The 71,553-nt window shown below is 29.9% G+C and overlaps 7 protein-coding genes and 4 long non-coding RNA genes across 18 annotated transcripts in view; 7 read left to right on the top strand and 4 right to left on the bottom strand.

Annotated features, from left to right (window-relative positions):
* Positions 1 to 1,226: 1,226 nt before the first annotated feature.
* On the top strand, positions 1,227 to 5,901 carry LOC123213551. 2 transcript variants are annotated; one of them, XR_006501721.1, is made up of 3 exons: positions 1,227 to 1,275; positions 1,373 to 3,717; positions 5,681 to 5,901. It is a non-coding gene; the product is annotated as an uncharacterized LOC123213551 (long non-coding RNA). The 2 variants fall into 2 exon arrangements; XR_006501720.1 differs by lacking the exon at positions 5,681 to 5,901 and having other exon boundaries at positions 1,373 to 4,039.
* Positions 5,902 to 10,632: 4,731 nt separating this feature from the next.
* Positions 10,633 to 12,404, top strand: LOC123214020 (chaperone protein DnaJ-like). Of its 2 annotated transcripts, none has more exons than XM_044633704.1 (5): positions 10,633 to 10,900; positions 10,999 to 11,086; positions 11,177 to 11,259; positions 11,854 to 11,910; positions 11,993 to 12,404. In XM_044633704.1, exons 1-5 carry the CDS (start codon positions 10,805 to 10,807, stop codon positions 12,188 to 12,190), a joined length of 522 nt encoding a protein of 173 aa, XP_044489639.1. In that variant the 5' UTR covers positions 10,633 to 10,804; the 3' UTR covers positions 12,191 to 12,404. The 2 variants fall into 2 exon arrangements, with proteins under 2 accessions (XP_044489639.1, XP_044489640.1); XM_044633705.1 differs by having other exon boundaries at positions 10,638 to 10,900; positions 11,177 to 11,247.
* Positions 12,405 to 15,392: 2,988 nt separating this feature from the next.
* On the top strand, positions 15,393 to 16,221 carry LOC123214021 (leucine-rich repeat extensin-like protein 6). Its single transcript, XM_044633706.1, has one exon. The coding sequence runs from the start codon at positions 15,599 to 15,601 to the stop codon at positions 16,025 to 16,027; it is 429 nt and encodes a 142-aa protein (XP_044489641.1). The 5' UTR covers positions 15,393 to 15,598; the 3' UTR covers positions 16,028 to 16,221.
* Positions 16,222 to 20,681: 4,460 nt separating this feature from the next.
* On the bottom strand, positions 20,682 to 21,715 carry LOC123214022. Its single transcript, XR_006501802.1, has 2 exons — positions 21,561 to 21,715; positions 20,682 to 21,454 (listed from the first exon to the last, which is right to left on the bottom strand). It is a non-coding gene; the product is annotated as an uncharacterized LOC123214022 (long non-coding RNA).
* Positions 21,716 to 22,969: 1,254 nt separating this feature from the next.
* LOC123214019 (dnaJ homolog subfamily B member 8-like) lies at positions 22,970 to 24,699 on the top strand. Of its 3 annotated transcripts, none has more exons than XM_044633701.1 (5): positions 22,970 to 23,172; positions 23,273 to 23,360; positions 23,455 to 23,537; positions 24,129 to 24,185; positions 24,268 to 24,699. In XM_044633701.1, exons 1-5 carry the CDS (start codon positions 23,077 to 23,079, stop codon positions 24,469 to 24,471), a joined length of 528 nt encoding a protein of 175 aa, XP_044489636.1. In that variant the 5' UTR covers positions 22,970 to 23,076; the 3' UTR covers positions 24,472 to 24,699. The 3 variants fall into 3 exon arrangements, with proteins under 3 accessions (XP_044489636.1, XP_044489638.1, XP_044489637.1); XM_044633703.1 differs by having other exon boundaries at positions 22,972 to 23,172; positions 23,455 to 23,525; positions 24,282 to 24,699; XM_044633702.1 differs by having other exon boundaries at positions 22,978 to 23,172; positions 23,455 to 23,525.
* A 2,769-nt stretch (positions 24,700 to 27,468) lies between these two features.
* LOC123213628 (proline-rich receptor-like protein kinase PERK2) lies at positions 27,469 to 27,924 on the top strand. The gene has a single exon (XM_044633103.1). It carries the CDS (start codon positions 27,469 to 27,471, stop codon positions 27,922 to 27,924), a length of 456 nt encoding a protein of 151 aa, XP_044489038.1.
* Positions 27,925 to 33,337: 5,413 nt separating this feature from the next.
* On the bottom strand, positions 33,338 to 35,904 carry LOC123214990. Its single transcript, XR_006501929.1, has 3 exons — positions 35,659 to 35,904; positions 34,136 to 34,181; positions 33,338 to 34,011 (listed from the first exon to the last, which is right to left on the bottom strand). It is a non-coding gene; the product is annotated as an uncharacterized LOC123214990 (long non-coding RNA).
* An 853-nt stretch (positions 35,905 to 36,757) lies between these two features.
* On the top strand, positions 36,758 to 37,662 carry LOC123214927. Its single transcript, XR_006501913.1, has 2 exons — positions 36,758 to 36,926; positions 37,451 to 37,662. It is a non-coding gene; the product is annotated as an uncharacterized LOC123214927 (long non-coding RNA).
* Positions 37,663 to 46,219: 8,557 nt separating this feature from the next.
* On the top strand, positions 46,220 to 46,655 carry LOC123213629 (leucine-rich repeat extensin-like protein 3). Its single transcript, XM_044633104.1, has 2 exons — positions 46,220 to 46,502; positions 46,633 to 46,655. Exons 1-2 carry the CDS (start codon positions 46,220 to 46,222, stop codon positions 46,653 to 46,655), a joined length of 306 nt encoding a protein of 101 aa, XP_044489039.1.
* A 2,194-nt stretch (positions 46,656 to 48,849) lies between these two features.
* LOC123213140 (protein WVD2-like 7) lies at positions 48,850 to 53,358 on the bottom strand. 3 transcript variants are annotated; one of them, XM_044632506.1, is made up of 10 exons: positions 53,164 to 53,358; positions 52,866 to 52,965; positions 51,081 to 51,830; positions 50,706 to 50,918; positions 50,497 to 50,540; positions 50,321 to 50,416; positions 50,135 to 50,234; positions 49,981 to 50,052; positions 49,733 to 49,843; positions 48,850 to 49,653 (listed from the first exon to the last, which is right to left on the bottom strand). In XM_044632506.1, exons 2-10 carry the CDS (start codon positions 52,905 to 52,907, stop codon positions 49,204 to 49,206), a joined length of 1,878 nt encoding a protein of 625 aa, XP_044488441.1. In that variant the 5' UTR covers positions 52,908 to 52,965; positions 53,164 to 53,358; the 3' UTR covers positions 48,850 to 49,203. The 3 variants fall into 3 exon arrangements, with proteins under 3 accessions (XP_044488441.1, XP_044488440.1, XP_044488442.1); XM_044632505.1 differs by having other exon boundaries at positions 53,126 to 53,358; XM_044632507.1 differs by having other exon boundaries at positions 50,321 to 50,413; positions 53,126 to 53,356.
* A 15,440-nt stretch (positions 53,359 to 68,798) lies between these two features.
* LOC123215012 (auxin efflux carrier component 3-like) overlaps positions 68,799 to 71,553 on the bottom strand; it is a 4,424-nt gene continuing 1,669 nt past the window's right edge. For both annotated transcript variants that reach the window (XM_044635044.1, XM_044635043.1), the window contains exons 2-6: positions 71,445 to 71,553; positions 71,276 to 71,361; positions 70,179 to 70,336; positions 70,020 to 70,096; positions 68,799 to 69,454 (exon numbers count right to left, since the gene is read on the bottom strand). The exon at positions 71,445 to 71,553 is cut by the window's right edge. In XM_044635044.1, coding sequence (XP_044490979.1) covers positions 69,388 to 69,454; positions 70,020 to 70,096; positions 70,179 to 70,336; positions 71,276 to 71,361; positions 71,445 to 71,553 — 497 coding nt within the window. In that variant the 3' untranslated portion in view covers positions 68,799 to 69,387. The remainder of the gene's footprint in view (positions 69,455 to 70,019; positions 70,097 to 70,178; positions 70,337 to 71,275; positions 71,362 to 71,444) is intronic.

The raw sequence follows: 71,553 nt of genomic DNA on the forward strand, positions 1-71,553 counted from the left end.
AATGAAGCAACTGCAAGATGAATAAACGAAACGAATGGAAAACAAGGATTACATAAATAATTTCAAACAACAATGAAAATGAAACTGACTTAGCTCTTAAAAAAAATCAATACTAAAAATCCCAATACTCAGGCCACTTAAAAACAAAGAAGAAGAATAATTTAAATACCTAGCTAAATCAAGCAAGCTGGATGATGACATATGTCCATATCATAATATTACACATGTCATATTAAAACAAATCCAAATAAAAAAAAATTATCATATGTTAAGTATGAAAAAGTTAATTTAAATGCGATCACAAAATGTAACTTGTGTTTACACGTATAAACTGAAATGTTAGCACAATTATTCATAGTTTGTCAAATATATTTACAAATTTACAAATAATTTTGAAAAGTACCCTAAACCCTAAATGACCGGTGCTTATAAGAAGATTTTATATATTCACCACAAAAGAAGAAACAGAAATCAATCTAATGGAGAATTATTTGGGAATACACTTCACCGGTAAGTTTTCCTTGCTTTGACAGCCCTGGTCCACTGTCCCTACATGCAATGGAGCGGGGCAATATTAAATGTATGAAACGTACTAATATAGCTTTGAAAAGGATTTCTCATTGTAATCCAACCCAACACAAGATTGAAACCGGTTGAAACTTGTTCGAGTTAGTATACAATATCATTAGAGGAAAATCAACAAAATAAAAAATATTATCAGAAAAATAAATAATGTCATTGACGAAATAAATAATATAATTCGATGGACAAATGAGTTAATCTTGAACAAAACTGGAGCTCCTACTTGTCGGTAAGTCTCCACTCTTCTCGTGGAGGATGATGTTGATAAAAACAACAAATCAAGATATAATAATGTAAACAAAGACTCAAAAGAAGAAGAAGAAGGTAGATGAAGACGTGTGGGATCATGTGAAGTTTGGACAAAAATGCTCCACACAATTTTCTTTTCCATCAACATTTCAGAATCACACGAGCACATCTAACTCTTCTTCATCTCAATTCAAACATAATTAAAATTCAATTAATTTATTGGACACCTGCACCACCATTCCTTAACAAAGGATGAATGTTTCACCCGTGAGTCAACTCTTCTCACGAGCCAAATGTACGTGCCAAACTCACACAACACGACACATTCAACTGAAATCACTTCTAAGATTTTTTTTATCATCTTATCTCTATAAAACCAAGCTTGGACTTAACCACAAGACACACTTCTTCATGGCTCTTTCTTCTCCTTTTTCAATAAAACTGGTACGTGCTTCATCTTCTTCTTCCTCTCCCTTTGTTTTTTGCATCCAAAACTGGTTGATTTTGAAGCTTTTTTGGCTTTGTTTTGGCTGTTTTTCAGGTGGGTTAGTTTTGAATTATGAAGGGAAAATCTTCCTACTGAATGAAATCAGATGGGAATATTTTTGTTCTTGCAAAAAAATCAACTGCTGCGTTAGACCTTTTATGGTGCAGTGTTGCTTTCTCGGGTGAGTGGCTTCTATGCTATTCTTGTCAAGTGAGTAGTCTTTTGCAGGTTAACCTTTGCTTCGTTGTCTGTTCGACCTTGAACAATAATAAGGCTTCTTCTCACAAACCCTAGTTAATAAAATATTCTTCTTATTAATCTTCTTAGCATACATGTTTTCTTGATCATTCAATTTTCTTTACATATAAGGATCTACTTACTATATCAACTTCAAATTTATCGATCTAATCTTCTTCTTCTCTGGGGAAAAAGCGTTTCCATGATTGTATATTTGCTCTAAGAAGTTTTTTTAAGACAAGTGCATGCCTACAACTATATAAGTACATGTATATGTATGTATTTTTGGTTACTTTATGTACTTATTTGTAGAGTATGTGTTGTAGTTTAAGTTTGGTTAGGTGGGTAGAACAACTTGTGCTTTCTACAAGTACTTGTAATTGCAATTCTGCGTATGACTTTCTGGTGCACTCATATATTTTAGGAGAAAATAAATCGAGAGCTAGTTCAAGTTAATTATTAAAACTTTTGTTGCACTAGCACCTTCAGGATCCAATTAACTGACCTAAAAGGCTAAAACTTCTGTTTATATATAAAAACCTTCATTGACTCCATGCATGAAGGTTCATATATAAGTGTTAGTTTAGAGTAAGCCAGCCTTCATTAACGAATCCATGCATAAAGATTAATTATTTGGAAACTCGCCTTGATTGTTTAACTCTATCTGTTTAATTCGAAGATTTTCATTTTCCTTGTATGAAATTGCTTGGTGTCCCGGTGTGAAGCATAAATTAATCATAAAGCTACCAAAAGCTGACACCTTCTTCAACAACTACATGCATAATTTTTTTCCAAGTCTTTGATTTTGTTTTCTTTCATAAGGGACTCCATAAGAGTGTGATCATCTGAAGCAAAGGTTAAAAAAAGTTTTTCTAGGAGGAATTTAAGAGCAAATTTTGATAATTTATACTTTATTTTTGAGTATTCAAGCTTAATTAAGATGGATTAATAGGTAGAATCTTTCTCTCTCTCTCTCGCTCTCCTTCTTCTCTTCTCTCTTCTGCTGAAACAAAATGTAAATTGACTAATTACCTGGTAAGGTACAACTTTTGACAGAAAATGAATGCAGGGTCTTCTAAAGTTACATCCTTGAGAAATCCAGACTAGATTCTCCCCAAATATTTATAAAAATTAGTCTTTACTAGAATGTTATAAGATGAATATAAAGCCTCGGGAATAACAATTGCATGTAATTACGTCAAAAGACCTAGAAATCTAACCCCATTGGCTTAAACTACCTAGATTAATTAAATTATGTAGTATAGTTTAATTAGAATGCAATCACAAAAAATATTTGAATAAAACTATGTTTACAAACTATGAAGTAATTATTTACTTTTTATCTCATATCAAAACCATTCTAGTATATATTATTACTTTAATTTATATAAATAAATTTGTATAATTTGTTTGTTCTTCCATTTCTATAAATTTTACTAATCAAGAAAACTAATCCCATATGCCTATCTCATCTATCACCTAAGTCTATTTTTTGTAAAATTAAGTTCCCCTTTTAATGTGTGTGTGTGTGTGTGTGTGTCTATATATATATATATATATATGTATGTATGAATGTATGTATGTTTGTTCTTGATGGTCTCTAGCAATTTAGATTCTGAAATTTGTGTGGCTAACATATGTGCGCATGTGTTTGTGTAATATGAAAGAAAGCAAATTCATTTAATTTCAATTAGGAGCTCTAGCTGTTATGCTTTCATGTGACGAGACATTGACAAAAGAAGCGTTAATATTTGAGAGTGACACTGGCACATAAGGTTAGATCTGCACGTACGTTTACAAGTTTCTGCTCAGCTTTTTTTCATGTATATTTGGTTGTTGGACCTAACTATTTACGAGAAAAAATAACTACAAGCTGTCTTGTTTTTGGGTCTTTTTTTTCTCCATTTTCAGAGAATCATGATTGTTTAAAGGACGTGAAAAAGTGACATTTTTATTGCATTTAAGAACCTTGTCCATCATGGCATTTGTCGGCACAAAATAGGATAATATTTATATAGAATTTCAATATTTCTTATAGTATAATCCAAGGTCGAAACGACGACGAAAGTGAGGTATAAAGCAAGAGACTGTTCATTTGACGAGGGTTTGCATGGAACTCAACACCCTATTTCTTGAAATGTTGAAGCAGCAACCCTAGTGAGGTAAAAATGATGATGGAATTTTACCTCTTATAATCCCCTTTTATTTTTTCACTTGCTTCTTTTCAATGTAGTCTTTTTTTTTTTTTGGGTAATTGAAAACCCTACCCATATTTGTTTGTTAGACAGGTAAATCTAAAATATAGTAATTAAATTTACAACTATTACACTCGATAAATCAAAGTTTTATAAGTGTAGTAGAAATTTGAACTTAGATATTCATCTTAAAAGTTTTAATACTTCATCAGTTTTACTAATCTTTAGAATCTCTTTCTAATGTAGTTGTATTGCAGGTGCCCCATATAAATGTTAAGCTTGATTTTAATGATGAGTCCCCATTTTCAATTTTAATATGAACAAAAATATAAATTAAAATATATATAAATTTAATAATTAACGAATCTCTTATTCTCTTACAAGTCTACAAGGATCAGTTCGAATCCAAAATTATTAGTTTGAACTCAACTTGGTGACCAGTAATATTGAAAAGATGAATCATTGGCGAATCCTTGAAGTCAAGCCAAGCTGTCAAGCTGAAATGTGGATTCGAGCTTGAGTCAGTTCGACTCAAGTCTTTGTCCATGAAACTAAGTAATGGAAATTACTAAGAAAATAAAATTAGTGAAAGATTTACAAGACTACAAACTTGTTGAACTTCAATGGAAAGCATAATCTCACGCTTCCAAATTCCAATGATGAAAAGTCTTTCTGTCTATTTTTGGTCGGTTTTCGGATTGCCCTTGAACTTTGATTTCTGCTTTCTCTTTTCCTCTTTACGCAGACTGGGTTGACTCTTATTCTTTTTGTCCTTATATTTCGAGCCTTAACTTTAGATATTTTAAATTTTTATCATGAGATATGTACTCATCTCATTTAGAAGTACAGAAGCATGTAATACGTTGAAAATCACTTGAAAAATGTAAACATTACTTTTCCTAATATATATATATATATATATATATATATATATATATATATATATTGTGAAACGAAGATTTAATTTAAACTGAGTTAAATTTAAATAATGATCAATTTGAGTTCAACGGACCAAATTCCATTCAACTAGCTTAGCTAGTTTTTAAATGAGAAATAATAACATCAAAGATGGTGAAGAAAAAAATTATGAAGAACAAGAGTTCCAATAAAGAATTGTCAACGAGTCAAATTTAAATTAATTAAAATTTTCAACCCAAATTTAGTTTAATTTAAATTCATTCTTAACAGACGGTTAAGCTTGCCTAATTTTTCAATTTTAAGTTTATAACTACAGTTAAATTCTTAATTATTTATGCATTAATTAGAGTTTTTTTATCATTCTTTTTAGATATCTTATTCTTATTAAATGATCTTGTTTACTTTTTTCTTTATTAAAATTATAATAATTTCGATTTTTTAAGTGAATATTGTTTTTTATTCTCTTCTTTTTCAAAACAATATATACTTTTTCAATAATAAATCTCATAATAAGTGTTTGATAATCTTCAGCACTGCCGAAACTAAACTGCTGATTTCCCTCAAGCTTTTCAAGTTGACTATACATTAATATATATATAGCTAGATAAATCAACCATTTTTTACTAAGGTAAGCGAAATACCCAAGCTAAAATCGGAACCACCATGTACCCGATTTTTTATTCCGATTCTTATCCAAGATAGGTTTTTATTCCAATTTTAATACTTACTTTCCGAGTCTAACAACAGCAAAATTGCCGGATATCACACAGACCAACCTGATGATTTGATCGTGAATGTAAACTTTTTTACTGAATTATTATCATGATCAAGAAAGAAAATACTCTTCAAATAGAAAAAGGTCTTGTCATTTTTTTGCCCAATAATCTCACACACTTCTATTAACGTCTAATGAAAGGCTAAGAATTAAAAGTCCAAGATGGAATTTATACCGATATCGCATAATAATTTCTTTATATATTGACCTAGCTTCATATTAGATTTATGTTTGCAGGCTTGTAGCTGAATGTGATGGTCTTTTAAAGCTTCATCCTTGTGACAATCGAGAAGATTGGATTTTTCCTAACATGCCTAAGTAAACGCAGTGGTTAGGATTCTGTCACGGATTTTTAATTTTGTTCAATAGAGTACAATATATGGATTGGAGCAACATATTGTAATGCGAATACAACTTGTTGTAGAAATAAAATCAACAAATACACGTCTTAAGTATCACTAAGGTTTTAAATAAAAGTTGTACTAAAATATATGTAAAAAAAAAATTCTATCACAAAGCAAAATGAACTAAGATTAAGAGATCAAACAAAGAGAGAAGAAATAATCTCTTTTAAATTTTGTAATCTTCCTTATTCATAGTGAAAATGTTTTTATAGTCAATTTTATGATTTTTCTTGCATTAGGATTTTCAAGTAAATACTTGTATTTATGTGTCGAGTAATTATGCATTTTATTATCAATAAAAATATGCGTATACATGTTTGGTAAACTATTTAGATATATAAATAATGTGTTATTATAAGTTTAAATGATTTTAAATTAGAGATAAAATAATATTTAATTACATAATAACACATCATTTATATATCTAATTTATGTACAAAAAATATATATATATAACATTGTTTTTTTGTTATTTGTTTTCTATAGGGTTCATAACATTTTGTGTCGCTAAATATGAGTTGAAAACCCACTTTCTTGCTGTAAGTTTTTATTTTTTTTAGCAATATTATATGTACATATTTTTGGTACATAATTTACGTATACAGATGTTGTATTATTATGTGATTAAGTATTATTTTATTTTTAATTTAAAAATATTCAATCGTATGATGACACATAATTTATATACTTAAAAAATTTATAAAAAGTATACACATATAATTTTATGATTATTTTTAATTTAAATTCGTGGGGAAAAATTTTCTTCCGGTACATCTTTAATTTGAGCATCATGATGTTAACTTGAGAATTACGTTTTCACTTAATTGTGATATGTCTATTTATTTATACGTTTTGGTTATAAAGTGCTGAAAATGTTAAAACTTTGAAAAAATCTTTATAATATTTTATAAATTTGACATTGACAAGAGATAACCAACTGAAGGGAACAGCACCGAGAGAAATTATTATGAAAGAGCCTCTGATTTTCATTAACCCTACAAATGATAGAGACTCGGATTTACAAGCTTCCCATTGGCAATCCTTGTCAATTATAATCTACGCAATCTAACCACACAGCCTCCGTTGGATTCGAAATTTGCTATGAACTGATTGATTGAAGACGAAAACACTGTTAAGAAGTTTCCTATTTGTGTTGCATCAATTTAAAATTCAAATTAAATATTGTGAATTGTAACCTAATATGAATCGGAATTATATCAAAATTTTTTAATGTAATTCAATTTGAATTATACTCGGATTGACCTAACCTAAACCAATTGTATATCGTATTGTGTATTAAAAATTTAATTTTTTGTATCGTATATTGTATCATATCGTATAGTACATCTTTTAGAAAATAAAATAATAAAATATTATAATTGACAGATCATCATGTTATATCATATCACAAATGCCCATAAAATTTTAATTTTTTTTTATATACACCCTTACTATATCATCATTTTCTCTAAAAAGATATATCGATCTATATCAATAATATATATCGTATCGCATCATATTATACGTTTACTGTATCGTATTAATTTAATATATCTTATAATAAAATATTGTTTTCCGTTGATATCATATCGTATTATAGGATACGTATCGTATATCATAAGATATTGATAACTATACAAACCACATTAACTCAAAAACATTCACTGTTTTCACTGGTTTAAGTGCTTTTAACATTTCAATTTCTTTCTCAAACTATCAAATATACAACATAATATTTTGTATTGTTTATACATATATAACCTAAAAAATTTGGTACAATGACCTTTTAAAGCATCACATTAATATTATATTCTCATAACCCAAAAATAAAATAATTTAAAAATAATTAGAATAACTACAATTACATGAATATTCAACTATATATATAATATGTAAGGAGCAACCGCTTCTTGTCTTTAAACTTCTCTTCAATCAACCCCTGCCAAATTTTATTATAATAACATTTTTTTAAACATTCAAATCAATTTGTGTTGATTCGAATTGGTTAATTTCATATCAATCTGAATATGATTAAATTTAGTTTCGACTTATATATGGTTCATCCAAACTAAATTTTATATAAAAAAAACTCAATTTCAATTCGATTTTTAACTTGTCATGTCATATCTGATTAATGGTTTGTATTGAAAATCGGTAGTTATTTGCTCAAGTGACTACCTTAGACTCTCCTTTCTTTTGACTGTTATCTCTCTTTTAAATATGATATGATTTAATTTTGAGTCATGTCTAATTCATTCAAACTAAATTTTGTTTTGAAAAGGCTCAACTCCCATTCAATTTTTAACTTGTCAAGTCATATTCAATTAATGGTTTGTATTGAAAATTGGCAGTCATTTGCTCATATGACTAACTTAGACTCTCCTTTCGAGTGTTATCTCTCTTTTACACCGATGCTTGCCGTCTTCCAACCAATAAAAAACAAGAAACTCAGAACGCTTGAACCCAACAGCTCTCTTCTTCTTACTTTTTTCAATATTGCTCACAAGCATGATCTATTCTTGTATATTAAAATCCATTTTAGTAGTTTAATATTAAAAGCTCTTCATAAAAACTATATTTTCATTAGTTCTGTTCCAATTATAAGTTTTTTTTTTACAAGCTTTACTCAAATAAATCTTGCTAAACAGACTGTAAAAATATCATATAATAACAAATATTTAATTCATAGACAAAACATTTGATTTTTAAGAACGAATTTTTGATTTTTTAAACGAAAATTTTTGTTCTTTTTTATGAAATTTGTTGTAATAACTTTTTTTCATGTATAAATTATAAACGAAGCAGCCATTAAAGCTTCAATTTTCATTCTCTCTCACTCTCCATTCTAATTTCTTTACTCGTGAGGAAGAAACCATTAGCAACCGATAGTCAAAGCTTCTTGTAGAAGGTGAAGATATAAATTTACATGAATAAAACATAATTTAATTTGATCAGTAAGATATTCACACATGTTATAAATTATACTTAATTAAATCTAGGGTTTATAAAAATACATGATTGAATCATATTTTTTTAATTCCTAAAGTTCTTGAAATTCACATGTATTATAATGATAGGTCTTCATCTTCCTTTTTTAAAACTCTCTTGATAACGGTTTTAAATGAGTAAAGTTGTTGTATTAGAGTTTTGAAAAATGATCTTATTATTATATAATAGTTTTTTGGACCTCGCCAAATGTTCAATAAGCTTTAACGTACACACTAATGTCATTTATTTAGATAATGAATTGTGAAGTATATTAAGTTTACTCTAATTATTTATATTAATTCTATTTGTAGGGTTAGAGCCAAATCGAGCTAACTAGGGCTCGAAAGCAGACTCGACTCAAATTCAAGTCAAGTTCGGGCCAGGAGGTTCAGTTTTTTTTTTTAAACTCTAACTAAAGAGAGTTTGATTGGTTTCAACTTGCAAGTCAGGTGAATGATTATGTTCGATTCAAAATTAGTTTCTGGATTGATTCAAATTATATTAAACAATTATTAAAATAACATCATTTTGTTTATCATAAAATAAAATGACTTTGTTTTGTTAATAAGTTACAAATTTTAACTATGAATCCAAACCATAGATTAATCAAACCAACAACTTGAGTTAAACTATGTTCTAACTGAACTTGAGTCAATAAATATTTATATTCAAATCGATTCATATCCACTCCTATCTGTATGTAAATATTCATTAAACTATTCAATTATTTCATTAATTTTCTCACTAAAACATACAAATTCCCCAAAACATTGTCCACATTAAAACTTATTCAATTTTCATTCTCTTTCTATTGTCTTTAATGGTGAGGAAGATACCATTAGCAACAGATAGTCAAAGCTTCATATAGAAGGTGTCAGATACACAGCAAAAACTCAGAAGAATAGTTGAAATTTCCAGAGTCAAAAATCAAAATCATCCCTTCCAATAAATATTCCTCATAAAAATCTTTGCTAGCTACTCTTCTTTGTTTGGCACCAACTTGTAGTTCTTATTTTGATTTTTTACTTTCTATTTTTTTAAATCGTTTTCAAGTGGCTCTTAGCTGACAGTCAGACCGCCATTGAATTGCAAATTTAAAGCAAAGAAAGACAAATGTCGTACGTATATCTGTATGAATTTAGAGGTCGAAAGTATTTTCCGTAGACAGTTTCTCATTGGCTATGAAATGCCACATAAACCCCTGCATTACACAATTACAGTTAAGCCCTTCTAATTACAAAAATTAAACTAATATGCCCACGTCTACCATTGATATTTATGTATTTGTTGATTCGTGGAAGTTTTCATTCTGTTACGCAAATATCTGAGTTAGTTAATTCATTGTTCTGGAAGCTTCCACTAGCTCAGAATAAAATAATCAGAGGGATTTTATAATAGGAGAACTCCCAAATAAGTTATTATTATTAGGCCAAATGCATTTCCCGTCCAAGGTCTGATCAAACGAGGTTCTTGATATTTAAGTCTCAAAAAATTAAATTTCTACCCATAATTTATTTTTGTTAATTTAATTATTTTAAAAAATAATTATTTTGTTTTTTATTAAAATCATTAAATTATTATTAATACTTAATATAAATATTAAATTATCAATAAAAAATTTTATCACATAAAATTTAATTATTATATAATTAAATAATTTTAATTAAAAATAAAATTATTATTAATGATCTAATCACCACCATTGGACCCACATTTTCCCATTTGCTAAAAGCTTTAACTTTCTGACAAAAGTATCCGAAACCCTTAGAAAGTGTCTCTCTCGAACCTAAAATATCTCTCTCTAACCTTCTGGACCCAACAGATATTTCCCCTCTTTAAACATTCTCGAAATTTCTATGTTCAACCGCCACACCGATCTTTTCCTTCTTATAAATAACCCCCTGCCATGCATAAGGTCTGAAGCTCAATTTCAGAATTTCTCCTGGTTTTCTGTCTGCAATGCAAAAATATGGAGCAAAGCTCACCGCCTTATTATAAAGTTCTTGGCGTTACTGTGGACTCCTCTGTCGAAGAAATCAAACAAGCTTATCGCAAGCTTGCCATGGTAATTTATTCAGATTTCAAGATTTTTTTTTAAACTTATTTCTTTTCGTTTATTTTTTGTTACTGAATCTGGATTTTTGTTCTTTCTTTGTTGTGAAGAAATGGCATCCTGATAAGTGGACCAAGAATCCTTCTTTGTTGGGGGAAGCCAAGAGCAAGTTTCAGCAGATTCAAGAAGCTTATTCAGGTAGTTTTTTTTTTTTAATTTTGAAGTTTATTTACATGATTTTCGTTTTTCATGTTTGATTCTGAATTCAGTGTTTCTTTTTTTGAACAGTTTTGTCAGATGAGGGAAAGAGAACTTTATACGATGTGGGCTTGTATGATCCTGCAGAGGAAGAAGAAGAGGTAAGTGAATTGGTAGGTTCTTTTGAGTACGAACCAACAATTCGGCCTACACATAGGTGATTGGTTCGATACTTCTTACAATCAATTATTTGAAACGAGTTATTAGTTGAATTGTTCTGGCAATCAGTACATTGAGTAATTGATCAGACACTCTCACTATCAATCATTTTTGAACGGGTTACTGGTTGGATTCTCACGTCGACCGTCTATTTTTCGTGGACTCTTGGGTGAAATTGTTGTAATCCAGCTCTCATAACGCCTAGCTTGTGCCTCTCCCATCCCAACTTTCCCAAATGTTTATATACTATAACACTTGGCCCTTTATGACACGTTGAGTCATGTTTAACACCCTCACAATCAGTTATTTGAAAGGGTTTATTGGTTGGATTTTCACGTCAATAGGTGACTCCCCGTAGACTCTTGGGTGAAATTGTTGTAATCGAGCTCTGATAGCAGCTCACTTGTGTCTCTCTCATCCCGGCTTTTCTTCATACTTAGGTATTAACATTTAGCATTTTTTCCAACTGATGTAGGACAATCTAACATTAGGCTAGAATTTTTATTTCTCCATTGAATTTTGCTAACAATTGTGTTTAATGGATTCAGCGATTTTCTGATTTTGTGCAAGAAATGGTCTCTCTAATGGCACAAACAAGAAAAGAGGTAAACAATAACTGTCTCGTTGATCTACAAAATATTTAGTGGTAAGGATTCATGATTCATGAACTGTTTCATTTGAAAATAGGATAAATGTTACAGTTTGGAGGAGCTACAGGCAATGTTGATGGAGATGTCAGAAGGATTTGGGGCATCCTCGTGGTTGAATAATGAGTACTCAGTTCTTGAAGATTCAAGATGTTCAAAGAGGACTTGTTGGGAAACAAGTGAAGCAACAAGCTCACTTTTCGGCTGGGAGATTTCAGAGCAAATCATTTTGCTCTGAAATGTTAATTTTATTAATAACAACAGCCTGAGGTTGATAGCGCCTCTTGGCTGTACAGTTTCATCTGGGCTTGAACAAGCGCAGGTGAGATGAGTTAGAGCTAAAATTTGAGTTTAAAAATTGTATATTATCGAGTTTTGAGTTTAGAATTTAATTTAAATCAATTAAATTGATATTGTTGTAATTAATATTTATTAAAATTATATTATTTTAATTGATTTCTGTTATATTATAAATATTATAGTTGTTTATATAAGACAATCCATGTGAGTTTTGAAATAACACTCATTTGGGCTCTCAGCCCATCTATATTTTAGTTAGATTGGCCCTTTGAATCTGATTGTTTTGTTCTTGTAATTCAAAGCCATTTTTTCTTATTTATTATTAGAACTCCATGTCAGTGACTCCATGTATTGATTAAATGGATAAATTCGAGATATTAAATTGAAGAAGTGACTAGTGATATGATTATTGAGTACGCATATTATTTACATGTAAAAGAACTCTAAATATTGATAAAAATATGGTTAAATTTGAATCAAATTAACTCGATCTTAAAGTTGATTTAATTTGTTTTGGTTATGTTTGATTTTGTTATAGTCAAACTCACATCAAGCTTGAGTTATGAAGGTTTGCTTATTTTTAATGTTGAACCAATCCCACGCAAGAGGGGGTCTAGCTTGGTCAACTCACTAGTCAAATAGATGACTTAATTCGATTTGAATATAACTTGTGGTTTAATTTAAATCATATCAAATAATTATCAAAACAATATCATTTTGTTTCTTATTGAGTAAAACTATATTATTTTGTTAATGAATTACAAACTCAAATCAAAACTTCATCCGAGTTTTAAACTTCGAACTTATGAATTTGAGTCAACTTATTTTTGAATAAAGTCAAACTTAAACTAGAAGACATTTAGACTTGATTCAATTTATATTCACATTTGGATCAAAGTCCTCTAACCCAAGAACAATGATGAGGGAGACACTTGATAGTTACAAAACCAAAACTAATCCTTAAAAAAATATTTTTGTATTCATAATAGTTTGCATACATATAACAAATTTTATATTCTTCTCGTTGACGTAATTTTTTATGGCGGCATTTATAATACAAAAGTAGCTATATTTTTCTTTTTTGGGTCAAATGGTGGATGATGCATGTTGAAATCCCATTTTTCTAATCTAAATTTTTTATGTGGTGATTTTTTTTTTCCATATTATTTATATGAAAGTGGCTAAGTGCACCGTCGTGGCCCATAAAAATTATTTAATGGCCGAAAATTTAGGCTAAAATTTCTGAGTTTTATGCACGCGACATGTCGGTTTCCCATTTAAATACAAGAACACGACTTGAACCAATCAATGTTTTAAATTCGTTTTCAAAGCTGAAATCAGTTTTATTCATGGCTTAGGCTGTCCAATATTCCAAATTTAATTATATTTTTAATCAATATTTTTAAAACTGGAATGAACCAGTCAATTCAATTAGTTAAATCATGAATTAATTTATAATTCGATAAAATTAAATTTTGAATCAATAAGATAATCAATTCGATCACCAATACGATCATAAAAACATTACTTTTAATATTCTAACAGTATAATATCACAACTAGTTTTGATCAATTATATGCATTATAATTCTTTTAAAATAAATTATTCCAACTCTTAGTCACTAGCAATATAGAATGAATCGATTAGGATTGTAATCAAGTGGAACAGGGTATTGTTGGTTTGAGATCCGATTAGGTTTATACAAATTTTAAGCTTGAAAAATTATAATTAAAAGCTTTCAAATATTGCTTTTAAACCATAACTTTCAAAAATTATATTTGAACCAGGAAACTTATATATTTATTTATTATTCCCCTATTTATAATTGATGGATAAGATTTTATGGGTGTAGGTGCATCATTCAAAACTTTTAGGAGTTTAATAATTTTTCACTCAAACCAAGTTTTGAGCTTGCAAGCTCACCGACCCGGCCAACAACAATTTTAAGTTTGACTCGTTCACACCCTTAATCAGAGAATAAGATTTTAGAAGTGGAATACCATTACTTTAAATCATAGTTATCAATATCTTACGATAAATGATATGGTATGCTACAGATGAAAAACAATATCTATCATGAGGTATATCATAATTAATACAATACAGTGAACATATCATATAATACAATACATATTACCTATATAGATCGATATATTTTTTAAAGAAATTGATTATATAATAGGAGTGTATATGCAAATTTTTAAATTTTCAAAGGTGTTTGTGATATTTTTCAAAATGATCATGTATTAATAATATTTTTTATTATTATTTTATTTCTTAAAAATTGTATCATACGATATGATACTCAATAGATGATACGTAAAATTAGGGTTTTGATACACAATTCAATTATCATGCTTTAAATTTTTAAAGATTTATTGATATCATACTTGAGTCTAACAACAACAAACTTGAGTTCGGTTTAAGTAATAATACTCAAGCTTGACTAGGCAATAATCAAACTGAATCTGATTCAGTATAAGCTTAGTTATGAGTAACTCTCATGCGATTTGACTCTTTTGTAGCCTTAGTATCAATAATTGAGACACATACATGGTAATTGAATTGCATATTGTATTGTGTATAGAGTATTGTATTATATTGTATGATACAATTTTTAAAAAATAAAATAATAAAAAAATTAATTAATATGTTATTATTTTGAAAAATATCACAAACACCCTTGAAAATTTAAAATTTTTTTTATTCACCCTTATTACATCATTATTTTTTAAAAAAATATATTGATCCATACCAATAATATGTATAGTACAGTTGATACATCTACTTATCATATTAATTTGATACACTTATTTATACATATTATTTTTTACTTATACCGTATCATATTATAAAATATGTATCATGTATTATAGAATACTGATAATTATGTATACGTATATTATAACTTATGATATGCAAAATTGTTAGTATTCTTGGACACTGACATTCCACCAACCAAATAGTTTAAACCCAAGTTAAGCTTAATTATATTAAAATTAAAAATATGATTAAGGAAATTACCAATAATTAAACAAAATTTGTCTAAAAGGGTCACAAAGTGGGGTCCCAAATTTTGGACTATTCACCTGCAATTACGATTCCCTTGGGCTATAAGCATGTCTCATCTTGGTCCACTTTGCCTTCTCCTTCTTCCCTTAAAATCACTTCCGCCAGAAGCACTTTTCTCAAAAGCGCTTTTCAACCTTTCAAGTCTATTTTACAGTCCCCATGCACCTAATAACGTAAGAAACTGAATCACTTCTCTTCATTTTCGCTCTCTAGAACTCTCAACCCACCTCCCAAAACGCACCGTTTTCATCACTTCGAGCTCCAAGATTCATCCATGGCGATTCGATTTTGCTCTTTCCGGCTTCGAAAGCTGGTCAAAACGTTCAAAGTTTTCATCTTTGTTGCTGTTTTTGTGTCCCAAGTCAACGGCTTGACTGCCAGAAAGTTAGAGGAATCCTCCACCGGCGGTGATCAAGGCGATACGTGCACCACGTCATGCGTAGAAAGCCCGCCACCACCGTCTCCTCCGCTGCCACTTCCACCACCTCTAGAACTGCCGCCGCCGCCGCCTAAGAAGCCTAAGAAGCCTAAGACGCCTCCAACGCAGTACTGCCCACCGCCACCTTCCTTCATTTACATCACCGGTCCGCCGGGGAATCTCTACCCCATTGACAGTGGTTTCAACGGCGGCGAAAAAGCATCTGCTGCAAGTTTGCTAATTTTCATCAGCTCTGGATTGCTTCTTCTCTTGGCCTTCTGGTGAGCCTCAAAATTGGTAAATACGATCAAAGCTTAGAAGAAGAAGACAACTTTCATAGAAAGTATAGCTTGATAATTCATCTATTCTCTTATTTTATGCTTTGAATAAAATTCTTCTCTTTAATTTTGGATTTTGGACTCAATTGTTCAATCAAATAACAATCTATTACTGAATAGTAGATCCTTTTTTTATTTTTAGCTTTATGATTATAATTGTTAAGAATTTTGATGATTTTATTTTTTTGCTTTGTGGGTTAAGGGTGGATCTGATCTTAGTTAACTTGGATCGAATCCATGCATAAGAGGATATGAATAAAGTCAAATCCAAACATCCCTAGCTCGAATGAAAAATAGGATAACTTGAGTTTGTTGAGCTAAATTTAAAGGTAGCTCAAATAATTAGGCTTGATCTCTAAGTTTAAAGTTTGAAATTCAATTTGAATTTATAATTTAGATTTATGGTTCGAGTTCGTGACTCATTAATAAAACTATGTTTTTAACCGAATAAGCTAAATAATGACGTTTTTATAATTGTTTAACATTACTTGAATTAACCCATAAACCAAGTTTGAATCAAATCGAGCTATTGCCCAATTCATGTGTCAAACTTCTTTAATTCAAGTTTGATTCGATTTAAAAAATAAACAAACTTACTTTACTCAAGTGTGACTTAGATGAGTTCAAATTGAAACCAGTCACAACTTTTGAGATCGATTCAATGTGGTTCAAGTTTAACCCTAAATCCACAACTCAATTCAAATGAGTCCATTATGAACTAAAGTCTTGACTCATCATAAGATTAATTTATTTGTTCATTTAATAATATTATTTATTTTGTTGGTGATACTATTTATTTTAAAAACAATTCTCTGATAAAATTATATATCAATTCAAGTGAATTCAATCAGAATATTATAACTTAAATCTAAACTCAAGTTAGACCAACATTTGAGCTCGACTCTGATAGAACGAAACCCACGATCTTATTGGTAAGAACAAATAATTGAATAGTTGATTTGTCAAATCAAATATAAATATATATATATATTTGTTTGGGTGAATGGATGGTTTTTGGATCATCCACCACCATAATTTTCAGTGCCAAACCAATTATTAAAACAGTTTTAGTAATTAAGAAATATTGTTTTCAATGGGTACAATTATGGTTTGTGGATAGTGATGGTGGTTTGGATATATCTTTTTAACACGTGGCATGCATTTGTGGAATCAAGGGTTCACATTTCATGGGTCCTACTTAACCGGCGTATTGAGACATCGAACCTACCGGATAATCTTGATTAATAATCAAAATTTTATTGAAGCTCTTATTTAATTATAATTTAAGAACCAGTTTAAGGAATTTTATGGCCTTAGTTAGACTAAAAAGTCATTAGAGGTAGACAAGACGAAACTTCCCTTTGAATACCATGAGAAAAAAAACTAAAAAATAAAGAAGAATTAATTTTATGATTTTAAGTTCAAATTTATTTAAATTAATACATAATATTATTAGAGGAATTTTGATAACAACGGACAATTTTGTTACTAAAATAAACAATATCATATGATTGACAAACAAATTGATTTTGATTTGAGCCTAATTATAAATATATCAATGTGATCTTTGACTTATTGAATTTTTTTTAATTATTGTGATATAATTTGATGCAAGTTTAGTTTGAGGTTAATTCGAATTTTAAAAAAATCCATAACCCTTGACAATTCAAGCTAATTTGTAAAGTGTCGTTGGAGGATTATTGGTAGAGTAAATAATGTTTTTTTGAAAGAATGAATAATATTGTCAATTAAATATATAATATTATTGGATAAAAAAATAAGTTGATCTCAAACCAAATAAAAGAATTTTTACTCGAGATGGGTTCGTTTGAATTAAGTTATGAATTTAAATTGAACCAATTCAAATTGAATTTACCTCTAAATTTGAATGGAAACTTAATTTGTTTTTATTAATATTATGAATTTGTGTGGTTTATTTGCTTCATCTAATAACATTTATAAACATTTATGAGGAAAAAAAATTGAGCCAATTAATTGGTGGCAAGTTTATGTGAAGTTGAAGACTGGGGACCCATGAAAGGGACAAATGGGAGATAAGGTTGAAAGATAAAATCCTAAGAATGAAACAGATTCTTTCTAACATAATATTGATTGGTGTCGGAAATGATTTTGTGATGATCATAATGAGAAAGTGAATGGATGAGATCAACTTCGATTTCACCAAAATTATATATACAATGGGGACCCGTGTACCCGATTTTGGAGGACACCTCATAGATTTAAGTTTTAATAGAATTATGTATATAATTTTTATATATAAATAACAATATATTTTCGTATAATTAAATATTTATATAATAATTATTATTTATATATAAAATTATACATATATCACTCTTATTTAAATTCTCATTTGGGACATGGATAATAGAATAGTTAGGCAAAAGAGTTTTTGTCTTTGGACTCTTCACTTGTCTTTCAATTAATGAGTTGTGTTGGAGTATAAATATTTATTACAAGAACATAAACAAATGCAATAATAAAAATAGGCGATAATCAATTTTTTTTTTTTTTACATGTTTCGATATAAGCAATAAGGAGTTAAGTATTGAGTATTTTTACATAATTTTTTACCATAATAATCAAATTGCATATCAAAACCCTAATTTTTATATTATATATCGAGTATTGTATTGTACAATATGTCTTTAAACAAATAAAATAATAACATATTAATAAAAATAATAAAAAATATAATTAATATATTATTATTTAAAAAAATCACAAACACCCTTAAAATTTAAAACATTTTCATGTACACCATAACTTTATTATCATTTTCTCTAAAAATAAGTATTGATTCATATCAGTAATATGTATCGTATCATAAAATACGTTTATTGTATCGTATTAATTTGATATATTTTTTAATATATACTATTTTTTACTTGTATCATATTATATCATATATTATAAGATATTGAAATTGATGTTTTTAACCGTGTAAATTTTAATGGTATATTAAAATGAATTTTGTTAATTTCTTCTTTGAATAATTAAAGTGCTCCACTCACCATCAACCACTAATCACGTCAAAATCAAGTCAATGAAATGCTTCTGTTATTACTAGTTTGAATGGCAGCTTGGCATAAATATGTTTGTTTTTTAAATGAATGAACCCTAGTGGAGTCTGTCTTTTTTGCAACCCATCATCGGGTCTTTTTACTTTAATATGCATTATTTAGACCTATTTATAAAAGTATAGAGTCGAATCTGAATCTTTTAATATCAAAATTTGAGATTTTATATTTGAACGAGTTACTCTATCTTGACGGGTAACAACATGTAATTTGCCTATATTTATGTTAAGAGCAACGTTATGCGCTTTACAGTTGAGTTCAAATAAAGATTAATTTAAGTTTGGTTGGAATATAAGAAATTTTAATTTGTACTTGAGGTGACAATAAAATTGTTAAAAAATAATGAAAAAAAAGTTGTCAAAAATGAATAAAAATAATTAAAAAGTTATTAAAAAAAAAAAAAAAGGTCGTCAAGAAAAAATGAATCTGCCGACGAATTTCTGCTAGTGAATAGTGAATTGAAAGGGAAGACCCAATGTAGAAAAATTAAAGCAAAAAGTTGATACAGACTAAGAAGATACATAAAGGAAGGTTCTCCATTATTAAAGAATATAATAATAAAAAGTGTTCATCTTTTGGGTTCAAAAAATATTGAAGATAAAAAAAAAGGGAAATTATTAAAATTGTCATCCCTTTTGGGATTCATTTAATTTGTTTCTGTTTTCTTTTCTTTCTAAGTTTTCTTGTTAAAAAAAAAAAATCAGAATTTTTTAAATTTATTTTGAATAATTTTCACAAATATTTGAATTGTCAGATAAGTAATTTTAATTTCTATCTTTGATTCTTTTATACACTTTCTAAGTTGGTCATCCATCTTTACCAATCCAAAAATATTATATTATTTGATTAGGTTAACTTATCGTGAGTAAACCAAGACCTAATAAATATTTTAAACTTATTCGTAATTCTTTTTATTTTTGAGTTTTTTACGCAAATTTTATATTTTTTTTCTCTAAGTTTTTGCCAAACAACTAGATTTTAGATAAGTCTTTGAAGTCAAGATTCTTGATTAATCAAATTTTAAGTTGATTAATGGTTAATGAACTCAAAAGAATAAAGGAGTATAAATTAATTGCTTAATTTAGCCTAAACTACTAACACCCACTTCCAAAATAAGTGCTCATTGAAAAACATGAAAATCAAATCAACCATAAAAGACCTTTCATTTTCCAATGAGAAATCCCAAATTGTAATTTTCACCTTTTGTAAACCCATTTCAAATTGGGGATGGATTTAATCCGAATTGAACCAATACAGCTCAGATTAAAATCATAATATTTAGTTTGAGCTTAAACTTGTTTAAGCTGATGTATAGTATCACGCAAAGCCATTGATTGAACAGTATTATCGGAACAAGAAATTGTGTTATTGGCAAAATAATGTTACTAAATTACCAAATGAATTGATCTCAAGTTAAATTAACGAATTGAAGCTCCTGCTTAAAATCAACTTGTTCAAACAAAATTATAGATTCATTTCAAATCAATTCGGATCCGATCCATTTCTATTTTAAAATTCAAATCTCGACCACACTTCCTAAATAACTATAAGAATGGTAAAAAATATGAATGAAACTAGATATTACATCAAATATTTGAGACGAACCTTGTGCTAGGTTACCGCAGAAATCTCAAGAAAGACATACAAACCAGACAATGAAAATATTTAGAGATTAATGTTTGACAACAAGCAAACTAATTTGTTATTATGTGATTGAGTAAAATCGACCCGTTATTTTTATCTATAAAATTACTCTTAATTTATTTAGTTTTTCAAAAAAAAAAAGTTTAATATAACGCAGACCTGAAGCTCGAGATTATGGGTTTCATGTCAGATCAAATGTTAATATGATGAAAAGGCTGGTATAAGTCAACTGATCATCAAATCAGTTGTTCGATAGTTGGATCAACGAACTGTTTCGAAGATGTAATTGAGAAAAATTATACTTGTGACACGTCCAAATCACTCAACTTCAAACTTTCCAGCTGTTTGTGGCATATGAATTTTTTCAACTTGCGTGAAGAATCAACTAATAAGCAGCTTACTGGAAGCAGAAAAGCTTCAAAATTAAGGAAAAAAACTTTGAAATAATTAAGTCACCAAATTGGACGCTTGACCTGCAATCTTTTTCCACTTGCTTCTGCTTCTCCCAGAAGTGATTCTCTGAGTAGGTCACCTGAAATATGCTTCGGCTTCCAATGGTTGAATATAAGTATAACGTCTCGATTTCTCCACCCAGGGTTAGTTCAAAAATACCTTATCAAAATCAAACTCTCCAATAAGAAAAAACTAATTTCGTAAGGGTTAAACAGTAATTTCACCGTCTAAAAGTTTTGGGAAAAAAAAAAAATTAAAACATAACCCTTTTATAGGTCTCACCTTTGTAGCATTTCTTGGTGATCTGCTCGCATGTACTGCGCCACTACCGCAGCCAATTGTCTACTCTGAGTAATCTCTTTAGATCAAATTTCTCAAGGAAAATGAAAACAAGAGACTTAAAACAAAATCTGACTAATGGTTCAGCTCATGATGATATCGGTCCATTTGAAGCTCCAGCCTGTCTGTCAAAGCCCATCCCTGGAGCCCAAATGAGAAAGGGGAGCTTTTGCCTGTTTACTCTTTGGTTGGACCTCCGGAAATAGATGAGGGAAAGTTTCTATTACCCTAGTTGAAGGGGAGACTGCTGGGTTTGGTTACGAGGGATGTTAAACTATAGTAGCAATCCATTTGAAACTCTCTAAACTGCTAAAGCCCATCCTTGAAAACCCAAATGAGCGGGATCTTTCACCCGTTTACTGTTCAGTTAGTCTAGTTAAGAAGAATGTTGTTGGGTTCGGTCACGTAGAGTGTTAGACGAATAACTTAATGTGTTATCGGAAACACTATTAAAACTCCCACAATTGTAGGGAAACATATTAGATGTGGGTATGTAAGTGTGAAGGAAAACTTTTACGTTAAGGGAAACAAATTAAGTGTGAGAAAAAATCTCACTTAATAAAACAAATTAATTATTGAATTCGAGTTTGAATTAAATCCAAAAAATATGATTAATCTATAAGAATTCTCTCGAAATTCTACCTCAATAACCTTGGTTTTTATAACCATGGCTGATAAAATATCTGAATATTAAAATATCTATTTTATCTTGGCTATGAATTGACACATAAACCCCTGCATTACACAATTACAGTTAAGCCCTTCTAATTACACAAATTAAGACTAATATGCCCACGTCTATCATTGAAATTTATGTATTTGTTGATTCGTGGAAGTTTTTATTCTGTTAATGCAAATATCTGAGCAAGTTAGTTCATTGTTCTGGAAGCTTCCACTAGCTCAGAATAAAATAATCAGAGGAATAAAATAATAGGAGAACTCCCAAATAAGTTATTATTATTAGGCCAAATTAAATTTCTACCCATAATTTATTTTTGTTAATTAATTATTTAAAAATAATTATTTTTCTCTTTTATTAAAATCATTAAATTATTATTAATACTTAATATAAATATTAAATTACTAATATATTTTTATTAATCTAAAATTTTATCACATAAAATTTAATTATTATTAATGATCTAATCACCACCATTGGACCCACATTTTCCCATTTGCTAAAAGCTTTAACTTTCTGACAAAAGTATCCGAAACCCTTAGAAAGTGTCATCTTCATCCTTTAATCTATATCTTTCATTGGCTTCTACGTTGACCTAAAATATCTCTCTCTCGAACCTTCTGGACCCAACAGATATTTCCCCTCCTTAAACATTCTCGAAATTTCTATGTCCAGCCGCCACACCGATCTTTTCCTTCCTATAAATAACCCCCTGCCATGCATGAGCTCTGAAACTCAATTTCAGAATTTCTCCTGGTTTTCTGTCTGCAATGCAAAAATATGGAGCAAAGCTTACCGGCTTATTATAAAGTTCTTGGCGTCACTGTGGACTCGTCTGTTGAAGAAATCAAACAAGCTTATCGCGAGCTTGCCATGGTAATTTATTCAGATTTCAAGATTTTTTTTTTTTAACTTATTTCTTTTCGTTTATTTTTTGTTACTGAATCTGGATTTGTGTTCTTTCTTTGTTGTGAAGAAATGGCATCCTGATAAGTGGACCAAGAATCCTTCTTTGTTGGGGGAAGCCAAGAGCAAGTTTCAGCAGATTCAAGAAGCTTATTCAGGTGGTTTTTTTTTTTTTTTTAATTTTGAAGTTGATTTATATGATTTTCTTTTTCCATGTTTGATTCTGAATTCAGTGTTCCTTTTTTTGAACAGTTTTGTCAGATGAGAGAAAGAGAACTTTATACGATGTGGGCTTGTATGATCCTGCAGAGGAAGAAGAAGAGGTAAGTGAATTGGTACGTTCTTTTGAGCACGAACCAACAATTCGGCCTACACATAGGTGATTGGTTCGATACTTCTTACAATCAATTATTTGAAACGAGTTATTAGTTGAATTGTTCTGGCAATCAATACATTGAGTAATTGATCAGACACTCTCACTATCAATCATTTTTGAAAGGGTTACTGGTTGGATTTTCACGTCGACCGTCTATTTTTCGTGGACTCTTGGGTGAAATTGTTGTAATCCAGCTCTCATAACACCAAGCTTGTGCCTCTCCCATCCCAACTTTCCCAAATGTTTATATACTAACACTTGGCCCTTTATGACACCTTGAGTCATGTTTAACACCCTCACAATCAGTTATTTGAAAGGGGTTATTGGTTGGATTTTCACGTCAATAGGTGACTCCCGTAGACTCTTGGGTGAAATTGTTGTAATCGAGCTCTGATAGCAGCTCACTTGTGTCTCTCTCATCCCGGCTTTTCTTCATACTTAGGTATTAACATTTAGCATTTTTTCCAACTGATGTAGGACAATCCAACATTGGGCTAGAATTTTTATTTCTCCATTGAATTTTGCTAACAATTGTGTTTTTTGGATTCAGGGATTTTCTGATTTTGTGCAAGAAATGGTTTCTCTAATGGCACAAACAAGAAAAGAGGTAAACAATAACTGTCTCGTTGATCTACAAACTATTTAGTGGTAAGGATTCATAATTCATGAACTGTTTCACTTGAAAATAGGATAAATGTTACAGTTTGGAGGAGCTACAGGCAATGTTGATGGAGATGTCAGAAGGATTTGGGGCATCCTCGTGGTTGAATAATGAGTACTCAGTTCAAAGAGGACTCGTTGGGAAACAAGTGAAGCAACAAGCTCACTTTTCTGCTGGGAGATTTATGGAGCAAATCATACTTTTTGCAGATGAATTGAAGATGAAATTCTGAAAACAAATGGTGGATCACACAGTGTACATGAAACGTTGGTAGCCATAGAGGAACTGGGTTTCTTCTCTCTGGAGTAGGCCTTATTCGGGAACTGAAATTGTTGGGGTTTGTTGAATTGGTGTATTGTAACAAATGTACTGAGATGTGCTTATTGGGTTTCGGATACAAAAGAATAATAAAACTATGTGTATGTAGTATTACTTGTGAAAGAATCATTTTGCTCTGAAATGTTAATTTTATTAATAACAACAGCCTGAGGTTGATAGCGCCTCTTGGCTGTGCGGTTTTATGTGGGCTGGAACAAGCGCAGGTGAGGCAAGTTAGAGCTTTAAAAATTGTATATTATCGAGTTTTGAGTTTAGAAAATGTTTGACTTAATAAATTTTTGAGCTTTAATTTAAAATTTAATTTAAATCAATTAAATTGATATTGTTATTGTTGTAATTAATATATATTAAAAATATATTATTTTAATTGATTTTTGTTATATCATAAATATTATAGTTGTTTATAGGAGACAACCCATGTGAGTTTTGAAACAACACTCATTTGGGCTCTCAACCCATATATATTTTAGTTGGATTGGCCTTTGTATTCTTGTAATTCAAAGCCATTTTTTCTTAGTTATTAGAACTCCATGTCAGTCAGTCTACCAATAGTATTGTTACATGTACAAAACAGGTCAATAATTGAGATCAAAGCCAGAGATGAATTGGGAATCTCCAACACAAAAGTGAGGGAGTTTCTTGGGCTCTAATTAATTTTAAAGTTCAAGAAAATGGGTGGGTTGGGGGCAAAACGTTATTGCTTAAAAATTAAAGGTCTTTCCCATCCCAATTTAATTATACATAATCTTGAACTTTTTGTCCCCCTTTTTCTCTCTATTTTCTTCAACATTAAATTCTTGACTAATTATTAAGTAATTAACAATTAAGTCATTATAATTATAATTAAAAGTCACTTTCCAAATCACTTCCTTCTTTCCTCATAATTAAATATTTTTGTAAGTCCTTGTTTAGGATTATATATAGGGAAAATAATATATTTCATATAAAATGAGTTCTTAATCCAAGTATATATTTATTATTGTGTGGTTAGGAGTCATATTAGTCAAACTTATAAGAGTAACGTTGAAGAAGTGACTAGTGACAACGATTATTGAGTAGATATATTATCTACATGTAAAAGGACTCTAAATATCGATAAAAATAAAGCTAAATTCGAATCAAATTAACTCGCTCTTAAAATTGATCCAATTTGCTTTGGTTATGTTTGATTTTGTTATGGTCAAACTCACATCAAGCTTGAGTTATTGAGTTATGAAGGTTCGCTTATTTTTAATATTGAACCGATCCCACGTAAGAGGGGGTCTAGCTTGGTCCAACTCACTAGTCAAACAGATGACTTGATTCGATTTGAATGTGACTCGTAGTTTAATTTAACTCATATTAAATTATTGTCAAAACAATATCATTTTGTTTTTTATTAAATAAAATTATATTATTTTGTTAATGAATTACAAACTCAAGTCAAAACTTTATCTAAGTTTTAAACTTCGAACTTATGAACTTGAGTCAATTTATTTTTCTTTTTTGGGTCAAATGGTGGATGATGCATGTTGAAATCCCATTTTTCTAATCTAAATTTTTTATGCGGTGATTTTTTTTTTTTTTCCATATTATTTATATGAAAGTGGCTAAGTGCACCGTCGTGGCCCATAAAAATTATTTAATAGCCGAACATTTAGGCTAAAATTTGTGAGTTTTATGCGCCCGACATGTCGGTTTCCCATTTAAATACAAGAACACGACGTGAACAAATCAATGTTTTAAATTCGTTTTCAAAGCTGAAATCAGTTTTATTCATGGCTTGGGCTGTCCAAAATTCCAAATTTAATTATATTTTTAATCAATGTTTTTAAAACTGGAATGGCGGTCAATTCAATTAGTTAAACAATAAATTAAGGTTTCGACACATGATTCAATTATCATGCTTTAAATTTTTAAAAATTTATTAATATCATACTTGCGTCTAACAATAATGAACTTGAGTTTGGTTTAATAATAATACTCAAGCTTGACTAGGCAATAATCAAACTGAATCTAATTCAATACGAGCTTAGTTATGAGTAACTTTCATGTGATTTGACTTTTTTGTAGCCTTAGTATCAATAATTGAGACACGTACATAGTAATTGAATTTCATATTGTATCGTGTATTGAAAATTTAATTTTTTAGATTGTGTATAGAGTATCGTATTATATTGTATGGTATAACTTTTAAAAAATAAAATAATAAAAAATTAATTAATATGTCATTATTTTAAAAAATATCACAAACACCCTTAAAAAATTAAGATTTTTTATATTCACCTCTATTACATTATTATTATTTTTTTAAAGTGTATCAAAACGTATCAATAATATGTATAGTTTAGTTGATATATCTATTATATTATATTAATTTGATACACTTATTTATATATATCATTTTTTACATGTATCGTATCATATTATAAAATATATATCATATATTATAGGATACTGATAATTATCTATACGTATATTATAACTTATGATATACAAAATTGTTAGTACTCTTGGACACTGAAATTCCACCAATCAAATAGTTTAAACCCAAATTAAGCTTAATTATATTAAAATTAAAAATATGATTAAGGAAATTACCAAAATTAAACAAAATTTGTCTAAAAGGGTCACAAAATGGGGTCCCAAATTTTGGACTATTCACGATTCCCCTGGGCTGTAAGCATGTCTCATCGTGGTCCACTTTGCCTTCTCCTTCTTCCCTTAAAATCACTTCTCCAGAAGCACTTTTCTCAAAAGCGCTTTTCAACCTTTCAAGTCTATTTTACAGTCCCCATGCACCTAATAACGTAAGAAACAGAATCACTTCTCTTCATTTTCGCTCTCTAGAACTCTCAACCCACCTCCCAAAACGCACCGTTTTCATCTCTTCGAGCTCCAAGATTCATCCATGGCGATTCGATTTTGCTCTTTCCGGCTTCGAAAGCTGGTCAAAACGTTCAAAGTTTTCATCTTTGTTGCTGTTTTTGTGTCCCAAGTCAACGGCTTGACTGCCAGAAAGTTAGAGGAATCCTCCACCGGCGGTGATCAAGGCGATACGTGCACCACGTCATGCGTAGAAAGCCCGCCACCACCGTCGCTTCCTCTGCCATGTCCACCACCTCCAGAGCTGCCGCCACCGTCGCTTCCTCTGCCATGTCCACCACCTCCAGAGCTGCCGCCACCGCCGCCTAAGAAGCCTCCAACGCAGTACTGCCCCCCGCCACCTGCCTGCATTTACATCACCTGTCTGCCGGGGAATCTCTACCCCATTGACAGTGTTTTAAACGGCGGCGAAAAAGCATCTGCTGCAAGTTTGCTAATTTTGATCAGCTCTGGATTGCTTCTTCTCTTGGCCTTCTGGTGAGCCTCAAAAATTGGTAAATGCGATCAAATCTTAGAGGAAGAAGGCGACTTTCATAGAAAGTATAGCTTGATAATTCATCACTCCTCTTATTTTATGTTTTGAATAAATTCTTCTATTTAATTTTGGATTTTGGACTCAATCGTTCAATCAAATAACAATCTATTACTGAATAGTAGATCCTTTTTTGCCTTTTAGCTTTATGATTATAATTGTTAATAATTTTGATAACTTTATTTTTTTGCTTTGTGGGTTAAGGGTGGATCTGATCTTAGTTAACTTGGATCGAATCCATGCATAAGAGGATATGAATAAAGCCATTCCAAACATCTCTAGCTCGAATGAAAAATAGGGTAACTTGAGTTTGTTAAGCTAAATTTAAAGGTAGCTTAAATAATTAGGCTTGATCTCTAAGTTTGAAGTTTAAAACTTAATTTGAATTTATAATTTAGATTTATGATTTGAGTTTGTGACTCATTAATAAAACTATGCTTTTAACCGAATACGCTAAACAACGATGTTTTTACAATTGTTTAATATGATTTGAATTAAACCATAAACTAAGTTTGAATCAAATCAAGCTATTGTCTGATTCGTGAGCTAAACGTTCTTTAACTCAAGTTTGATTCGATTTAAAAAATAAACAAACTCTCTTGACTCAAGTGTAACTTAAATGAGTTCAAATTGAAACCAGTCACAACTTTTGAGATCGATCCAATGTAGTTCTAGTCTAACCCTAAATCCACAACTCAATTCAAATGAGTCCATTGTGAACTAAAGTCTTGACTCATCATAAGATTAATTCATTTGTTTATTTAATAACATTATTTATTTTGTTGGTGATAATATTTATCTTATAAATAATTCTCTGATAATATTATATATCAACTCAAGTGAATTCAAACAGAATATTATAACTTAAATCTAAACTTAAGTTAGACCAACACTTGAATTCAATTCGAATAAAACAAAACCCATGTTCTTATTGGTAAGAACAAATAATTGAATAGTTGATTTGTCAAATCAAATATAAATAAATAAATAAATAAATAATATATATATATATATACAATAAAATTATGTGTACCTACTTTAGGTACATAAATATGTACACATTTATATGTGTCATCATGTGATTGGATGATTTTGAATTAATAATAAAATAATAACCAATCATATGATTACATATATGAGTGTGTATATATTTATGTATCCAAAGTAAGTATACATAGTATTACTCATATATGTGTGTGTGTGTTTGGGTGAATGGATGATTTTTGGACCATACAGCCCTGTCAAACCAATTATTAAAACAGTTTTAGTAATTAAGAAATATTGTTTTCTTTCTAACACGTGGTTTGGATCTATCTTTCTAACACGTGGTTTTAGTACAATTATGGTTAGTGGATAGTGATGATGGTTTGGATTTATCTTTCTAACACGTGGCATGCATTTGTGGAATGAAGGGTTCACACTTCATGGGTCCTACTTAAACGGCACGTTGAAACATCGAACCTACCGGATCTTTATTAATAATCAAAATTTTATTAAAGCTCTTATTTAAGTATAATTTAAGTGCCAGTTTAAGGAATTTTATGGCTTTAGTTAGACTAAAAAGTCATTAGAGGCAGACAAGACGACACTTCCCTTTGAATACCATGAAAAAAATAATAAAAAATAAAGAAGAATTAATTTTATGGTTTTAACTTCGGGTTTATTTAAATTAATACATAATATTATTAGAGGAATTTTGGTAACAACGGACAATTTTGTTAATAAAATAACCAATATCACATAATTGACAAACAAATTGATTTTGATTTTAGTCTAATTACAAATATATTAATCTAGTCGTTGCCTTATTGAGTTTTTTTTTTTCTAATTGTTGTGATATAATTCGATACAAGTTAAGTTTAAGGCTAATTCAAGTTTTAAAAAAATCCATAATGCTTGACAATTCAAGCTAATTTGTAAAGTGTTGTTAAAGGGTTATTGATAGAGTGAGTAATATTTTTTGAAAGAATGAATAATGTTGTCAATTAAATATATAATATTATTAGACAAAAAAATAAGTTGATTTCAAACCAAATAAAAGAATTTCTACTCGAGATGGGTTCGTTTGCGCTAAGTTATAAATTTGAATTGAACCAATTCAAATTGAATTTACCCCTAACTTTGAATGAAAACTTAATTTGATTTTATTAATATTATGAATTTGTGTGGTTTATTTGCTTCATCTAATAACATTTATAAACATTTATGAGGAAAAAAAAAAGAGCCAATTAATTGGTGGCAAGTTTATGTGAAGTTGAAGAGTGGGGACCCATGAAAGGGACAAATGGGAGATAAGGTTGAAAGATAAAATCCTAAGAATGAAAAAGATTCTTTCTAACAAAGTGTTGATTGATGTCGCAAATTGTTTTGTGATGATCATAATGAAAAAGTGAATGGATGAGATCAACTTCGATTTCACCAAAATTATATATACAATAGGGACCCATGTACCCGATTTTGAAGGACACCTCATAGGTTTAAGTTTTAATAAAATTATATATATAATTTTTATGTATAAATAATAATATATCATCGTATAATTAAATATTTTATATTTAATTTTTAATTATTTAATCATATAATTATAATTATTTATATATAAAATTATACATATATCACTTCTATTTAAGTTATTGCTCTGGAGAAGGATAATGGAATAGTTAGACAAAAGAGGTTTTGTCTTTGAACTCTTCGCTTATCTTTCAATTGATGAGTTGAGTTGGTGTATATATATTTATTACAAGAATATAAACAAATGCAATAATAAAAATGGGCGGTAATCAATTTTTTTTTTTTTTACATATTTCGATATAAGCAATAAGGAGTTAAGTATTGAGTATTTTTACGTAATTTTCGATCATAATAATCAAATTGTATATTGAAACTCTAATTTTTATATTATATATTGAGTATTATATTGTATGATATGTCTTTAAAAAAATAAAATAATAACATATTAATAAAAATAATAAAAAATATAATTAATATGTTATTATTTAAAAAAATCACAAACACTCTTAAAATTTAAAAAATTTTCATATACACTATAACTATATTATCATTTTTCCTAAAAATGAGTATCGATTCATATCAGTAATATGTATCATATTATAAGATACGTTTATTGTATCGTATTAATTTGATACACCTTTTAATACGTATCATTTTTTACTTGTATTATATCATATCATATCGTGTAATATAAAATATTGAAATCTATGTTTTTAACCGTGCATATATATATTATTTAAATTAAATTTTAATGGTGTATTAAAATGAATTTTGTTAATTTCTTCTTTAAATAATTAAAGTACTCCACTCTCCATCAACCACTAATCACGTCAAAATCAAGTCAATGTAATGCTTCTGTTATTACTAGTTTGAATGTGCGCTGGGTATAAATATGTTTGTATTTTTAATGAATGAACCCTAGTGGAGTCTGTCTTTTTTGCAACCCATCATCGGGTCTTTTTACTTTAATATGAATATATGGAAAAAGTATTAATATGCATTATTCAAACCTATTTATAAAGGTGTAGAGTTGGATCTGAATCTTTTAGCACCAAAATTTGAGATTTCATATTTTAACGAGTTACCCTATCTATGACGGGTAACGACATGTAATTTTGTCTATATTTATGTTAAAAGCAATGTTATGTGTTTTAAATTTTATGTATATAATTAGATACTCAATTAATGTATTATTATATTATTGAATATTACTTTATTTTTAATTCAATATCATTCAATCACTTAATGACATATTATCTGTAAAATTCAATCCGATAATTTTAATTATTCAATCTTACGTCACTAAATTTATTATATTTTATCAACTAAAAGTAAATATGTCAAAAAAGTTGGACTAACCAACAACACAGTCCGACCATTTTGAAAATTGTGTGTACCTAAGAATAGATTTGAATTAAGTTGAGTTCAAATAAAAATTAATTTAAGCTTGATTCAAATATAAAAAATTCTAATTTGTACACGAGATGACAATAAAATTGTTAGAAAAATTGTTAAAAAACAATGAAAAAAACAAAGAAAAGTTGTCAAAAATGAATAAGAATAATTTAAAAAGTTATTGAAAAAGAAAAAAAGTCATCGAGAAAAATGAATTGAAAGGGAAGACCCAACGTGGAAAAATTGGAGCAAAAAGTTGATACAGACTGAGAAGAGACATCAAGGAAGGTTCTCCATTATTAAAGAATATAATAATAAAAAGTGTTCATCTTTTGGGTTCAAAAAATATTGAAGATAAAAAAAAAAGTGAAATTATTAAAATTGTCATCCTTTCTTGGATTCATTTAAGTTGTTTCTATTTTAATTTCTTTCTAAGTTTTCTTGTTAAAAAATAAAATCAGAATTTTTTTTATTTAATTTGAATAATTTTCACAAATATTTGAATTGTCAAATAAGTAATTTTAATTTCTATCTTTGCTTTTTTTATACACTTTCTTAGTTGGTCATCCATCTTTACCAATCCAAAAATGTTATATTATTTGAAAAAATATTATTTTTAATAAACATAATCAATTGATAAACTTCAGTATTAGTGATTTTATCAGAAAATTCATGCCAAATTCTGTAAATTAAGATACAATAAATTACATAATCAAATTCTGAAACATTTAAATATATGTCTAACTGTTACCTTAATTCTCACCAACTACCCATTAACAATTAATTACAAATGGATTAGGTCAACCTATCGTGAGTGAACCCAAACCTAATAAATATTTTAAACTTACTCATAATTTTTTTTATTTTTGAGTTTTCTACGCAAATCTTATATTTTTTTCTCTAAGTTTTTGCCAAACAACTAGATTTTAGATAAGTCTTTGAAGTCAAGATTCTTGATTAATCAAATTTTAAGTTGATTAATGGTTAATGAACTCAAAAGAATAAAGGAGTATAAATTAATTGCTTAATGTAGCCTAAACTACTAACACCCACTTCCAAAATAAGTGCTCATTGAAAAACATGAAAATCAAATCAACCATAAAAGACCTTTCATTTTCCAATGAGAAATCCCAAACCTCCCTCATGTAATTTTCCCCTTTTGTAAACCCATTTCAAATTGGGAATGGATTTAATCCGAATTGAACCAACACAGCTCAGATTAAAATCATAATATTTAGTTTGAGCTTAAACTTGTTTAAGCTGATGTATAGTATCACGCAAAGCAATTGATTGAACAATATTATCGGAACAAGAAATTGTGTTATTGGCAAAATAATGTTACTAAATTAACAAATGAATTGATCTCAAGTTAAATTAACGAATTGAAGCTCCTGCTTAAAATCAACTTGTTCAAACAAAATTATAGATTCATTTCAAATCAATTCGGATCCGATCCATTTCTATTTTAAAATTCAAATCTCGACCACACTTCCTAAATAACTATAAGAATGGTAACAAATATGAACGAAACTAGATATTACATCAAATATTTGAGACGAACCTTGTGCTAGGTTACCACAAAAATCTCAAAAAAGACATACAAACCAGACAATGAAAATATTTAGAGATTAATGTTTGACAACAAGCAAACTAACTTGTTATTATGTGATTGAGTAAAATCAACCAGTTATTTTTATCTATAAAATTACTCTTAATTTATTTAGTTTTTCAAAAAAAAAAAAGTTTAATATAACGCTGACTTGAAGCTCGAGATTATGGGTTTCATGTAAGATCAAATGTTAATATGATGAAAAGGCTGGTATAAGTCAACTGATCATCAAATCAGTTGTTCGATAGTTGGATCAACGAACTCTTTCGAAGATGTAATTGAGAAAAATTATACTTGTGACACGTCCAAATCACTCAACTTCAAACTTTCCAGCTGTTTGTGGCATATGAATTTTTTCAACTTTGCGTGAAGAATCAACTAATAAGCAGCTTATTGGAAGCAGAAAAGTATACTTTGCCTGTTTGTCACCTGAAATATGCTTCGGCTTCGGCTTCTGCTTCCAATGGTTGAATATAAGTATAACGTCTTGATTTTTCCACCCAGGGTTGGTTCAAAAATACCTTATCAAAATCAAACTCTATTCAGTAGGAAACAACTAATTTCTTAAGGGTTAAACAGTAATTTCACTGTCTAAAAATTTTGTAAAAAAAATAAATTAAAACATAACCCTTTTATAGGTCTCACCTTTGCAGCATTTCTTGGTGATCTGCTCGCATGTATTGCGCCACTACTGCAGCCAATTGTCTACCTAATTAATATGTTGCTTTGGTTGTGTTTGCTCTTATAATAAATAAAGTGAGTGATTTTGTGTCTAAGGCTGGATTTGAACCAAATTAGCCTGGCTCAGAAGCCAGCATAGCTCAATTTGGCTTATATTGAATTTGAGCTGAAAGATTTGATTGTTTTTTAAATAAAGCCAAATTTGAGTTAGGAGGTATTCAGTTTGGTTTGATTTGAGTTTAACTCGAATTCATAATTTGAATTGGTGATTTGAATTTATAATTCGTGATTCAGTTTGTCTTGAATTTATATCTCAAATAAATGGTTATGTCTATTATTTAGGTAAACTTAAGCTACAAATTCGAGTTACAAATTTGAATCATTTATTTGAATTATAAATTCAAGTCAAACTGAGTCACAAATTCAAATAATTGATTTAAATCAGAAATTTGAGCTGAACAACTAAATTGAACCAAAAGTGAGTCACTCTTAATTTTGGTTGATAAACTCAAATCAAACTATTTTTCATTTAAGTTAAACTTAAGCGAGGAGATATTTGGGTCGGCCCCTTATGAGACTCAACAACCTAGTTGAGGTTTACTCCATCAATACTCAAAAGGGCACGTGGTGTGACTATGATATCATTTGTAACTTTCAAATCTAGTAGTCTAATCTAAGTCAAGATATTGTCTGTTTTGGACATAATCTGTCACAATTTTATTTTTAAGTTTTATAACTCAAAACGTATCTCGACAATTTAGGAGCTCATAGTATTTAACAAGTCTTCTTTTATCATTCGAAGTAATGTCCTTGAGATGCTTATTCATATCCAATATCTCACTCGTGCTTCATAGATATAAGACTTGTTTAATAGTGTTACATTTAGTTTGTCTACAGACTTAAAATTACAATATATTTATGTAGGTAACAGCAGAAATGGTCACAGAAGCAGGGCATCCTAAAGCAGCTATATGCCCCAGACAAATCAAAAGGTCGGTCTCTTTCTCTTGAAACTTCACATACGTGATGAAATTATAATTATGTTTATTGGCTCTGTTTGAAGATCTTAACATTGTTGGTTGATGATATTAACACGTTTATAAAGGGCTTTAATAGGGAGATCATAACAAATGGAAACAAGGCCATTAAACATTAAAGCAAGCCAATGTTTTGAGGCTGATAAGGATCCATTAAACTAGTGATATTAATATGATATAATTAAACATTAAAATGGGTTTTAGTTATGTTGACATTAAAATAATAATCAGGTTGGTCTTATTTGATGATTAAATTTGTCATTTATTTTTTATCAAATGGGCTAATCTGGTATGGGTTTTAAAACATTGCTAATGGCCAAATAATTAATTTTATTTTTTGTTATGGTAAAAGTAAGACACAAATTATTCGTAGGATCATCATACTTATATGTGCATGTATACATGTATGATAAGATAAATAAGATAAAAATTTTAGGAAGAGAAACTCACCTTGCTAGGAAGATCATAACGAATGGACATAGGGCCATCAACAGATCACAACCAACAAATAATGTTGGTTGATGGCCAATGCTTGAATCGTCTAAAGACGGAGATGCTCGATTCATCTTCGATGGACGATAGGGCTGGAAGCGAGATCGTCAAGAGAAAAAGATATTGGCCATGGGTTTTTTGTCATAGGCAAAGAAAGTGGTAAAAAAATGGAAAAAAGAAAAATAAACCTTAATCGAGAGAAAATGTGAATGTTAAACTTTTAAAAGGAAAAAATTATTAATTTTTAAATTATAAGAAAAAAATAAAATAAAATTCTTAATTTTTAAATATTATTAATTAAATAAAACTTTTATTCTCAAATTTATTAGATTTTATTAATTTTAATTATTGACAGGTATGTCTCAACAATACTGACGGTATAATTTGTCCATTGTGGAATTTTTTTGTCCACGACCTTTTTCCCTTGGCTCTGTTGTTAGCAGCCTGACGAGGACTGATTTGATTGGTGGATTGCATTAACTATAATTATCAGATGAGGCGTGCCGCACTTGTCTAACCATTCTCTCTCTTACCCAATTGCTCTTTGGAATCAATTATTTGATTTAGCTACAACAACTACCACACGCGTCAAAATTTGGCGCTTGTTGAAGTACGGCAATCAATTCTCAACCATAAAGACCTTCCCTTTCCACCGACTCTTGCAAAATGAAGGAGAAATGTCAAACCTACCCTCGTAATTTCAACCAACTCTATTTCAAATTAGAATGGATTTAATCTGAATTGAATTGAATTTTTAATCAAATTAAATTTAAATTGAAGTTATAATACTTAACTCAAATTTGATTTAATGAACATTAAACACCACCAATTGAATAATATTATTAAAAAAATAAATTATATAATCAACGAGAAAATAATATTATTAAATAAACAAATAAATTAATATCAGTTTGAGCTAACGAACTAGAGCTCCCATTCAAGACATGCCATGTGCTATGCTACCATATCTTGAGAAGGACATACAAACTGTGTACATTGAAAAGTCTTAAGGTCAGTGCCTGTAGTTTTCAAAATTTAACATTCATAAATATGTTTGTAAATCGATGACTTTCCACCAAATGAAATGACCAGCAATTAAAGCAGGGCCGCACATAAATAACCTTGGGCGGTGACTTGACTTTCTTGGCTGAAGGAGCGGTGGAAATTCTGTATAAACACACCCCCTCCGTTGCGTTGCAATGAACTTCAGTAGTTATTATTTTGCTGTAATATTTTCCTCTCATTCCTTTACTCTCCACATATTCAGTTTCCGTTTCTTTGAAATTTCTCTCTTTAATTTTTTTTAATTATTTTCTATTATATTTACGATACGTAATCAGTACGATTTGTGTAGGTATATCTATTTATTTAGATTTAATATGTAATACATCTAAACAGATCGTACTGATAACGTGTTATAAATATAAGTAAATAAAAGAAGATCTAGGGTTTACTCTTCTTTCTTTTTTTTATTTTTGTAAATCTAGGGTTTACTGTATACTTTCGGCTCTCGTTCAGAGGTTCCTCTGTTTCTTGAACAAGTCTTGGCACTTTCTTTCCGTTTTTTTAGTCTGTCAATTTTTTTTTTGGGAAAATCGTATGTGTGATATATATTTTTTGGCTTGAATGTGTGTTCATGGCAGATGTAGTGAACCTTCTTCAACCCCCTATACAGTGAACGACCTCACAACATCTCGATTATTGGTTTTATGGTCCCATTCTACTCACTATATCCTTTTGTTTGTTGCAGCACTGACTACCAATCTTGCAGGTCAAACCAGGGTCAGCCTGCAAAAATATATAGTGTGTGGACTTACTTGAGATGAACTGAAAATTGTAACAAAAACCGTTACGATTTAACGGTTCCGTCAGCTCCGTTAGAGTATATAAAAGAGCAAGTATCGCCAATTTGTACGCATGGTTTCATTTTAATAAAAGGCCAAAGGACTATTTCCCACCCAAGACACATTCCCACCTGTTAACTTTGAAAAGCTCATTTACCTACGTATAGGCTGTTAAAAAAACGAATTCAAGGGTAAAATCGTTATTTTATGTATAATATTAAAAATAAATTAAAATTTAATCCTCTTTTTCCCCTCTAACTCCTAAAAACTAACCATTTCTCTCTAGGCCAAATTTTAAAAAATTGTATTCCCCCCTCTAGGGTTTAGTTTTCAATCCCCGACGTCAAATCCGACGCCATTGCCAATGACGAAGCCTTCCTGATGCACCACCATGCTCCAACGGCCTCTCTTCTCTCCTTTGGAACGCCAATCGACCCATATCTGGCGTCGTCTTTGCCAGATCTGTTGAAGAGCTTCGTCGGGAGACGAAGCTTTTCATCTTCCCAGACGAAGACGACGTCTTCCCAAACAGAGACGAGGTCGTCGTCTTCGTTTGGGAAGACGAAGAGCTTCGTCGGGAGATCTGACGAAGACGACGCTAGATCTGGGCCGATCGACGTTTCAGAGGAGAGAAGAGAGGCCGTTGGAGCATGGTGGTGTGTCGGGAAGGTTTCGTCGTTGGCAATGGCGTCTGATTTGGCGTCGGGCATTGAAAATAAACCCTTGGGGGGGGGGGGGGAATCTATTTTTCAAAACTTAGCCTAAGGGAAAATGGTTAGTCTTTAAGGGTTAGGGGGAGAAAAAGAGAAAAAATTTTAAGAGGTTAGGGTTTCGTTAAATTTAACTGCTGATGAGTGGGTATTTGGTATTTTCAAAGTTAAATGAGGGAAACTTAAGAATACAACATACCTTGGGTGGGAAATAGTCCTTTCGCCTTAATAAAAGGGAAATTATAAAGGCCTAAAACTAAGGGGTGTTAAGTGAAATTGTCCAAAACTTTAAGGATTAAGCAAAAATACCCTCAATTTGGAAAATGACCAAACTACCCTTATATATAAACCCCACATTTTCTACTGATTTACTGTTTCAAAAAAATTCGGATCTCGCCCAGGCTCAACGGGTTTTCGTCTTTTCCGTAGTCTTTTCGTATTTTTTAGTAACTGAAAATGACAAATAAGGATAGTACATGATTTCATTTCTTGTTTGAATTAATTTATTAGTAGAAGTATTGAGATTTGAGGGAGATTTTGAGGTTTGAATTTTTAGGGTCCTGATTTTGAACAATGCATAAAATGTTTTAATTCTTAGTTATTTTGCTTAAATTTCTTGAGGGGTTTTATGTTATTGGATATATAGATTTGATTTGTATTGAAATTGGAGGCTGAAATAATGATTTTTGGTTGGAAAATGGGTTAGATCTATCAACGCTACGGTAATCTTCCACAGGCATCTGTGGGGTGGGAGGAAATTTAATGTTTTCAAAATTTTAGGGGGAGGGGGAAAAAGGGGCGATCCACGGGGGTCCGTGGGAAATTTTACATTGAACTGTGGGGCAATCCGTGAAAACCGTGGGTTGGGTGGAAATTGACGTTTTTTAAACTATAAGGCCTATAGGAGATTAGAACATTGATAAAGGGGCAAAGAAAATAGTGGCCCTATGCGCATGCAGACTTTAAATGACCATAACTTTTCATCCGGGAGGAGTTACAGAGCTTGTAATATATCAACGCGAAGCTCGTTTCAAGCTCTATAACAACAACCAGCTTTGCTGGTTACGCCCAATTTGAAGGCCCAAATAAAACTGTTTCAGTGTGTATTATACAGTGTTTTTGTTTTACTAAATTTAGGATTTTCGGTTTTTATGATTTTAAGCTTGTTTATGATTGGGTCAGACTTTTTTGATATGTAGTTTTTAAATTTGACATCCGTTTATTTAGTTTTGTGCTTTTTTAGACACGTTTTACAATGTAATTACGAAATTTCAGATCGATTTTTTTGTTTTCTTATTCCTAAGTTATTTGAACGTGTAGTTTTCGAAATTCAAATCCATTTTTTTAGATTTTTGAGTGATTTTTTGTTTGTTGACATTTTTCAATTTCGAACAACTTTTCGATTATTATTATTCTAGTATATTTCCACTCATTCTTTTCATATTTTTATGTGATTTTTGGTTTTTTACATTCTAGGTTATTTTTATGTGTAGATTTCAAATTTCATTTTCGTTTTTCAATATTTTTCAGTTCATGATATGTCAACTCGTATTTTTTTATTTAACCCCCTATAATTATCTAATATTTCATTTAACCCTTAAATTATTATCAAATATCCAAATACCCCCTTTACATGATATACAAATTAGATTTAACAAATAAAATTAAGTTTTGATTTAAGATTCATATAAATATTTTTTTGTCACAAATTGATTTTTTCGACTCAAATTCAGAAATATGAACTTCTCCCTTCCAAACGAACTCATAATAATTGATATTAAGTAAAAATGAGAATGAAAGTGAGTGTTTAGGTGATATGAGAAGTGTATGCAATGAGAGTGAAAACGAGAAAGTTTATATAGATGTTGTGAAAGATAATTTTAGTATTTTTAAAAAAAATTAAGACATTTTTACTTAGAAATAAAAAAAATAAGTATTTTTACTTAAGAGTAAAAAAAAAAAAGGTATTTTTATTTAATAAAAAAGTAAAATAGGTATTTAATATAATTCCCCTTGCTAAAATTTCTTCTCTCTCTTTCTTCTCGAACTCTCTGCTTCTCCTCTTCTGTTCATTTTTCTTCGTTAGATCTAAGGTTTTATCTTTTGGTTTTCTTGCAAAATAAGTGTTTCTTGAGCTTCATCTAACACTTTAGCAGTTTGCAGACCGCGGAAACAATATTTTCACGGCAACTTCAGCCGCTTTGCAAAATCGAGACTGTCACAACAAAATAATATATAACACAGACGAGGATGACGATGTAGAAATGTTATTATTTTTGTGCTGACAAACCTGTTATTATTTTCCACATATTCTTTTGCTCTGGCATTGTTTTGTAATTTGCTGCTTTCATTATTTTATTTGGCTTTTCAGTTTCTGTGTAACAGTGAGATTTGGAAGCAACATATGTACTCCAAATCTATATACGTCATAGAATTTGTATCCCCTCCCCTGATAGTTGTTGCAAATACGTGAAAAATATATTAATTATTTTATTATATTAATAAAAGATAATTATTTTTAATCAAAAATTAATCAAATAAACTATAATATCATTAAATTAATATGGGTGACGTAGATTTTATTTTAAAGTTATATTTTAAAATGAATTTTTTTGAGAAATATAAATTATATATAAAAATTGTTAAATTTGATGTGAGATTTCATTTATCTTTCTAATGATTGTTCCTAATATTACAACCCTAGTTTTTAGATTACCATATTTAAGTTTTAAATATTATTTCAACTATATTAATCTAAAAAATTCAAAACTCCATCCCTTATACTTGATAATTTTCAATTCTCAATATATATAAAATAAATTCTACTTAAATAACAAGTTTGAGTAATATTTTTTAAAAAATGAATAGGTGGGATGTAAAAAAATTGGATAAAAAAATTACTTTATTTTCATTTTTTTATTAACTTGACTTTATTTTAGTAATATGCTATATTGTTTTTCCTTTGTTGTTTTGAATCTTGTTTAATGGATATCGGAATTCAGATTGAAAATAATAATAATAAGAAATCTAGAAATTAAAAAATTTGTAAGAGTTCATTTTTGATATTCTAGACTGATTGGAATCAACAAAAAGAAAATAGATAAAGCAAAGAAATTGATGGCAGAAAATGTTGGCGACAACAACAACCCCTGGCGTTGTCGCTGTCGAGGCTTGGCAATGCTACCGACCTGTTCCTCCGTAACCCAACAACAAATTTCAATTTCATTTAAATTAAATAATAATTTGATCTAAATCAAATCAATATTTACATTGAATTATTTAATTAGTAATTTACATTGAATTACTTAATTGAATTCAGACTGAATAAAATTTAGTACGATACAGTTATGTTTTTGTTTTTATAAGGAAATCTCACCTGTCATCCTGTTATTATGTCGTCATTGCAGATCATTGATGAAAGTGTTCACTAAATTTTCTTCGTGTATAGAAAATCAATCCAATGATCTATGCTATATATATTTTATACTCTTATGCTATATATTATATAATCTTCAGGGCAAAGCAAACAAATATTTTTATAGAAAATATTTACAAAAGCATGCGTATATTTTCTCTGCAAAAATTATATGCATTACATTTATTATATAATGAAAAGCCTTCTTGTGAATTAAAAAAATTGGAAGGAAACAAGCAAAGTTTTCTGCATATTCATTATATTTTCTGCAAGATTCTATGCATTATATTTATATATATATTCATTATATCCTTTGCTTGTTGAATATAATGCATTATATTCATTATATTCTATACAAATATTATTTGTTTCTTATCTTTGCATATATTTTATATTATATATTTTATGTTTCACACCAAATCTTCACTACATACTTTTCACGGGTGGTTTATTAAATTATTTTTTCATGTGCTGCTTCAATATGATATTAACGTCACCTAAATCAAGTGAGTTAAAAATTTTGTTTATTTAATCTAAAAAATTTAAACTCAAAAATTTTTAAATTTATCTGATTTTATCTAACATAAATCTTGTTTCAATTATTGATATTAAATATCTATACATGTTCTCTTTTTGTGATGTATAAAAAGAAATATATAATAATATTGTCTTTATATGATTTTTTAAAGTTAAAAAAGATTAAGGGAATTTAGATATTCAAACATATAAAATAATAAAAATATTTAGAGTATGAAAAATATGATATTAATGTATATATGAGTTTAAATTAGGATAAAAAATTTAATCTCCACAAAATTAACCCTGGAAATATTGGGCAATGCCAAGTCAACCTGCAGGCCTTATTTCATGAGTTGTGGGGTGACTTTCATTAGCCTACGGGTCTGGCACGACGCAGGTTTTCCCGTGCTGAGTCTAAGCGGGCTGGACCAAAAGGGCTGTGCCCATTATTCACCTCTAATTGAGACAAATTATATTTATGAACATGTCCAAATCAGTCAAGTTCAAACTTTCCAGCGGTTTTGGCATATGAATTTTTTTTACTTTGCGTGAAGAATCAACTAATAAGTAGGCAGCTTACTGGAAGCAGACAAGCTTCAAATTCAGCAAAAAAATTAAGTACTTGGAATATTATTAAGCACCAAATTTGACGCTTGACCTCCCGTCTCTTTCCACATGTCTTCTTCAATTATTCAACAACAGCTTCTGCTTCTGCTTCTTCTTCTCCCATAAGTGATTCTTTGATGAAATATGCTTCTGCTTCTGCTTGCAAGGAATGAATATAGCTTCTCGATGTTAATGAAGTGTAAATCACATATTTTCACTCAAAGTTTGACCCAAAATTAATGATGTAAATAATATTTTTTAATCTAAAATCAAATTTAATTTAAAAAAATAATTAATGCTATAAGGATATAATAGTAATTTTATTATCTAAAAATATTGAAAAAATTAAAAATTATCCTTTTTGCTAATCTCATTTTAACGTTTAAAATATAATAATTTAACTATTTTATAATTTTAAAGACTTGTAATTCAATCTCCACAATACTTTGAAAACCCTAATCGTCGATGTTGTAAGCTTGTTGTTACCACAATCTCACTATTGTCAAGAGCATACCACTATTGTGATCTCTCTTGCAATCTGAGATTTTGTTAGCGACTCCTTCACTCAATTAAGTCGTCAATGTAATCTCAAATTATGGTGGGAGGGAGGAGAGAGATGGTAGGGGCTGACACCACATGCAACAAAGAGGGGGAAAGTTGGTGGTATCGTAGAGAAGGTGGATTACAAGATATTGTGTATGGGGTAGATAGTCAGAGAAAAGGGATGGTGAAGGCCTATCAGGAATCAAGGAAGAATGGGGTGAGGTGGAAGAGAAGAAAAAAAAAGGGTCTTAATGAAAGTTAGACACATAAAGGATTTTTTTTTTTAATTTGGGATCTCATGGTAATTTTAAAAAGTAAAATAATTAAGAATAATATGATAATTTAACTTTTTGATATATTTTTATAATTACTTTTTGTTAAACGAGTTTGACTTAAGTTCAGAAGTATAATTTATGTTATCAATAGGTGGGAAAATGTTTTGAACCAAACTTTGGGTGGAAAATGTTATTTACTCTAATTCAGTGGCAAAAATAAAAAATTGGATTTGGTTGTTATTTAATTTAAAAAAAAAAAAACTATGATATATTAGTTATTATTTTATTTTCATCATATATTTATAATTAAGGTGTCTCCTTGAGATAATAATTGATATTAATTTGACGTTGGACATGTGATTTATAGGTCAACTTCAATAAATATTCTATTAATTATTAATTAGGAAAAATAATTTAGTAAATAAAAGAAAATTAGTTATTTGAAATTTTATTTTATTTAATGAAAATAAATTATTTATTTAATTTAGAGAGTAATTTCTCTTCTATAGATCTCATCTAAATAGATAAGAGGTCTAGAGAATTAGACACTAAAAAAATATTAGTAATTTGCAATTCGTAAGTACTTATTAGTAATTAGTCATTTTCTATATAATTAAAATAATTATTAATTTTGTTCAAAAAAATTAATATTCAAACCGAGTTAAGATTGAAGAAGAGTCAACTTGAATTTGGTTTGAATATAAAAATATCGACTAGAATTTGAGCTTAATATAATTTGAATGGTTAGTCATGATGTCTAGAAGAAGAAAAAACGTTATTAAAAAGAATAAAAAGAGTCGTTGAAAAAGAAAAACAAAAAGAATTGTTGAAAAAGAATTACAAAAAGAGTCGTCAAATAAGAAAAAATATCACCAAATAAGAGTTATGGTGTGGAGACACTAATGAACGTTAAACTTAAACCAAATTATTTAACTAGAGTTTCAATTCAATTTCACCTTGTTTGATTCTAACATATATTCGAGTCTGAGTGAGCTTGGTTTGAAACCATTGTTGCTTAATGCATGTTAATATGAGACATGGTGCTTTACAGTTAAACCTTGTTTTGGTTTAGTTTACATCATATAAAAATATTCTTAAAAAAAATGATTCCAAGGGCATAGCTTTGGCATAAAGGCATTATCATTTAAAACTTGAGTATTAAGAATACATAGTCAACTATTTGTTCAAGTTGGTTAATTAACAAGAACTTATATAAGGTAAGTTGTTATAAATTAGGTGAATATGACAAACTTTAAGTAATCTAAATTTTAAGGCTTTAAAATAAGATTTGACGTTAACCTAGTGTGCAGATTAATTGATCAATTAGACTGGTGATATCAATATGACATTATAAAATTATAAAATTCTAATAAATTTTAAAGTAAATCTAAGACAGTTTGAGTATATAGATTAAACAATTTGACTATGGGTTGAGTTTGTTCATGTTTGTTTAATCCTGTGTCAATCTGATATAATAATTAAAACATATTTTACCTATTCATTGAATTAAATATAAGATTGGTTTTCAGTCGAAATGGTCTATCTGGACAGAAATTTTAATAATTTACTTGTCTAGTCGTTTATTGACTTGTCCTGACTCTTTCACCGAATTAATACTTAGTTCAAATATAAAAACATTGCTTATGGTATCTATGTTATAATATAATGCAAGCAATGAATTTTAGAATTTCTATTATTTCTTTATAATTAAAGGCCCCTTGACTCCTTTATCTTTTTTAATCAATCTTGGTCTCCAACTTTCAACAAAAACATCAAGTCTAAGTGAGAGGCCCTATTTCAAACCCTAATTCAAAAAAAATTTATTGAAGTAGCTTAAACTTGCTCTTCAAGCTTTATCTCATATTGGGGCAAATATTATTTCTAGTCATGACAATTACAAAAGGCCAAAAGACTCTTTCCCACCCAAGGTTTGTTCAAATAACAAATTCCCACCATTTTAGTTTTAAAAAACTAAATTCAAAACTGTCATCCATTTCCATAAATAAATTTTGTGCAAGGAGGTCATTTTGTATAAATATTTTTGTTTTCTAATTTTCCCCTTATGTTTCGAAAGCAAATTGTAATTTTCAAACTATTAGTAGTGTTAATAAAATTCTGAAGAAGGTTTAGGAAATTCAAAAAGTTTGGAGTTTTTGAAAATTTTAAAGAACTAAACAAAATACAATATTTTAAAGTTGATTAGAATTTTAAATGATAAATTTTAAACTGGTAAAAATATATTGATAATTTGATATTTATATTAAATATTAATGATAGTTCTATAATTTCAAGAAAAGTCAAAATAATTATTTAAAAAAAATAAAACAAAATTCACTAACAGGTGCGGATGATGAGTGAGAATTTGATTATTTGAAACATATAGGGTGAGAATTGTTAGTTCATCAAACCTTGGGTGGATAACAGTTATTTGGCCTTACGAAAACTTAAAAAATAAAAAATAAAAAATAAAACGAAGTCTTGAAAACTCACCCACTCTTTATCTTCACTCACTCTTCACAACGACAACCAAAGGCCATGGCTTCAAAATTTTCATCTCAATTTCTCTCAACTTTCTTCTTCATTCTTCTCAGTTTTCTTCCCTCCACCATGCAGGATGAACCCTGCCCTTATCCCTGCTACCCTCCGCCGACCGGATCCGGCTCTGTCACCACCAACCCCATCACCACCTCCACTCCACCGCCTCCGGCGACCCTTCCGCCGCCCTCTACATCAATAATTTACCCTCCTCCTCAAGGGTACAACTACCCTACACCACCTTTTGGCAACAATTATGGAAACCCTCCTCCTGACCCTATTTGGCCATACTTTCCATACTACAATAGAAAGCCTCCTCATAGCATCGAGGGCGGATCATCGGCGGCGAATGCGAGTCTTGGAAGATCATCATCATCAACAGCACTCATATTGTTTTCATTTCTGTTTTTCTTTTTCTTGTTGCCACTTGTTTAAGGTAGTGAAATAGCAGTTATTTTTATGTAATATTGTGTGCGTTTATGTAGGAATTTTGATGTGTCGCCATTAAAGAGAGCTTGGTTTGCAACTTAGTTGCAGAAAATTAAAAGGGTTTGTATAAATTTGTTTAATGGTGAAGAAGAAAGAAGAAAGTTCTAAGATGATGCGTGGTGGCCCAAAGCTCTTTGGTAATGTAGTTTGAGCTTACATTTAATATTTAATAATTATTTTTATTTTTTAATCTTATTTTTTCTTTATTTATCAACTTTTAAAATATTTTATAACCATTTTGAAATGACTGCATAGCTATTAATATTTAATTCCAAAGTTTATTTTTGTTTTCATTTTCCCCCTTTTTTTTTTAAGTTTATTTTAAAAAAAAAAATGAAAGGAGGGATACCAAGAGAAGGGAAATTGTTTTGTCAAATTAAGGATTTGGTTCCTTTATGAAAGATGTACAATTTTTCACTAAATTAAGGCCACGTGCAATGTCCTCACGAAAAAACAAAAAAAAGAGCAAACAAAGAAGTAAAATAAAAAATAAAAGTATTCAATTGCATAGGATAATTATTGGAAAATGTAAACTACTTGGCCTATAAAGTGCGACACAAATCGAAAAGAAGGTTTTGTTTTAGGATTTTTCTTAGGAAAAAAGATCTTAGCACAGCCTTTTTCAAAGATAAGAATCTTTGTACAATTATTCTTTCGTTTACGTAATATAACAATTTATTAATAAATATATTTATTATATTAAAAAAGTAAATAAATATTAAAATAATATTGATTAAATTAGATATAAAGTAAAATTTAAAGTAAATTTATTCAAGTTTGATAAGAGTTTTACTTGAACAAACTTGAACTCAAGTTTGATATATATAAATTCAAATTGAAACTTAAGTTAAAATATATTTTAAAATCGATTATAAGTCTAAACCTGAGTTGAACATATATCAACCTGAACTAAAAAATATCTGAAAATTGATCACAAGTCTAAATCTGGGCTAAAATATATTAAAAAAATTTTAAATAACGTTGTACAAGCCATAAGGGAACCCAATTCAAACGAATGAGTTTGGTGAGCTCAAGTCAAATTCGATTCTTCTACATATGTGAGCTGAACATAAACTTCTTATCTACAAACGAGTTATTCTCTAAACTTGACAAGTCTAAACTAAACCCCCAAACATAAGCTTTTTCTCGTTCAGGCTCGGTTTGACTCGAATCTAACTCTAACTAGATATAATCCTATTTTGGGTGAACCATGATGAACTGCATATACTTTCTTTCACTTATAAACTCTAGTTGTTCAACAAGAACATAGAAAATCTTTGTCAATAAAAATTATATGTTTAGAAATGTTAAAATATTATCTATTGAAGAAGAGAATTGAAAATTTATTTTAAAACAAGTTTTTACACGAAAATGTTCGTGAGTAAAGAAATGTTGTCATATTTTATGTATCATTTTCAAGAAATAATTCTCTAGCTTTCAAAGTCTTCATCTTTAAAGTGATTCAATGATAAGAATATTGCCAAAGCATTTAGCTTATTAAAATGGCTATTAAAGGCCACTTTTGAGCACATTTTCAGGTTAAAGATTCATTAAAATTTGTGTAATTTTACTTAAAACTTATGTCTGCCACTTGAAGGACAAATTATCAACTCAGAATTAATTAAATTATGTGATTTACACTCATTAGAGTCTTAATACAAGTTTAACAAAAGATAGTCATGAGTACAAGTTCCTATGAACCTTTTGGATATGGGATATAGCTCACAAACCCTTTTATGAGTGTAATCAAGCTGGGATGAGCCAAGTAGTGTTCGATTTGATCTCGTTGAGTTAAGAAGCTTTTGGCTTGTCCTCAAATCTGACTTAAAAAATTATATTTAAAACTTACAACTTAAAAAAAATGAATAGTTATATACACTTGTTTTAAATATACAAATAAATACATATTTAATATATCATCATATGATTAAATAATATTTTATTTTTAATTCAAAATCACTAATTACTTGATGATATACATTGAATGTATACATATTTATATATTTAAAATAAATATACATAATTTTATTAATTACAAAATTTAAAATTTTTAAAAATTTATTGATATTTTACTTGAAACGCACCGAAAACTCATGAGCTAACCGAACCGTCCAACAAGAAGCTAGAAATTGACTCAACAAAAGCTAAGTGGCGGACAGCTTTGCTCGATTTCACCCCTTCTACCATTCATAGACCACTAGCTAGATGATAAATTGTACAAGCCATTACAATAACATATTTTGTTTCAAGGATATGTTATTATACATGATAAAGAGTGACTCAATAAATTACAGCTTCCCTGGGGAGGACTGATTTCTATCTCAAATGCCACCCTTTATTCTCTAAACAGCTACATGTTGCATTGCATTTTGCATACATACAATACTTGAACAAACCAAGTTACAAGCATGAAATTCAACCCTCAAAAGATTTCTCATAATTTGATGCTCAAACAAACATGCAAAATATTTTGTTACTCACCGACAAAGCTTTGCATTTGCGATTACTTTTGTTTAGTAGTCATTGGATTGCGCTGACATTGCAATCATTGGATAGGTTTGCTTTGCTCAAGAAGCTACTCCGACTGGTAGACGACCTATTCCGGATCTGCTGCCAATGCCAATGCCTTTCATACTCTTCCTCGTCAGTTCATTGCTATTTCTTTGAGAACCAACTTTTGGTTTCACCTCACTTTTGCAGTCTTTTGGCGACTTGCTGGTCACTGATACTCGATATTTCTGCAAACTTGGATTCTTCTCTTGCTGTTTCCTCTCTGTGTCCCCATTTTTCATTCTGGCTTTCTGATGAATGCTGCTAAGGCTTGCTGGAGCTGAAGAGACTTCAGAGAGCTTGGTTGTAGAGGTCTTTGATGCTTCTGGTGAATCAGGTTTATCAGCAGTGTTTACAGACTCACTCATGGCAAGGCCTCTGTCTGTTCTGGCCTTGGAAAGTACTGATGATTTTCTACTACTTTTAGCCCCTGGACTTGTCGAATTACGTTGAATTTTAGCCGGTGCCTAAAATTAAAAAAACAAATGAATGAGGGATTAAAAGTTTGGTTTCATGTAACTAAGCAATGCATTATGAATAGTGTACCTTGTTTCCATCAGATCCAGGCAGTGCAGTGACTTGATAGAAAGAAGGCATCGGTGTTGCATTGAAATCAAGGCTTTTCTGGGATCGTCTAATCTCAGCTTGTGTCTTTTCCTGAAACAACAGTAATTCAAGCCACAACAATTTGAAAAAAAAACAAACATCTTTTTCTCCGGCCTGGATTTTTTTGAGATAATGTGCTAGCAGCTGTATACAAATAATTTATTTCTATCATTGGAGGAACCCAATACCTGTGTTTTTGCTTGTATCTGATTCATTTCGGCCTCCTTAGCCCGCATTTTCTCATCCAACTTAGTGTATAACTGAAATGGAGAAATTATGAGTAAGATTCTCAAATTTAAATCCAAAAAATGTATGATTTGGAATAAAGTTATGCTTGCTTGCCTCTTTTCTCCTTTCTGCCCATTTGTCACTTTTGAAACTGAAAGCTGCAGCACTTGGACTCATGACTGGCTTACTCAAATCAGTAGGAGTCTGCTTAAGCCTGCATAGCAATTACCCCTCAATCAAAATTATGACAGTTGACACATTGACATTATGAGCAATATAGCAGTTATGTTGATAGTTTACCTATTTGGCGTTTGGCGACCTCTAGGATCAATCTTCTTTGATGCAGAAGGTTGAGATTCAACTACTTTCTTGACTCTCATCAGATCTTTTTCACTGCTAAGACAAAAAGAAAAAAATCCAATAAGTCCCTGTTGTGGAACGTACAGGCTTGCTATCCGCATAAAAACACTGATTACCTCTTATTCTCAGCCTTTGGTTTTGTAGCTGAACTTTCTGAGTCCTTCACCCAAAAAAGAAAACAAGATATTACCAAATATATATTGAATTATTAAATGCGAATTTGAAGAAAAGGGGAAAAAAAAGCAGTGTTTCGTATAGGACACTGCCTTTGTGTTGTGATTGTGACAATATTTTAACAATTTTCAGCCATATTGCAAAAGCTTACCTGTCTCATTGGAGATCTCTGTAATGAATGCCTTGCTGGAGTGGATTTTTGTAATGTCTGCTTTTCTAGTTTCATTCTTCCTGGGCTCTGTTTTTCCATTCCATTCTGGTTCCTTGCAGCAGTTTTTGAAGTCTGGAGAGAAATGTGTTTTTGGATGGGGCTCTGAGATTTCAGTTTAGGCTTAACGGATTTACTTTCCACAGGAATCCTGGACTGGAAGCAGGAAAACAAGTGTGAAACACACCGTAAGAAAATTATATTTTGGATAGTGTGATTTATCTTCTAGATACCAGTGTTTAATATATTTTCTTTATGCAGAAGGAACAACCATGCATCATGATGAAAGAGTATTCATGAATAAACAGAAAGACATACCTTTGAAGAAAGATTTTTCTCATTTTCCGAACCATGTTTACCAACTCTCCCAATGGTTCCACCCTTTGGAGATAACTTGATGGCTTTAGATGATTTATTTGCATCAACTGCATCATTACTTGGAAGCGACTTCTGACAAACAGTTTCCTCAGCATTGGCCGAAGCAGCTCCCATTGGAGAATTAGCAGACAAAACTGAAGGACCCTCTCTTTCGCATTCCATTACATCAAGCTCTCCATGATATTCTGACACCTCCAGGCTCTCATCAAAGTGGCTAGTTTCATTTGCAAAACAAGACATTTCATTTCCGTAGTCAAATTCCTGTCTCCAATTTGCAGTCTCCAAGATGCTCCCCTCAAAGTGATAGTCGTGGCTCTCTTCATTTCCATTAAGATCTTCTGAATAGTGCACATCCGCATTCTCAAAGGCATTGTTATCATATTGATCAAAATGGCTACCTTCTGTCGCATTTTCGTATCCATCCCTATAACCCTCATTCTTAAAGGTATCATTTTCGCCAATTTGGTCTTCATTTGCATTTTGGCACTCAGTTAAACCCTGAAGCAGAAGAGCCTTCCGCTTGAAGTGAGCCTCAAAATAAGCTTTCTTTTCAATGACTGACCCCGGTTTTGAGCATTTCTCAACCTCTTCAAGATACTTATTGTGTGAAAATGATGATCTCCTCTCCCAAGATAAGGGTTCGTTTTCAAATCTTCCAAATGATATAGAACCAGAGTGCAAAGAATTTGTCTGCCAAGTTATAAGGCAGGATTAAGTGAATAACTAAACAAATAGGCCGGAGGTGAAAAATAGCATGTGTGTGAACCTATAGAAAATATGTAAATTTTTATTGTAATTACAATTACGAAACCAATCTTGTATGATTACAAATATATCAGGGACTTCAATTAGATTAAAAAAGACCACCCTGCAGATTATTATATCTCTTTGTTGCTTCTCATATATATAATGCAAAAGTAACTCTATTTGAAGCACATAATTATAATGGTGCAAAGAGAATTACAAAAGACTCGAAAATGGGAAAATGATTAGTGATCTTAAATAACTACAGGTAATGATCTAGAGATAAAGATGTTCAAGATTGAAAAAAAAATGCAAGGCGAGAAAGTTCTCCTTTATCAGTGATGAATGAAAGAACTGGTTAAACAGAGCTTAATAAAGACTGAAATTATCGGTCTTGTTGATGCCAAAAATGGAACATTTAACAGGAGCCGAAGAAGGCATTAGGTCTATATAAACTCATAGTCTCTCTCTCTCCCTTGCAAGGTGCCTTTCATGGGCAAAATCATGCGGCCAATGCAGACCAAAACGGACAATGCCTTGTGGCTTAAATAGTTTGCTATGTGCATCGAGACAACATCAACAGGTCTAGATAGCAAATAATGAATAGATCAATGGCGAAACAAATCTCATCAAGACCCAAACGCCAAAAGCAGTCAAAGAAAGTATACATTTCAGAACAAATGAATGAAATCTAATCAACCCACAATAATGATAAGCAACAAAAACTTGAAGACAATTTCACTGCTGAAAATATCGACAACAGCACTATAACACACTGTTCTCCCCTATCAGCCTATCTCTTGCATAGCCAATGCATCCAAATGGAGTATAAATATCATTCATAATTATAAACATGACCTCAAACAACTATTCATTATGCAGCAACAAAACAATAGCAAAACCACAAGAAAATGCATACAAAATTAACATAACTATAAACATAAAAGCAAACTCAGACCCTGAAACAAATTAAACAAGTACCTGAAAACTAAGGCTGAAAGACTCTTCAATCTCACCCGCCATTGTAACTTTCTCTCTAAAATTCAATCAATAAGCCTCAACCATTCTCAACTTAAATCACCTGCTCCCAAAATACCATTATCAAAATTAAAAAAAAAAGAGAGAGAAACAAACTTTGATCTCAAGAAATGGATGCCCCACGACGCAAGTCATCTCAAAACAACATAAAAAGCACAATGTTTGAAGCTGGTAACATAAAATGAAAAAAAAAAAAAAAGTACCACTTTCTAGAGGCTTATATCTCACTTTCTTCACTTACAGATCAGATTTTGCTTTCTGGGTTTGGATGTTGTAAAGGGATGAGGCTTTGGGATCAGTTTTGACTTCATTTCATGTGCCGGTTGTTCTGCTTTTGTCTTGTTTAAGTCAGACACTCAACAGTGTTGTCCTTGTGTAAATTCTGGTCCAATTAAGAGCCGTTTGATGAGTAAATTACGGGGTTTTGAGAGGCATTAAACGGCTGAGATTAAAGATCAGAGAAGAAGAAGAGCTGGTAGTGGAATGTGTTTATGTCAGTCAGCTTAAGAGTACTGTTGACGTCCAGCTAATGATGTTCCGAATTGACGTGATTGTTTGTGGGGTATTTTCTGGTGTACCTTTGCTTATTCTTCTAACTTGTGTCCCAATTGCATCCAATTCATTTCTTTTTTATGATAATACCTGATGCACCATATGACGGCTCAGTTAAATCATTCAGACTGGGGAGAGCCCACAATGTTTTATGTTAGTATGCTGTTTATGTTAAACGTTTTACGGACTAGTATTATTTTATTATTAATTTAAAATTATTTAATTATATAATAATATATTTTTTATATATTAAAATATATAATAAAAAATATATTTACATAATTTTATTATTATATTAAAGATAAAGATTGAAAGAATAAGGTTACATGTCTTATCGATCAAGTGCTAGTTTATTTTTGCATAAATTGGTGAGGAGTTGAGTCCATCTCTTAATAAGTGTAAGATACGATGAAACCAGTGATTTTAAGTTTGTAAAAGTAATGATAGATTTGAATTGAATCAAATTTAAATTTGTATTATCTCAAGTTTTATTCGATTTAAGAGAAGTCAAGTTTGAATTTGACAAAAACTAAGATCAACTCTGTACTATAGTTAAACTAAAATAAGACAAGACAATATTATTTTAATGTGTATTGATCGAGATGATATCATTTTAGGTTATTTAAATTAAGTTATTTTAGGTTTATGAGCCAAACATTCTCAAGCTTAAGCTTGAACTGGACAACATGAGCCCCTTAGGGTCAAGCTTGATCAAACTAAGCTAGCAATCAAACACAAGCTAACTCAATTCGAATTCATCTATTATAAAAAGGGTGTATGCTAGTAGGGATCGATACGAATCAGACAAAACTCGAACACCCATTGGCTTGAATGAAAAATAATCTGACTCAAGTTCAATTCGAATTCGTGATTTAGTTTGACTCGAATTTATACTTTAAATTCATGATTTGAGTTCATAACTTATTAATAAAACGACATTATTTTACTAAAATAATATATAAAATATTGAATTGAATCAAACTAAGCTATGAATTTGAATTACTAATTTGAACTATGAATTCAAATTGAATAAATTCATGAATTCAAACCAAATTAAGCCACTAATTTGAACTATTGATTTGAGTTATGAATTCAAATTGAACTCAAGTTAAACCAAAACAAACACCTTTTAATTTAAGTTCAGCATTATTTAAAAAATGAATCAAATCTTTTAGCTCAAATCCAATGTGGTTCGAATTTAAATTAAATAAATTGAAATCAAACTAAACCTAGCCAAGCCAACTTTTGAGGTCGAGCTGACTCAAATCATATGTAGCCCGATATGCAAGGTAAAATCTCTAGGGTGGGTGTACTCAAGTATTACATGAGTAGTTCCTCTAACCCTGTGACAATAAATAATGGGTGCAAACACAAGTTTAAATATTACCGTATCGTCTTGTAATTATATGATTTTGAATTAAAAATAAAGTAATAGTCAATTATATATAAACACATTATTATCTATGTCTATATTTGCTAGTTGTCAATGCCTATGATATTACCTTTTTTAACAATAAAATTATATATATCTAATTTAAGTATATAAATTAATACATACTTATTTTGTGTTATTATATATTTAAGTGACTTTGAAATAAATATCAAATAATATTTTATTATCTGATAATATATAAATATATATTTTTTTATATATTTAAATAAATACTTATAATATTATTTTTTAAAATATTAATGTGAATATTATAATATTAAACATTAAATTACTATTGATCCGACGTCGTCACATGCTTAGCTATTAAAACCTTTTAAACGTTAAACAAGTTATTACAGGAAAAGTCGAAATCCAATACCAGGTTAAAGATTTCAGCGATTTGTTGTGGAAATTTCCTATTTTAGGTGTGGAAGTTGACGACAGACAATTAGGAGGGTTTATTTTTGCATAATAAGGTGAAGCTAATCACAATTTTCTCTTTTTTTTGTTTATAACTAGCTATCCACATTTATTAAATAGGTAATTTTAAGGTATAATAATCAAATATATAATCATTATAATAAATAAGTCAATATTTCATAAACGTGATAAAAGTTAACTAGTCAAAATTTCCTTTGATACAAAAATAGGTTCAAATCGAATTAAATTTGAGTACGAATCATTTTAAGTTTGGTTCAAATCTAGAGTAATGAATTCAAATGATAAATAATAATATCAAAAAATAAAAAAGAGAAAAATAATCAAAGATTAAAAAGAAAAATTTTTACCGAGTTTTTAAACTCAAACTAAAATATCAATAGATATAAATATTATTATATGATCCGATGATGATCATATAACTAAATAATTTTGAATTGTTATAAAATAAACTTAAATTAGAAGTAAAAAAAAGCTTATATTTATACATGAATAATATAATATATATATATATATATATTTATATATAAATAATATTTTATTATATAATTTAATATTATTTTATTTTAATTTAAAATTATAAAAAATTGTGTTTTAATAATTTTACCAATTACATATTTCTAAGAAATATTATATAAGAATGATTCAAGGTAAATATTTGCCATAGAAGTAGGGCCCATATTTCCTTCCTCATGCGATGGTGCTGATCTTTTAACAAGTGGGACCCTAAAACTTTGAGTTATGGATTGATGCAATGATTAGAGCCGTCGGATTATGGCCAAGGAAGATCTAATCATATTGGGTAATTGGGCCTAGTAACTAAAATAAGGACAAGCCCAAAACCATTCTGTGCATGTGCATCATGGCCTTGTATGTCTCACCAACTCTACGGCTGTGAATGTCCCACAGACAAACCAAGATCAGATCTACCTATTTTTGGATTTTCTAGTTACATCCTGATCGTCCCATTTGATTTGGTTTTACAATATTTAATTTTTTTTTTAAATATGTTATTAAAACTTGATAAGAATCAAAATAGACTAACAAGATTTTAATTAACAAATCCATTAAAAGGCAAAGGTGTCCTCTTACATTGCTAAAAAAATTATACATCTTAAAAAAGCACCCTTTGTATTTGGGATAAATAATTTTTTTTTTTGAAAGAGATAGATTCAATTAAATTATATCTAAATATAACGAATTCAAGTTTGACTTAAATTCCAAACGATAAATTTGAGTCAACTTCATGGTGAATAAAGACATATAAAAAGATGATGAATTGAAGAAGAAAAAAAAATTATAACAAAAGACGAGCTTTAGTGAGAATTATTCAAATTAAAGTTTCAATTCAAGTTTGACTTGTTTAAGATGAATATGTACTCAAACTTGAGTTGTTTAAGATCAAATCTATCCCTATTTATAGTAAACATATCCATATCACAAACCCTAAATTGGATTTCCTAATTATCAAAGAGAACTAAACAATTCAGTTTCTTAAATTAGCCTGAACTCGAATTTTTGAATAATTCAATCTAATTTTTCAATTTGGACTAAAATATGAACACACTTATCACATAGAAAATTTTAATAGAAAACAACATAATATTAAAAAATGAGGGCCAACCCAAGTGAGATGAATGCATGAACCTCCAAGATTTTTAATCCAAAGCATTTGGTGAGAGTTCAACATCAACATAGCAAGTTTGAACACAAATAAATATATGGGTTAGCTAGAAAAGTAGATGGATTAGGGTTCATATAATTGTTTTAATTTTTTATTTAATTATGGCTTTACACATTAATTTGTTTAAATAAGCTAGGAAGAAATGTTTGTATATAGAGTTTAATAAAACTATATGTATTTAAAATAAATATCAATTTGGATATTAATGATGATGTGTCATCAAATGATTGGATAATTTGAAATTAAAGATAAAGTAATAATAAATTACACGATGACATATCATTAATAGTACAAAAAATTATATTATTCATAAATGTACATAATATTATTCAGATATAATTAAAAAAATATATAAACAATCAAATATTATTGAATGAATATACGATGACGCGATGATAGGTTTGTTTCACTTAACACTTTGATTTAAAAACCTAGTATGTGAATATAATCACTAACTACCATTATGAATTATGTTAGATGTAAATCAAATAGATTTTTTTGTAATATAGTCAATTTCATATATTATTATATGATCTTTTTCATGTGACTCCATGTGATTTTCGGTCATTTTCTTGGTTGAGATTAAGTTGGCTAAGATAGATAGAGACTTGTGTTAATAAATAAATAAATTGTTGGAAAATTTAAAACATGTTAAATCAAATCCTGTGAATTACAATATACATAAATTGCATATTTGATTTTAAGTTTGTGATGAAAGTAATCCAAATATGACATGAGATGTTGACGTTAGTCATTTCCACGACATTAATTACTTCCGTACTACAATTTGGATTTTGTATTTGAGAGACTATCTTCTATATATATATATATGTGTGTGTGTGTGTGTGTGTGTGTATGTATGTATATTTTGTGCATGTTCGGAGGATAAGCGGAGAAAAATTTCTACTTAAGTAATTTTAGGTAATCCATTGTGGGGAGGCAATTTTGGACACATTTATAGTGGTTCAACTGCCTCCCAATTGCTTTCCAACTACTCTCTAACGGTCTTGACAATTTATTTTACATGTAGGTCTAATCAACCTGTCATGGATAGATCCAAATATATATAAGACACCCCAATTTGAATCATTGTTGGATTTGAATAAACTAAGTTTGAACAGAAAAAATTTTAATTCGAACTTGGTTTGCTGAAGCTCGCATCGTTGACTATTTTTATTCTTATTCTTCTCTAACAATTCTTTTTTTTTTATGGCAATTTTTTTTTTTTTGACATCAAGTGAGTCAAGCTCTATCTTGAGCTCACAAATTTGGATTAAGCTAAATCTAAGTTAGCTCTTACTTGAATTTAGCTCGAATACACCCCTATATTCAATGCCAATAACATTAAAAATTATTTTAGATTTTCTCCCTGTTATTGAAGGAAAGTCAATTTAACAAATAAAGAAATTGTTCTCTGGTCATCAACTACTCAAATTAACTAAACTTCTTGTTGAAAATCATCATTCAAAATGCAAAAGTGGTTATTAATATTAATAATCATAAATGTGGTCCTTTTTCTGCTTGGGTTTGTGCCTTGCATTCTGTTGTCCATTCAATGCCAATTATCATCTATTTATATTAACAATCTTAACCAAACACCATATCTAATCTTGATTTGTTAAATTATAAAGGCATAACAACTTAATGGTAATCAAGTTGTTATCATCTAATTTATATTAATAGCCTTGACCAATAATCACCATATCAAATGAGTTGAGTTCAAGTAACAGTAGCCCTAACTCCAGATCGTGTCCAACCAACTTGACTCAATTGGGTCATTGAAAATTTGTTAATAGATTCATTTTTTTTCAACGATTTTTCTTTTTTGTTTATTCTCTAGCAACTTCTTTAACAAACTCATCACCAATAGAGTAAGTCGAGCTCAATCTCAAGCTAATCATTCTGAATTCAAGGAAAACTTGAGCCGGTCTTGTTTGTGTTCAATTCGATTTGAATCTACTATGTTGCAAATGCAAATATCTCATTGGGGAGTGGAGACAAAACAATTATAATTTGCCTTTCATAAGCCCAACAAGGCTTTTTGAGTGTTAGCCGAAAGGGGTAAGACAATGGGCTTTAATACATGGGCCTTAATAATAGCAACATGGGCTTTCTTGGCCCATCAAGTCCCTACATAGAAACACTAAACATTAGGTAGTACTAGTGAGTTTCCTAAGAAGAGCCCATACGAAGATAAGCTTTCATTGACAAAGAAACATCTTACATGCTCCCAAAAAAACAATGAAAACATTTTAAAACAATTTAATCAATAAATAAATTAGACAGAGCACCAATGGGTTTGGATTAGTTCAACTACAGTTTATCCTGGTTCAAAGCCTAAACCGAATTTTATAACATAATCAGATGAGACTAGCTCTCGGTTCTTAGTTGAAACAATCAATTTGATTAATCCGGTTCGATTTTAAAACATTACTTGTAAGATTTCCTAAAGAAAACCCATATGAAGATAAGCTTTGATTGACAAAGAAAGATTTGAAATGCTCAAAAATACATTGAAAACAGTTTTAAAAAATGTTATTCTATAAATAAATTAGATAGGGGACCAAAAGGGAGGAGAGAACAAAAGTGATCATGTGAAGAGTTTTTGAGGCTTGTGAAGATGTAATTTGGTGTACCAGAATGGAGAAGAAAGGGCAAGCAATATGCCAATTAACAAAGGACCCATCTTTGAAATATAAAAACTTAATTGATGGGTTCGCCAGTGTCACCTCTTGCTTTTATTTCTAGCCACATAATTGTAGGCTCTTTGCTTGTAATTCTATCATACTTTAGGTGTAATGCTTCTTCTACCGCTTTGTACTTGAACAAATAAATAATCAAAATATTATCTTGATACCCTTTTCAATTTTATATGCTTATGTTTAGAGATTAGAAATTTAGAACAAATCTTAAGAGAGATATCAACATTGATCTTCTTTTTTAGGTGTAATCGAGCTGAATCATGCTGAGAAACATTTGGCTCAAGCTCATCTTGATGACATTGAGGCAAAACTCAAACTCAAACTTGCTAAGTCGAGAAATTCTTTGCTTGAGTTCAAACTCAAGACAAAACCAATTGACTTGAACTTGTCTCAACAAATTATGTACTCATATTTAAAGTCAAAGAATTATATTTTTAAGGGTTTATATATATGATTTATAACTTTTACAGATTTATTGATATTTTACTAAAAAAAGTCATGAACTATTGAACTCACGAACTCATTGAACAAATCAATGACAAAATCGACCACAATTCGAGAGTCGAACTTGAGTTACTCAAACTTGACTTGATAATAATTGAGTCGAGCTTGATTTGATAATAATCAAATCAAACCTAACTCAGTTACACTTTTATATAAAGTAACGAAAGTCATCGATAAATTAGTTTGGTGTCAATAACATCATATAAAGGAAATAATCTTTTTGATTGATTAGAATGAGTTATCCATAAGTTGGCCAGATGAAGAATACTGAAAAGTTCTGACAAGGTTGGGGCAATGGTATACCCAAAATTGGAGACCAAAGCTGAATCCAAAAGTCTGAAAATGGGAAGGCGAAGATGAGAACAATGAGGGCCAAATCTCCCAGAGATTAACAAGTACCGAGTACCCTATCATATTTCAAGAAGTCATAGAAAAGAATACCTCATTTGAATGATAAAAAGGCCTCTCTATAAGGACATCCAACTGGATTTTGAATTCGTTCAAATATTCGAGTCCAATGAGTTAAGTCTGAACATGAGTTAATCTGAATTTAATTTAATTTTATAATAATTAAATTAAATTTATTTGAATTAGTTTAAGATATCATTAGATAATCATCGATAAGATAAAATAGTGTTACTAAAGAGAGAGTTAAATTAAACTCGATTCAAAATGCCAAACTGAATCTACAACTCGAATGCAGCAAAACATCAGTCAAGTTAAGCTGATTCAGTTCGGCTTCAGACTCTTTTAATGGTTTATAAAAGGTCTTTGATACAAATGGGTCCCGAAGTTTTTTTTTTTTAGTAAAAGATCTTTTTCTTTAGCCACCGTCTCTCTCAAAGTTTGAACCCATTTTTGTGGTCCCAACTCCCAACCAATGGAGGGTCCAATGGTTGGGACCATTAATTTGGGTCTTGTCTGTGGTTCACCCAACACTGACCATGACTCATTTATCTCTCTTAATTCTGACCGTCAGATTTTGTTTGCATGTATTTATTTTCATCAGAGCCACGGCACAAATTGGCGAAAAGTGTCCACCCACAGGATACGGTGCAATTTCTACATAATTGCACTCGTATTGGAATGGTACAACTTCAACAGCATCATACTATTTTGACGCGACTCTTATCCTAATTTTAATTATAATAATACAAGTAAGAATTTGAGATTAGTTTTTTTTTTTTCCAGTTGAGAATAGAGGGTATAAGTGGTAAATTTTAAATTTGGTGAGAAAAAATTAATTTATTTGTATTGTAGACGTATAAATGATATTAATCTTATAATATTTATATATTTTATAACTTTTGATTGGCAAATATTTTAATGTTTTCCTTTTGATAGTGTGAAAAAGTGTTAATTTTCGATTTTAAGGAGATGAACTTACTATGTTGACATAATTCAAAATAGTCATAAACAAAGATGTTCGGGGCTTTAGCCCTAATACGTAACAAATATATATATATATATATATATATATATATATATATATATATATATATATATATATATATATATATATATATGAGTTGGGTGTGAGGTTATAATTTGCAAAGCCATCCTTCTGTGACTCATGTATGCATTTAATTAGGAAAAATTATATATAGAATTAAAAAAAATTTAAAATTTGATTGGCTAGGATAGGAATGCAAATGAGTTGACCCAAGCTTAATTTGATAGACTAGATATAGGGTTTGAGTTTAAGTTTAAATTCAATGAGTGAGACATTGTTAACTGAAGCTCGAAAGTGAAAGTGAGAATTCGAGCTCAGGCCAAGCAATTATTGTTAAACCTCGTAACATATATAATTTTCAATTAATCTCTCAGATTCAAGGTTAAAGAGTAAGATTTTAGGGTGTAAATATAAAATTTTAAAGATTTGTTTATACTATACGTAAACTAAACTGTAAGTCATGAGCTTATAAGCTCACCAAACCAAATAAACTCGAACTTAACTTAAATATAATGCTTGAGCAACTCAGCTTGACATAGATCAAACCATAAATAACTCGCAAGCATCTCGACTCATTTATCTACTTTGACCTTTCAAGCTATATAAATAGTGTAACGTTTTTATAGACATGCTATTTATTTCCAAAGGGAAAAAATTAAAGAAATTATAAAATGAATTTATAACATTCACATTCTTCTTAAGCATAACATGATGAACAATAAATTTGCATTTGTGTAGAATACAAACTTCTTCAGGAAGATCAATGAACATTAAAAGGTATATCTATTTGATATTTATCACATTTGTCTGTCGGTTCATTGATAATTATCGCGAATGTTGTATCTATAAATTTGACTGCATAACAAATGTTCCAAGTTTATAGAGAATGAGTAGTGCTATAAAATTTTTTTGACTCTATACACGAATAAACACTATATAGAGGATCAGAATCATTTCATTGTTAATATGATGGTTTATTCTAAACATTTAATGTGTCATATATGTGAATCCTGTGTCTCTTAAATTGAATTCAATTTCAAACGCCTATAATATAGTTTAATATATTTATCATTGATGCAAATTTCATCATCAACAATTCTCACTCTGGTAAAGAGTCCCTACCTTACGTCGGATCCTGTCTTCTCCGTCTTTCCTTTCTCTTCAATCGATTGGCCCTTCAATAATACACACACTTTTTGGCTTCAATCACTGTTGTAAACCCTAGCTCCACATGATCATCAGCATGGCACCCACATGAACAAGGACCCACCATCAACATCGCTTTTTCCACGTGTCATTGATCTATTGAAGCATGCATGACCATGATGCGATCCATGCAATTTATTATAAATAAATAATTCTATGGAGCACAGCCATTTCTGGATTCGATTATGTGCGTTTGTGCATGCATGCATGCGCATCTGTTTGTCGTATTTAATTCATCGAGCTCCCTTCGCGTGGACTGTCCGATCATTATCCGACGGTCTTTGTCGCTTCTCTTTGGTTTATCTACAATATTAACAACATTGCCACTTGTTTTTGCCACTCTTCTTAATTTGTTCATTTAGACATATATTTTTGTACTAATTCAATTTAGAGTCTACAATAAATCAATTTAGATTCAAATAAGTGTTAAATGACATTTTTATCAACTTATTGACCTCATAATTTTTGTAAATTTTTGAAATGATCGACCTATATTGATAATATGGTGTTATGTTTCTATGGCAAATATTTTTTTTTAATTTAAGATAAATTTGCATGACTTTAAACTTTCGAAAAGAATAATGTGTATATTATTGATGTTAGTGAGGCCATGAAAAGATAATGTGTGCATTATTAGTGTTAGTGATACCATAAAAGGGACATTCATAACATCTAGCTAGGGTTAAATCAAGTCAAACAATGAAAAATCTAAATATCATTATCATATTTGATTATGTAGTAATTTAATTTGAACTCAGTCCCGCTATGTTAAAGGAGAGTTCAAATTTGTCAAACTGATAAGATTTTAGTTCCAACTCAAGAAAAAAATGGTTGACTAGAGCTCAATTAAAAAAAAATTATTTAAACCCCTTAATTTTTAAAATATTTTATTTAAACCTCATAATTTATAATTTATCTATTATTCTCTATATTTAAAGTGAAAAAAAAATAAGATTTTAGGATTGTAAATGTAATATTTTAAATAGCTAAAAGTTTAAAATATTTTACTCGAATCGAACTGTGAGCTCCCAAACTCACCAAACAAGCCAATATCAAGCCTAAGCTTTGTTTTGAGAGTCAAACTGAATTTACTCGAGTTCAACTCGACTTTAATCAAACCGAGACATAAACAACTTGTGAGCGGCTTAGCCCGTTTACACCCATACTCTGGTGATTCATAAATATTCAAAGAAAATTTCGGGAATAAAAAGATAAAAAGAGAACAAAGAGATAGAGACATTACACAACATTAAATTTAGAAATTTGGATAATTGTTTTAAAGTTGCTGCAAGATTTGATACTGACTTGACTAAAATCTGTACATTTGAGAGCGTTTCTTTGCGCAAAGTTAGATGTTTTTAGAGCTTGAAAACTCTGTTTCAGTCGACAGATTTTAGTGGAGCTTGCCCAATTTTTTTCTTGCACGGCTTTTAGGGTTAGCTGCCTACTCTATTTTGTATCCTTGCTTTTGACTTTATATTAAAGGGTTTCTTTTTTTTTTCACAATTTAGGTTTAATAGATTACTGAACATTATATCGGGAAAAGGCAAATAGGAGTTAGGGTTGAAGTTAAGAATAGAATCAATTCGAATAACGATAATGAACTTATCGTCAATCTATAAACCATGAAAAAATAATCATTCATTTTAACTTAGTAGATTTAATATTGAGGTGTTGAAAAGAAAATGCATGCATATGCATTGTTATATTTAGAGTGATTTTTTTTTTTTTAAATTTTAAAGTTTTGAAAAATGTACATTAAGCCAAAACAATAGAAACACATTTTGATATCCTTCTCTTTAAAATAAAAAGTCCGAGAGTTTTTCTTCTCTAGTAGTTTTTTTTTTTTTTCTTGTTCTCTAACGATTGATCGTCTTCTCTAACATCACTATTCACCATTTGAGCTAGCGTGATCTCAAGCTTGCTATTTCAAATTTGAGTTGACCCTAAACTCAATTAGAATCCACTCCTAAACTTTTTATGGCTTCATTTGCTTCGAATTTGGGATTTAAAAAATTTTGAAAACCAAATCATTATCATTTTCGGATAATAGTATTTTAAATTGAAAGTTTTATAGTATAATTTTCATGAAATGAATATAAAATTGTGTATTTTCTTAATTTCTATTTTAGTAAATTGAGAAGTGAAAATGCATTTCATTCTAAAGTGTCACAAACTAACAAATTGATAAAATGAAGTCAAAAAGTTGATTGCCAGGTTACTTGATAAAAGCATTCAAAGGGAAGAAGATGTGGGTTTGGAGGATGCACATGATGGGCCTAACTAATCACTTTATTTTGGGCCTATCCATGTTCAGTCTCTTTCAATTTTCACCATATATTAGCCTTGTTCCCATCTAATCAACCTATTCTATCTTGACTCTCCGCCTTGCCAAGAAAGTCTTTGCGTGTAGATCGGATTTGATCTAAGCTGTTCAAACTTGTATTTGAGTTTGCATTGAACAAGCTGAGTTCAAATTAGGGATGGGTCCTTTTTATAAAGGAGTTAAGTCTGAATCGATTTGAATATTCGAGTTTAAGTTAAGTTAGATTTATAGTTAAATTGTTTTTTGATTGAGTTCAAGCCCCAACTCATTGTTCTCGAGTTAAATTTTTTGGATTCAAATTAATCTTGAGTTGGATTTTGTTTGGGTTAGACTTGAATCGAATCTAACCCTATTTGTGTGCATGAAAAATTTTAAGGAGTGAACGTCTTGATTTTTTAAGACATTTGTTTGGAGTAAATTTAAGCTGAGCTAAACCTAAACAAAGTTCAATTCAAACTTGTGTCGAAGTTAGAATGATCAATTTGAGATCAAACTTTACTTAATCAATTGGTTAATAGTAATTTCAGAGAGTAAAACAATAAGTTGTCAGAGAATAATAAAAATCGTTAGAGAAAAAAATGAAAAGCCGACAAAGAAGAAGAGAAAGAAAAATCACCAGAAAAAAAGAAGAAAAATCATTAGAGAAGAAGAATGATTGTCGACGATGTGAGCTTAGATGTAGAAATGTTGATGAGTTCTTGAACTTGAGCCAAACTAAACTTTCAACTTGAGTTTAGCTTGTTTCAAGTAGAACTTGAATTTGAACCCAAACCGTCTGGAGTCAAATCCACCCTAAATATACGCATAAAAATTATATATTTTATATATATATATATACACACACACACACACATACATACATACACATAAAAAAGAACTATTTGTTATGATAGTAATTAAACCGATAAGAGTACAATGAATGTGTGATGATTGTTAAGATGTATTTAGCTAAATCAGTATATAATTGGATACACAGATAATGAGTTATCACATAATTGAATAATTTTAAATTAAAGATAAAGTAACATTCAATCATCTGATTATATGTCATCTATATACTTAATTACGTAATCAATGGGGGTGTAAATATAACATATATATAAATATTGACCAAATTTTCATTGTGCCATCAAGGCCAGGACCATTGGAATTAATTAAGGGGGCTTATTAAATTGACATCAGCGGCCAAGGCAGTTGAAATGAAAGAAACTGAAGTGAGATTGAATATGATAATTAAGAGGATGTTCAACACGTGGGAAAGGGATGAAACGCACGTGGGACAAGGACTTCTAATTCAATTTGTTGGAATCTCCAAACAAAACCATGTGAAAATGTACGAGCCTTTATGAGTTTGTCTGAATGCACAAACACCCATCTCTTTCTAGAGAGGCATGTTGGTATTTAGTGCTTTAATGCATAATCTCCTCATTAATCTATCAACTAATAAATTAATTTCAGGGTTGAGAGGATTAATTTCATTAATTAATTATAGGGTTAAAGAGGGTTTAGGGTTTCTATGTATTTTTGTAGTGAGTATGTTCCCTTCCAATGCTACAACCCATTTAAATGAAATTTTGGAGTTGACAATTAGAGCTATTTCCAAGTAAATAGTGTTTTTGGTTCATGGGAATGTTGTCAAAGTTTTTATTTTTTATTGGTTTTTTTTTTTTGATGTATATGTTTATTTTCATTTAAACCTTTTTTTAGAAAGTATTATGTATTTATTTTCGTTTCAAGTGTTTTTGATTTGAAGAATTTGGGGTGGTTTTGAGTCAAATCAAATCCAAATAAAGATTAGTAGAGTTGAGCTGAGTGACGCATTTCTTCATCTCTTTCAATGACTCACTTTTTTTTCGGATATCATTATTCATCATTCAAGCCAAAGTGAGTTCAAACTCGAATTTGAATTGATTGTTTTAGATTTGAGTGAATCTCAAACTTATCCTTGTTCAGATTTGGTTTTATTCGAATCCAATCTTAATACTGACATTAGAATAGATGGTGTGTCATAGTTTCATTTACAATGTTGAGAAAGAGGACATTGTGAAGCTTATATTTACTAGTAGGGAATTTTAATAGTTTTTGTATGAAAATGCTTTTTAATGTCAACGGGTCACCAATAAAACTATGAGCACTCGTTTTGAGCATCCCATTAAGTATTCAAATAATGAGTAATCATATAATTGTATAATTTTAAATTAAAGATAAAATATTATTAAATCACATGATAACACATTATTTAAGTACTTAATTATAAATACAAAATGAGCACTGTTGAACATATATTTGGTACAAAATTTAGGTATATAGATAATATGTTATCATAAAATAGAATATTATTTTATCTTTAATTCAAAATTATCTAGATATATGATGATATATTATTTATATATCTAAATTATGTACTAAAAATATGTTTGTATAATTTTATTAATACAAGATTAGGTCTATATAGTATGACTCTTTGTTCTTATGCTTAAAATGATTATATAAATGAGTTTAAAAAGGGTTGACATAATGAGATTCAATTTCTCAAATCTCAAGATGATTTCAAACAACTTTTCAGTCAATATGAGATGTAAATTTGATTTGCTGTCACCTGGGGTTTAATTGATTTGAATTGAATTTTATTGCTAAAAAGTAACATAAAAGAAAAAAAGTTGAAATTCTTTGCACCCCACCCTTTAATAGCATTAGGATTGTTGGCACATCAATTGGTGGATTCAGTCTGAGTCAAATCTAAGATCCGTTAAAATTTAACTTAAATTTATGATATTTAATTTGATTTTGTTAAAGAGAATATATTATATCGATAAAATGTTGTCGATGAGATAAAAGAAAAAAAAGTTGAAATTCTTGACTATCGCACCCCTTGATAGCATTAGGATTGTGGGCATATCAATTGGTGGATTTAGTTTGAGCCAAATCTAAGATCTACTCAAATTCGACTTAAGTCTATGATATTTAATTTGAGTTTGTTAAACACAATATATAATATCGATAAAAGATTATCAATGAGACAAATAATATTTTTGGTGAAAAATATAATATCGGTAAAAAGATGAAAAAAATTACCAAAAAGACAAATGAGTTAAATTTAAATCGAATTATTGATTGAATCAACACTCCAACTCAAATCTAACTGTTTTTTATAACAAGAAACTTTATCTGAGTTGGATCATCTTTTCGAAGTTAAACTAACTATATTAAACAAGTCAAATTTCAAGTTCAATGACCAACCCTATAATAAGGTAAGTTAAAAGTAGTATCCTGATATGATATAGGAAGAACTTGAACCTAAACTCTTCACTTTGAAACCATCCCTTCACCTTAAATCCTACTTATTCAAGCTAAACAGTGGCCACCTCTAGGCACAGAAATGGCCAAAAGCTTAAAGCAAAAAAAAGCTAGAAACTAAGCTGCTTTTGACTGCAGCTATCTACTCTCAGCTTTCACGTTTCTCATCCTCCATTACTCAGCTTTACCAAAAAGCTGAGGGCCCTAAAAAGTGCTTCTGAAAAGCTTTTGTACATAAGCAAAAGTACAAAACCCATAAAGCAAAATAGAAAGACAATTTGCTTTCTTTCAAACATCATTTCATTCTAGCCTTTTTTTCCCTTTAATTTTTTTTTGATTTCTTTGCCTCAAAGTTTATCAAAGCAAAAACGACAAAGGCAAATAATTGCTGGATCTTAGTACAATCAAATGCCAACACTAACAACAAAAGCATAAAAAACAACAAAAATAAAACCAAAAAAAAAAAAAGAAAAAACCTTCTTCCCATTCCTCTTCTTAATCTCATTCATCCTCTTCTTAATTAATTATGATTAATTATAATCACTAACCACCAGCTTCCTTTTTTCCCTCTTAAATGTCTCCTTCTTCTTCCTTGTTCTTGCTTTGTTCCACTAAAAAATATAGACTCCTGAAATTGGTGACAACTTTGGCTTCTAGTGGGGGCATGATCCTCATATCAAGGCTTTAATTCTTCTAAAGCTCCAATTATTTTGGAGCTTAGCTTAATTCTTCACTCTTCTACTTTCCCGGAAAATCTTCATGTGATTTCAACAAAATCCCGGTTGATTTTCTAGCTACCCAATCATTGCTTCCCAACCCAAGCCATGAATATTCCCTTCTAAGTCCTCTCTTGCATTCAGAAAGTTTTATCTCACAATCCCAGTAGGATGTAGTAGACCAGAGTAATTGGTAATGCTATCAACATTCCAAATATGACCCTGCAAAATTATTATATCAAGTACTAAAATCAATATAAAAAAAATATGTATGAAAATTGATGCATAATTATGTGACAGAGTATTATTTTATCACAAATTCAAAATCATTTAATTATATTTGAACCTTGGACATATAATAGTTTTAAATCAAATTCCTGAGAAAGAATATCTTTTATCTCAAGATAGCTTGCTCTAGTTCTTTTATGAAACTTTCGTTAATGGGTAAGCTACACATTTTACATGTTATAACGATTCACATGACATGATCAAATGATACAAGTCTTGTATAAGAATCCACAACACACTAAAACACCCTTATTGACAATTCTGTACTATGATAAAATCTAGGGTTTTTCGAACTATGAAATATCCCACACGAGTAAATCTTTAAGTTTACCCTCTCTTACTAAGAGAGAAATCAACAAAATTATTTGCACTTACCAATTTGCGTGTCATATATGATATCACATAAGTATTGATATATCACAAAATATATATATATATATATATATATATATATATATATATATATATATATATAATAAAATTAATATTTATCACTTACGCAGTACTAAGAATGGCCGGATGTACATTGTACTCTTTCGCAAATACAAACGGGACAATTCCTTGTGGCAGTGCGGCCTATTGAAAACAGGATGGTTTAGTGATGGACAAATTCTAAAAGCAAGAAAGTTTTAGCTGAAGCAGACGTGAGAACTTTTACCTGGACGATTGCAACGCGAAGGAGGTTACCACGGAGGCCGACGGCAATGGAAGCTGCGGCCATTACGGCGGGGCCGGTGAGGAATCTAATGGCCATGGCGAATGTTGCAACTGAGTTGCCACAAGCTATGATTTTGGGTTGGAGAGCCATAAACAAACCTTTCAACAAACACAATAAAAAATATGAAAAAGATGAGCAAATTGCAGAAGGGCTGGCTGGCTGTCACTGTTTCAAATTCAATTTTAATTTTCAATGACCCTTTCTTAACATGGACCATTTTGGCATCAATCACAACCTATATCACCCAACCCTGGTTCGCTAAACGACGTCGCTCATTAGCTAGCCTGACCCACATGTCGGCTGGTTAATACCCCTTATGACCAATGGATAAAAAGCTAGGGGTGGATAATCAGGGGTTGTCTCAAACAAGTTGTTTTCGAATTGAGGTTTCAGTTCAACGGTTTATATCAATATCAATTCATTTATCTATTCGATGATATTATTTATCCTATAAAAAACCCTCCGATAATATTATGCATAAACTCAAATAAGTTTAGATTCAATTTTGAATTGAGTATTATAGATTTGATCTAAACTCGAACTAGACCAACGAAGCTTAATTAGGGTATTATGAGTATTACCCATGGATAAAAAGCTAAAGATGGATAATCATGACTCGACTCAAACAATTGATTTCGAATTGAAAATTTAATTCAATATTTTGAATAGAGATTAACTCGTTTGTTCATTTGATAAACTGTTTATCCCATCAAAAACCCTCTAATAACACTAGATATTAGCTCAAATGAGTGTAAACTTGACCTTAAGCTAAGAATTATAAATCCAATTCAGACTCAAACTGACGCCATAAAAGCTCAGAAAATGGCATGGCTGTCAGTAATTGTGATGCCAAACTACTTATATCATAAAATTTATGCGTTCAGTTATACAGAACAGTGCTGTCTGTACAAAATTGGGAAGTTCTGCATTATTCTGTACCATTTGAAGAAATGGAGCCCAGACCCAGTTAGGAAATGGAGAAAAGTGAGTGTTTGGAAAGAAAGAAAACTGGATTTACAATAATTGAGATCACCCACCTAAGCTGAACATAGCCATTCCGAGACCCGCATCCGACAGAATTGAGATTGACTGCTGTATTATTTTAGGCATTGACACATGCCACCTGCAACCAAATCCAGGACAAATTAATCCATTGTATTAAAAAGTGACCGATGGGTCAAACAACAGTTGATTTCTTAACTTTACCTGAAAGCGATAAGAGACCAAACCACTCCAATGAGACTAGAGTATGTGTTGGGATTGCGGATTAGTTTTCGCCACACCATGATCAAGATCAGACGTGTCATAACGCTCG

This window comes from Mangifera indica, chromosome 4 (assembly GCF_011075055.1).
Source record: "Mangifera indica cultivar Alphonso chromosome 4, CATAS_Mindica_2.1, whole genome shotgun sequence".
Classification (NCBI taxonomy): Eukaryota; Viridiplantae; Streptophyta; class Magnoliopsida; order Sapindales; family Anacardiaceae; genus Mangifera; species Mangifera indica.

Bases quoted from the DNA above. Each gene is read 5' to 3' on its own strand.
- LOC123214020 (XM_044633704.1), top strand. From the start codon at position 10,805: ATGGAGCAAAGCTCACCGCCTTATTATAAAGTTCTTGGCGTTACTGTG. The intron at 10,901-10,998 runs GTAATTTATTCA...TTTGTTGTGAAG, and splicing joins CTTATCGCAAGCTTGCCATG to AAATGGCATCCTGATAAGTG. The intron at 11,911-11,992 runs GTAAACAATAAC...ATTTGAAAATAG, and splicing joins TGGCACAAACAAGAAAAGAG to GATAAATGTTACAGTTTGGA.
- LOC123214021 (XM_044633706.1), top strand. From the start codon at position 15,599: ATGGCGATTCGATTTTGCTCTTTCCGGCTTCGAAAGCTGGTCAAAACG.
- LOC123214019 (XM_044633701.1), top strand. From the start codon at position 23,077: ATGGAGCAAAGCTTACCGGCTTATTATAAAGTTCTTGGCGTCACTGTG. The intron at 23,173-23,272 runs GTAATTTATTCA...TTTGTTGTGAAG, and splicing joins CTTATCGCGAGCTTGCCATG to AAATGGCATCCTGATAAGTG. The intron at 24,186-24,267 runs GTAAACAATAAC...ACTTGAAAATAG, and splicing joins TGGCACAAACAAGAAAAGAG to GATAAATGTTACAGTTTGGA.
- LOC123213628 (XM_044633103.1), top strand. From the start codon at position 27,469: ATGGCGATTCGATTTTGCTCTTTCCGGCTTCGAAAGCTGGTCAAAACG.
- LOC123213629 (XM_044633104.1), top strand. From the start codon at position 46,220: ATGCAGGATGAACCCTGCCCTTATCCCTGCTACCCTCCGCCGACCGGA. The intron at 46,503-46,632 runs GTCTTGGAAGAT...GCGTTTATGTAG, and splicing joins ATCATCGGCGGCGAATGCGA to GAATTTTGATGTGTCGCCAT.
- LOC123213140 (XM_044632506.1), bottom strand. From the start codon at position 52,907: ATGGCGGGTGAGATTGAAGAGTCTTTCAGCCTTAGTTTTCAG. The intron at 50,417-50,496 runs GTAATCAGTGTT...TTTTTGTCTTAG, and splicing joins CCAAAGGCTGAGAATAAGAG to CAGTGAAAAAGATCTGATGA. The intron at 49,654-49,732 runs GTACACTATTCA...TTTTAATTTTAG, and splicing joins CTGGATCTGATGGAAACAAG to GCACCGGCTAAAATTCAACG.